At 46.8% G+C, this 71,458-nt stretch overlaps 1 protein-coding gene across 4 annotated transcripts; it reads right to left on the bottom strand.

The window, feature by feature from the left end:
* Window positions 1-11,748: 11,748 nt before the first annotated feature.
* Window positions 11,749-38,247, bottom strand: CTCFL (CCCTC-binding factor like). Of its 4 annotated transcripts, XM_027086908.1 has the most exons (11): window positions 37,927-38,247; window positions 37,708-37,833; window positions 37,066-37,279; window positions 32,828-32,998; window positions 32,385-32,518; window positions 29,204-29,324; window positions 28,378-28,527; window positions 26,036-26,196; window positions 22,535-22,717; window positions 16,721-16,844; window positions 11,749-13,300 (listed from the first exon to the last, which is right to left on the bottom strand). In XM_027086908.1, exons 1-11 carry the CDS (start codon window positions 38,245-38,247, stop codon window positions 13,152-13,154), a joined length of 1,854 nt encoding a protein of 617 aa, XP_026942709.1. In that variant the 3' UTR covers window positions 11,749-13,151. The 4 variants fall into 4 exon arrangements, with proteins under 4 accessions (XP_026942709.1, XP_026942708.1, XP_026942710.1 ...); XM_027086907.1 differs by having other exon boundaries at window positions 37,066-37,264; window positions 37,708-38,247; XM_027086909.1 differs by lacking the exons at window positions 11,749-13,300; window positions 16,721-16,844 and adding an exon at window positions 20,404-21,997 and having other exon boundaries at window positions 22,537-22,717; window positions 37,708-38,247.
* Window positions 38,248-71,458: the final 33,211 nt, after the last annotated feature.

Here is a 71,458-nt window from a genome sequence, read left to right as displayed (position 1 = left end):
GACCCACACCTGAAGCCTAGGCTGGTGAATGCCCTTTCCCCTCTCCCACTGCGGCTCTGAAGCACCCACCACATGCACCCTCTCCACTACCAGACAGAGCTCATGGAGGGCAGAGACAGAATCCCCCCACCCCATCCCCAGCACGCGGCACACAGTAGGTGCTCAGTAAACAGTTGTTGAAGAGATGAATGAGTGAATGAGTGAAGCAAGTGCTGGAAGCAAATTCAAAGTCCAGCACAGCTGAGGTTCCCCGCCCACAGGCACCTGGACGATCGAGGTGGTCCCTGTCTTTGGTTTTGGTAGTGACCTGTCTATTTTAAGGTGCTGCTACTCTGAACCTCCTTTTCTCATCTGCAAGATGAGGGACAGTAGAAAGGGGGTCACCCTGCATCTCCCTCGGGGAGCTGTTGTAAGGATTAAATGAGTTCATATTTAGATTAGAACAGAGCCCGGCACAGAGCAAATGCTCAAAAGTGTTAATAACAACAACAATATTATGTACTATCGTGATGTACATTATCTAGTTATCTATATATCATAACTGTTTATGACAAGCGATCTTGGTTTTCCATTTATTGTAGTTGTGAAGTTTTATTTAAAAATGAATGTATTTGATTTTTAAAAAGTGAGTTGGAAATAAGTAAGTATCTGTGCAGCGGTACCCAGATATGGCCCCAATCCTGAGTTGGTACTGAATGACAGGTTAACATAACCATCGGGGGGGCGGGGAGGTGACTCAGTTGGGCACAGCTTCTAGAATACGTACCCTGGTCACCTGGAGACAGGCACCACTGTGGCCTGGGGCGTGGGTTTCAGAGTAGAGAGGCCGAGGCTCTTTGGAGAAGCCTGAAGATGCTTTGCCAAGGACCTCAGATGTGCTGCCACCCTGGGCGTCCCCATTTTGCCTTCTCTGAACGTGCAGCCTCCACCCCAGGCCTGGGCTGGTATTTTTGGCACACAGGCACCCTGCACAGCCTCATACACTCTGACCAAATTTAGAAATCACAAGAGGTCTTTGCACTTCCACGCCCTTGGTAGGAGTAATGAATGAAAAGCTCCCCTTCCCCCCACCAGTCCAGCTAGAGCCCACCCTAACGTATGCTGGGGTCTGTCTACCGACTGGTGAGACGCCCAAGATTTATCGCACAGTGAGAGAAAGCAAGTTGCAGAATCACATGTGTGTCTGGGTCTACTTCTGCAAAAAACAAAACAACCCCCCGTGTGTATGTGTGTCTGGGACTGCATAGCCCAGAGAGGGGCATGGGGCAGGCTGCTAACAATGGGAATTGGGGGGTAGGGTGGGTTGGGGTGTGGAGTTGGAGGCTGGGGAGATGAGTAACTCTGTCCCTTATATTTATATAAGCAAAGCTTTACATTTACTATTTACAGTTAGCTGAAGGTTTCTGAGGCTCTGTGTGATGGTCCCTCACTGTTTCTGACAACTGGACATCCACTGCCCATTCCCTAATGCAGGGGTCCCCAACCCCCAGGCCGGTACCGGTCCATGGCCTGTTAGGAAACGGGCCGCACAGCAGGAGGTGAGCGGCGGGCGAACGAAGCTTCATCTGTATTTACAGCCGCTCCCCGTTGCTCGCGTTACCGCCTGAGCTCTGCCTCCTGTCAGATCAGCAGTGGCATTAGATTCTCGAAGGAGCGTGAACCCTACCGTGAACTGCGCATGTGAGGGATCGAGGTTGTACGCTCCCTAGGAGAATCTAATGCCTGATCATCTGAAGTGGAGCTGGGGAGCGGCTGCAAATACTGATTACCATTAGCAGAGAGGTTTGACTGCACAGAGACCGTAATAAATCAGTTGCTTGCAGACTCATATCAAAACCCTATCAGTGAGTGGCAAGTGAAAACAAGCTCAGGGCTCCCACTGATTCTGCATTATGGTGAGCTGTCTAATTATTTCATTATATATTACAATGTAATAATAATAGCAATAAAGTGCACAATAAATGTAATGTGCTTGAATCATCCTGAAACCACCGCCCACCCCGGTGCGTGGAAAAACTGTTTTCCACGAAACTGGTCCCTGGGGCCAAAAAGGTTGGGGACCACAGCCCTAATGCTCTCAGATGTGCCAGGGACACTACTGCTCCCTGCTCTGGTCCACTGGGTGCTGACTCCACCCCCAGTTCCAGGGAGGGGCGTGGCCAAGGCTGGCCAATCAGAGCACTGCATGGCCCTGGTTCTTCAGGGCTAGGTCTCACAGCTAGCAGAGAGGTTACTGCAGACATTGTTAAAAACGGAGAACCCAAGACCCTCTGCTTAAGAGCTACTCTGGAAGCTCTGTCACACCAACGAATTCATTCCCGTTGGCCAAGCTTGTCTGAGGTTCTTCTGAGTCGTGACTGGGTCTCTGCAAGCACATGAGGCAGCACCCTTATGAATCCACATAAGCTGATGGCTGAATTCTCAGGAGTCTCTCATAGCAGTTGTCAAACATGGCCACTATTAAAACTAAATTATATAAACTTAAATGAGTTATATTAAATGAGTTAAATGAGTTATATTAAATGAGTTATATTAAATGAGTTATATTAAAACCAAAGGTAATCAATACTCGGCACTTACCTCTCCCTAATTATTTCACGACACTTTGCTATTATCCATGACCTTGGGGTTATTTATCTCTATTGTCTCTGTACAGTGGAAATGCTGTAGGACAGCGTGTGCCTGTGTGTCTCCCCGCTCCACACACAGCGAGTCACGCTGGTAGCTTGAAACCCGCCAGGGCTGGGAGTATTCACACCATGGAAATTGGCAAACGCCGCAAATATGGCTCCCCCGCCCCAAACTGTGGTTAAACATTTACGGGCATGGCGCTGAAAGGAGGCCTGATAATGCGTGCAGGGCCCCGTCTGCTCTTCAGGGACCCCAAGTAACAGGAAGGAGAGATTGTAGCATCCTCGGGGCAAGAACCACAGTTGATCTCCTTTGGTTTCCCCAGCATCTAGCAAGGACATTCCATTTATGGGTGTCAACTGACTTGAGGAAATCAGGGTCCAAGGTCACCTGGTGGTGGGGTAGGGTCCTGAGCTCAGATCCCCTGCCCCACCTTGGAATCAGCCCTTCTCATACATTCATCTCTGACACCTGGAAGACCGAGAGGCCCTGCTGGTAGCTGAGCCCAAATGCTCTGCCGCCAGCAATGAAGGAGACTCTGCCCCTCCCAGAGGCCCTAATGTTCAAGGCTTTTGTTCTGAGCACTCATTTCTTAACAACTCGCAACTGTGCAAGATGGTTTTAGCAAGTGATGGGCACGGCATTGAATAACACAAGGTCCCAAGCTGAGGCAGGTATGCCTTTCCAAAATATATGAAGAAAAACTGAAAGGATAAATAGACGAACCCACAATTATGGTTGAAGACCTCAACACTCTTCTCTAAGTTATTGAAAGAACAAACAGACAGAAAATCAGTAAAGATATAAAAGACCTGGATGGCACTATCAACAATGTGACCTAAGTGACATTTTAGAACACGCCACTCAGCAACAGGATACACAGTTTTCTCAGGTGCACATGGAACAGTCACCAAGATAGACCATATTCTGGGCCACCAAACAAACCCTAACAAATTTAAGAGAAATGATAGCATACAAAGTTCATGCTCTGACCGTAATGTAATAAATCTAGAGTTCACAAACCAAAAGGTATATGGAAAATTCCCAAATATTTAAAAACTAAATGCACTTCTAAATAACCCACGGGTCAAAGTGGAAATCTCAAGGGAAAGTAGAAAATATTCTGAACTAAAAATAAAAATATAACATATCAAGATTTGTAAAATGCAACTAAAGCAGTGTTGGGAGGGAATTTTATAACATCAAGTGCGTATGTTAGAAAATAAGAAACATCTCAAATGAATTATCCAAACTTCTACCTTAAGAAACTAGAAAAAGAATGGCAAATTTAACCTGAAGGGATGAAATTATAAAGATAAGAGCAGAAATCAATGAAATTAAAATCAGGAAAAATGAGGGAGAAAATTAATGAAACAAAAAGCTGGCTACTTGAATCAAAACCAACAAAACTGATAAACCTCTAGCTGGACTGACCATGACAAAAACAGAGAAGACAGAAATTAGCAGTATTGAGAATGAAAGAGAGAACATTGCTATAGACTCTACAGACATGAGAAGGATAATATAGGAATGTTACAAACAACTTTACGTCCTAAAATTTGACAACTTAGGTGAAATGGACAAATGCCTGAAAGACATGGACTACCAAAGCCCACTCAAGAAGGAATAGTTAACCTGAATAATCCCATAGCTGTTAAAGACATGGAATCCACAGTTAAAACTTTCTAACAAAGCAAACTCCAGACAAGGTGGCTTCACTGGTAAATACTACCATTCAAGGAAGAAATAATCCTAGTTCTGTACAAACTCTTCTAGAAAACTGAAGAGGAGGGAACACTTCCCAACTCATTTCTTGAGGCTAGCATTACCTAAAACCAAAGATATTACAAGAAAACGACAGACCAGTATTGCTAGTGTACGTAAATAAAAGAATCTTCGGCAAAATGTTATCAAGTCAAATCCAGCAAAATATAAAAAAGAGAATACATCATGACCAAGTGAAGTTCATCCTGGAATGCGAGGCTGTTCAACATTGGAAAATCAATCAGTGTGATCTATAATATTGGCAGATACATTAAAAAGCATATCATCATCTTAATTAATGTAGAAAAAGCATTTGGCAGAATTCAGTACTCATTCATGATTAATTCTCAGCAAACTGGTCATAGAAAGAAATGTCCTCAGTGCAGTAAAGGGCATCTACAAAACACCTACAGCTAACATCTTACTTAATGGCAAAAGGCTCAGTGTAAATTGAGTTCCCTGTAAATTGGAAACTAGGCAAAGATGTCTACCCTCACTACTCCTATTCAAAATCATACTGGAGGCCCTAGCTAGAGCAATATGGCAAGAAAATTAAAACATAGATTGGAGAGGGGAAAAAATAAAATTGTCTCTATTTGCAGACGGCATGATTGCCTATGTAGAAAATACCAAGGCATCTACAAACAAATTGGCAGAACTAATAACAAGTGAGTTTAGTAAGGTTGCAGGATACAAGGTCAATATACAAAACTCAACTGTATTTCTCTACGCTAGCAATGAACATTAGGAAACTGAAATTCTAAAAACAGTACCATTTACAATAGTACCAAAACAAGAAAAACCTCATGAAAAACTCAGTGTAAGTTCTAACATCTGTGCAAGGTCTGTACAGTGAAGTCTACAAAACAATGATGAACAAAATCAAAAACCTAAATAAGTGGAGAGATATATTGTGTTCATGGATTGGAAGACTCAACATTGTTAAAATGATAAATTCTTCCCAAACAGATCTGTAAATTCATCCCCTCCAAAATGTACTTTTGTCCAACAACATGTACAAATTTGTACTTCTTTTGTGCAAATCAACAAATGGATTTGTAAATGTATATGGCGAGGCAACAGATCTAGAATAACCAAAACAATTTTGGGAAAGAAGTACAATGTTGGAGGACTCACATTTTCTCATTTCGATGCTTACTATAAAGCCACAGTAATCAAGACAGTGTGGTACTGATGAAAGCCTGGATCAGTGGAACAGAATGGATTCCAGAAATAGATCCCACGTGTGGCCAATTTACTTTCAACGCAGCTGCAAAGGGAATTCAATGGACAAAGGATGGTTTTTTCCACAAATGGTGCTGGAACAATGGGTCATCCATATGTGAAAAAGAAACCTTGATCCACGCCTTGTATCATATACAAAATTTGACTCAAAATGGATCCTTGACTTTCACGCAAAACATAAAATTACGAAACTTCTAGAAGTAAACCTAGAAAAAAGTCTTTGTGACCTTGCGTTATGCAAAGATATCTTAGCTAGGACACAAAAAAATGATTCACCACCAAAAAAAGGATAAGTTAGACATCACCAAAAATTTTTTTAAAAAATCTGCCCTTTGAGAAACACCACTAAGAGAATGAAAAGAGAAAACAGAGAGAAAATACTTGCAAAATATATGTCTGGTAAAGAACTTGTGTCCAGAATCTATAAATAACTCTCAACCCAATTTAAAAAATGGTTAAAAGATTTGACCAGATATTTCATCAGGGAAGATATGCAGATGGCAAGTAAGCTCATGGAAAGACTTTCAAACTCACTAGATATCAGTGAAATGCAAACTAAAACCACAATGAGATGTCACTACACACCTACTAGGACAGCTCAAAACAAAACAAGACAACCCCCTGACAATACCAAGTGAAGGCGAGGATGTGGGCAACTTGACCACTCATGCCTGGCTGGTGGGAATACAGGTGTGTCCACTTTGGGAACTGGTTTGGTAGTTTCTTATCAAGTTAAACAACTTCTGTCTTATGACCTAGAGATCTCCCCTCAAGAGAAATGAAAATATGTATTTGCGCAAAACCTGTACACAAATGTTTGTAAGAGCTTTACTCACAATCCCCCCAAAGTGGGAACAACTCAAATGTCCCTGACCTGGTGAATAGACAGGTGGACTGTAGAATAGCCATACAGTGGAATATTGTTCCCCCAGTAGAAAGAAATGAACAAATGATCCAGGAAACAGCAAGGCTGAATCTCAAAGTCATTACATTGAATAGAAGAAGCCAGACTCGGGCTTCCCTGGTGGCGCAGTGGTTGAGAGTCCGCCTGCCGATGCAGGGGACACTGGTTCGTGCCCCGGTCCGGGAAGATCCCACATGCTGCGGAGCGGCTGGGCCCGTGAGCCATGGCCGCTGAGCCTGCGCGTCCGGAGCCTGTGCTCCGCAATGGGAGAGGCCACAACAGTGAGAGGCCTGCGTACCTCAAAAAGAAAAAAAAAAAGAAGCCAGACTGAAATATATAGTGTATTTGATTAGAAACATATGATTGCATCTACATGACATTCTGGAAATGACAACTGTAGGGTCATAAAGAAACCAGTGGCTGCCATGGATTGGGAGCCGGGGAGCAACAAGGGAGCACAGTGGGATTTGGGGCCATGGTTACATGGCCATTCGTTTGTCAAAACTCAGAATTGTACACTTAAAAGGGGGAATTTCACTCTATGTAACTTATACCTCAAAAACTAAAACTATGTAAAAAAATGTATTGTTGGAAAATAGCACTAAGAAGAATTCTAATATCCAATTCACTTAGATAAAAAGTTGTGATTAGTAAATGAATTTCTATTTGGCCAACATTTAAAGGCCCCATATTCCCATGACTGATTTCTGATTCTTCATGAAATTTTTTAAGAACAAAATTTTTAAAAATGTGAGCAAGTATCTACCCGTACACATGCATCCATCCGTCCTGACATTATCCCACCTGTTGCAGTAAATGGTAAGGATAATTTTTAAGAAGATCCAGCTGTTCTTATTCTGAAACGGGTCTGTGTTATCCAAAGTGGACTCTTAGCCTGACACAGGACACATGCAAAGTTTGCAAAGTCAGACAAATGCATTTTCAAACGTTCGTGCTCTACGTGACACATTTACCGGCAGCCTGATAGTAACTGCCGTACCGTTGGCAGGTCCCGGATCTTCCTGCCATCTCCCTCCCCTTGCCATGGGTCACGCGCTGCCACCGTGAAACAGCTGTCCCAGGCCACCTGAGCGTGCGATCTCGGTGCCAAACCACGGAGGAGGCCCCGCAAATTCCAGAACACAGCTCACATGTCGCTTCCAGAGGCTCTGTCTTCTTCCGTTCCCTGTGGGACAAAAACCAGTTGACAGGACTCCTGAGAGCTGCTGAGTTGCTCTTTGGGGTAGAACCACCCAGAGTGAAGTGCTTAGGTCCCGGTATTAAAAGCATCTTCACTTTTCCAGACATTGGTGAAAACAGGGAAGAAACCCAGCCTGGAGGGCAGACGATGCCGAGGTGGCGTTGCCACAATACTGCCTGATTCTCCGGTGCCGCTTGGAGCTGCTAATTCCGTGGACTGGGGTGTCCAGTTCACAAGCCCCTGGACAGTCCCAACGCCCAGAGAGATTTCTGAAGCTCCATGGTCAAGGGCCTTGGAGGAGCTGGGATTCCACCCCTGCCCCCGTGATGGGAGCAGGTGACGGTCAGGTGTGTTGTGTGGTGGGACACAGAGCCACGCTTCAGGAGGGGCCTCACGCTGGCCGAGGCCAGTGGGGGACCAGGCGACCAGTGCAGTGAGAAGTACACGCCCAAGCGACAGGCGACGCTGCTCCGAGCAGGACCCAGGCCCTCTGCAGAGACAGGCTGCCACTGGAACAGAAGCCCCCCAGAGAACTGGGGTGTTGCCTGCAGACACAGGCTTCAGTCCAGGTGGGGCTGTCCCGCTGTCCGCACTGCCCACCTGCAGCTCCAGCCACGCCATCCATCCCTGAAAACACCCCTCCCCACCCCGTCCAGCAAGGGTGCCAGGCTCCCTCTGTGGCTCGCTGTTCTTCCCACGTCCTGAAACATTACTTCCATTTCGTGCTGGGGCTTCCGAGGGAATTCAGGAATCAGAGGTAACATGGGTTCTCGCATACGGTACTGAATAGCCACAGCTTTGGGATCACATTCTAAAATCCAGGCGCACAAAGTTGAAAAAGAGTGGTCAACAATTGCGGCCGCTTCTAGGGAGACGGTCATGCCGGGTGACGCTTCAGTCTCCAGGGCTTGTCCCAGCAGAAAATGTTCCAGGGATTTCACTGCTAAGTTGGGCACATCCATTAATAAAATTTCAACTTCCTCTAGCTCCTTCGAAAGACTCCTACTTTCAAATATGAGCTTTTTTATTTAGGGAGTTGGCATCAGGCTTGCTAATGACCTCTGTGGCCAGGACAGAAAAAGCCTAGTTGTTCCTATAGTCCATTTAAAATTGATTTTTGACACCTGGGGCAGCTGTACTTAAACCCTTCTACACCAGCAGCAAACCTTGGGCGTGCCTGTGTAGTGAAACTCTTTTTTCTGCTTAAGATAAATGATTTAACTGACAACATATTTTTATGTTGTTGAAAAATCCTAGGATCCTTTCTTTGTGTGTGTGTGGTATGCGGGCCTCTCACTGTTGTGTGGCCTCTCCCGTTGTGGAGCACAGGCTCCGGACGCGCAGGCTCCGGACGCGCAGGCTCAGCGGCCATGGCTCACGGGCCCAGCCGCTCCGCGGCATGTGGGATCTTCCCAGACCGGGGCACGAACCCGTGTCCCCTGCAACAGCAGGTGGACTGTCAACCACTGCGCCACCAGGGACGCCCCCAGGATCCCTTTTAGAATTATTTTGTCAGCATTCACCGACGATTTCAATGCCATAAGCATGTTACTCTCATTTGTAGGGGGTAAAGCGGTTCTCACGCTTTGAAATACTAGATGAGCTTCTCTCCAGAAATTCATTTAACGTTTTCAAATGGCCATTAAGTGAAAGGGCTACCTCGGAAAAGGTTAAACACAGCTTTTCCAATCAAGTTACTGACCGATGCTGATTGATTTAAAGTAATTCATTGTCTGGCGTGCTGTTTTCTGTTATTACTTTCCTGACACTTATAGTTCAGGCCTTGGGATACAATTATAATAATTATCTGGATGAGTCTTTTAATCGGCGACCTTTGGACTCTTCAACCAACTGTCACACTTCATTAACAGGAAATGACATCACGTGCCGGCGGTCGTCTGGCTGCTTCTCTGAGGAATATTCCACCATGAGAACTATTTGTAGTCTTCCTATATGGTCTCCCGTGGCTGGCTCCCAGCCATGGTGGCTCAGTTAAGAGGTATTTTTTCCTTTACTGCATTTTTTTTGTCTCAACAAGCATGGTGAGCATTCCGTATAGTACTTACCTGCAACTGCTCAGAAAAACAAGCACGTATGTCCTTTGACATCCTAAATTGTGCATACTATAAAAGACAATGATTTATGGAAATGAGGCTCATCATGGCAGCCATGCTTTGGAAATGAGACAAAAGCTACTTTAAGTAGCGCCATAAACGAGGCTGCCCCTTAACATCTGTTTTATCTGATACTCAATTAAAAATAAACTGCAATAAAAAAATTGGGGAAACGTAGAAACAGTCGGTTTGATAAGCCAAAGGTCCTAAGGCTGTTCATTGCACATGTTTAAGTATAAATAACACTGCCCACTCAAGACGGATCGTCATACAGGACACATTCCCAGGGGCTGTTCAGTAAGATTATCAACGGTTAGCCAAATGCGTAACATTTATACTGGAAATAATACCTGGAAAATAAGAAATTCCTGCCATTTTCACAAGGCTGTCGAACTTTATAATGTAAGCTGCTTGAGTGCCATCAGGACTTAACCCCCCTTGTGGTCCCAACCCTTTCAGTGACTGATCTCAAACAATAGAGGCAACAGTCATGCCTCAGGTGTGTTTCAAAAGCATCCTTTATATAGTAGAACTGTTGTCAAACAATGTTGTAATTTGAACACCCTTGCCCCAAAAAAGAGGCATTAAATTGTGCAAGAAGTGTCCATTCTAGAATAATTTCCTGCTGGATTCGCAGAACTATGTCGAAGGCGGTGTCTCTCTGGGCATCCTGACCCCGGGGCCACGAGTGTTTTCTCTTCCAGGTCCTGGAAAAGCCCTTTTCTCACTGAGCAACCTCAAGGGCCAGAAACCCTCCTGTTAAAGACACAGCTTTTTACTCACTTTTCTGTGTTGTATGAAAGTGACCAAATGAATCGCCAAGACTGTCATGACTTGGGTTTGTTAACTGTCTCCAAGGTCTGGCGTCCGTCTCCGTGTTTCAAAAGAAAGAAACCACTGCCCTCTTGTGGAGACTGGTGTCATTGCTCCTGTCACAGAAGTCAAAGGTATCAGGAATTTCTCCTTCGATCCAGGCGTCAGTGGGAATCTGGGCACATAACGGAATCAAAGCCCAGCATCTGAACTTAATTCTACCTAATAGCTCATCCAGATGTTATACATGCAAAACACTGAAAATTACCTATGAAAGACTGTTTCTGGGGAGTTTTTGATGGTGTCTACATACCAACTGGGCTTACATTTTCAAACCGTGTTTCTTATGTTATCTGTTCTTTTTAAATTAAAAAACTTACATGCTAGTAAAATACATGACATGAAGTTTAGCATCTTAACCATTTTCAGCGTACAGTTCAGTAGTGTTAAGTACATTCACTTTGCAACCAATCTCTGGAATCCTTTTCGTCTTCCCAACTGAAACTCTGTCCTCATTAGACAATAATTCCCCCTCCCCCACCCCTCGGCCCCTGGCAGCCACCATTCTCTTTTCTGTCTCTATGAACTTGACTCCTCTAGGGAGCTCACATAAGTGGAATCATACAATATTTGTCCTTTTGGGGCTGGCTTATTTCACTTAGCAGAATATCCTCAAGGTTCATCCATGCTGTAGCAGGTGTCAAAATTTCCTTCCTTTTTAATGATATTCCATTGTATGGACAGACCACATTTTGTTTATCCATTTATCTATCTATGGACATCTGAGTTACTTCCACCTTTTGGTTATTGTGAATACTGCCTCTATGAACACGGGTGTACAAATATCTCTTCAAGACCCTGCTTTCAATTCTTTTGGGTCTATCCCCATACTGCTGAATCACGTGTTTCCATAGTGTTTCCATAGAATCTGCACCATTTTACATGTCTACCAACAATGCACAAGGGTTCCAGTTTCTCCACATCCCCACCAGGCAAAAGAAGACGTGTTTTTAGAACCATCATTCACATATAACAAAGAAAGGCAATTTTAAGTCATTTTATTTTATTGAGTTTTGCAAAAACCTCTTTAAACAACAGTCAAAGAATAAGAAACTACTGCAAAAGTTCAAATAGGCCCAATTATAGCATACAACAGACCATGGGGTTAGTCTTATTATGTGATTTCAATTAATTCACTGTCATAAAATGAATATACTGCCTTTCCTGCTGGGAAATTGCTTCCAGATGTTCACCTGACATGGGGCTTCTGAACTTGGGGTATTTTCACACCAGATCAGCATTTTAAGAATTTGAATTTAGTCAACTAGATGGGAGAAATTCTTTCACAATGCATACATACATCAAATTGTATATCAAATCATCACAAGGTACACTTTACAGTTTTATTTGTCAATTATATCGCAATAAAGCTGAAAAAAAAAAAGGAATTTGAACTTAGGACCTATCAATGATTTTAAAATATGGGGTGGAGGGGAGTTCCCAGCAAAAGCAGCTGCTGAGCTAAAAAAAGAAGAAAAATACGACTCAGTATAAAGATAGATACTAGTTAATTTTAAGTACTAAAGAGGCATTTCATGTGCTGCTCGAATGTGGGAAAACCTCTTTGGTGTGGCAAAAAAATACTCATTATAGGTGCTCTAATAAAGTACCAATTCTCTGCAAGTACACATTTTCATTATCAGATTTTTCTGTTTCTTCTCACTCGGCCAATTATTTAAAAAATATAAACAAAGGCGTTTTAGCAAAACAGAAGGGTGACAAACTGATATACTAATAAGCTATAACGGAATGTAATAGGGGGACTTCATCCCTGCCACAGAAAATTAAGAAAGAAACAAAATCTCAAAGCGAGCCCTGCCGATCTGTCCCAGTAAAAACAATTGCTCATCACTTTCCGGTCTAATGTGAGGTTTCTCTTTTTCTACTCAGTTTTTAAAAATACCATTAGGATCCTTTGCATTGAATTTAGAACTAATTAAAAGTATTATGGTAGCTTTAAATTTTATGGATAACTCATTTGTATAAAAAAGGACATAAAATTAGTCTTTTATGTTTAAAACGCGTAATATCAGAAATATCACGGGTGTGTACAATCCAACCTGTTGTTCCCCAGCTTTGCCTGTCTGGTGAAGCACTAAGTAGTCTACGTCATCATGGAAATGACTATTATCCAAAAATCACTGCTCATTCATTGGGGGTCACCCTGCCAGCATCAAGTGAATGAATTCATAGGTCTGAGGTTTCATCCTCCAATTCAGGATTGGGGCCCTTTATCAAATACCTGCAGTGTTTCTGAAATACCCAACTGAAAACAGGCAAACAATTCTAGGCACTACCACAAGCTCTGGAAAAACTGTGACCATCCGTTGTCATGAATTTAATTGTTTCAAAGACAGTGCTAAACCCTCGTAACGCGCGTTAAGAACGACACGTTGTCACACCGAACCTGGACTCCCCATCAGTTCTCCATCATGGCCAGGATCATCTCACAGGTCATGTCTTCATCCGGGTCCTCGCCTCCAGCCATGGCTTCTCCGAAGTCGATGGGAACCAGCCCCCCCGGGTACTGCTCTCCGCTCACCAGGGAGGCCTCCTCAGCAGCGGCTTCTTGGGGAAAAGGCACAGCGTTGGCAAACTTAAAATAAAGCAGCCAAGAAATCAGAATTGATAAACGCTGTGATTGTATTTTGGAAACAATGGCTGAATTTTTAGCACGGCATTTTAGAAAACAATACTTCCATTTATAGGACAGTACAAATACCCTGATCTCAACTGTTTAAGGCAGGGCTTCTCAACCCCAGCTTTAAGGCAGGGCTTCTCCACCTCAGCTCTGCAGACATTTAGGGCCGGAGGGTTCCCTGCTGTGGGAACCTGTCCTGCGCACCGTTAGGCGGTTAGCAGCCTCCCTGGCCTTGACCCGCGGGGTGCCAGAAGCACCCTCCCCCAGCTGTGGCAGCCAGAAATGCCACCAGACACAGGCACCTGTGCCCCGGGGGGGCAAAACCACCCCCTGCTGAGAACCGCGGCTTGAGGTGAATGCAGATCCTGTGAGTTACTGGCCGGACGGCTTACACAAGTCTTGTCCTGGTGCTCACGGAATGACACTGATGACATGAAAAAGGCCAGCTGCTCTCGGGACACCTGTCCCATCAGCTAATCAACATACCCCGAGTCACCTCTGGGCCAAGCGTCCTGCTAGGTACACACCATGAGCCACACTCAGATCCGTGACCATCCCTGCCCTCCTTCCAGCAGCTTCTAAACAGTCAGCCCAACTTTGGGAGTCTCAAAACAGAGGCTCACATCCACATCCAACCCCCTACCCATTTTCCAAATTCCTCCCCGAGGAGACCCGTGGAAAGTCACTGACGAGGCACCGGGAATGAGAGACAGAGGGCCCCGCGCAGAAGAAGGCTGTTATCGCATGTGACTTCAAACTTGTTGCAACATAGTTCTGCTTACGGTTCCTTGAAGCATTCGGGAGGGGGGAGGGAGGAGAGGAATAAGACTCAGGCCTTGTGTACGAAGATGAACACAAGAGTCGCGGAATAGGTGCCGTCTGACAGTAACTTGCAGAAATCTACCGAGGACCTGGCGGGGGACACGCTGACCCACTGACACAGCAAAAGTAGAAATGAAACGATGACCTGGAGGATGTAGGTTCAAAAAAAACCCTGAAGTGCAAATCAAGTCCTGTTTCTGGCTAATACAAGTCAGGTTACTTGTCTCAATTCACACTTTGCTTTGAATACGCAGCTGACCCTCTTCGATACGCAAAACGTTTTAATATATCCAGTCTTTTCATCCCCGATTTTTAAAACCGCAAGAGTTTTGCCCTTTCTGCCCTTCTGGCTCACGAACAGTCAATGCCAGCCGTGTCTCCAGGGTCCTTCCCAGAGCTCGTCGACAGAACGGTCCTGTTTCAAAGACTAGTGTAAGTAAATGGGGGAGAAGGCGCACGTGGGGACCTACTCTTCATCATTAAAAAAATTTTTTTCTGTTCTTTCAATGTCAACGTCCAGAAAGCACGTTGGGGAGAGGTCAGCTCAGGATTAATGAGGGTGAGGTGCTGCCCTGCAACTGCGGAGGCCGGTGCCCAGGCTGGAAGCCCACAGGCTTGAGCAATGGAGGGGCCGAGGGGGCAGGGGAGAGGGGAGTCCGTGGGAACAAGAGGGAGCAGAGTGGAGCTGGGAGTCCTGCCGGTGTATTTATTTTTTCTCAAGACACAAGTATATTTGAGGCTGTCGAGAAGGATCTGGCTGAACCGGACGAGCTGGCCTCTGGGGAGGGAGAAGAGAAACGTGGAGGGGTGAGCAGGTGGGAGAGGTGCCACGGGGTGTCCACGGGAGCCCGGGGTGGGCTGTGGCCTCTGCCATCCAGTTCTCCACTGGCGGACGGCACGAAGGCCTGGGGTGTGGGGCTGCACTCAGGATAAAAGGGACCACGTGTGAGCTCTCGGTGGGACATGGTAACTCCTGCAGGAGATAAAACAGGTGCTCCAGAGATGGGCCGTGGGTGCGATTCTGGATGGTTGTAACTGAGCTGGGCAGCTGGGCACCGACTGAGGACCCCTAGGTCCTGCCAGGTAACCCGCCCTCCAGGACCTGGCTCCCGCGATGCCTCCAGAGTTTGAGCTTTGCCAGGTGGGTGAGACGTGGAAGAAGAACCAGGGAGTTTGGCATGTGGACAGTTACTGAAATGAGGGACGCTGCACAGAGGGGAAAGGGACGGACTGTAGGACGCCCTGTTAAACGTGAGTTTCCGATAAACACTGAATCATTGCTTAGCATAAGTTTATCCCAGAGAGTGTGTGGGATATACTCAGACAACAAAGTTATTCATTGTTTATCTGAAATTCAAATCTAACTGGGCGTGTCCTCCACTTTATCTGACAACCCTTGGAGGAAGGAAGAGGCTTCCAGCTCTCCGTGGGAACATTCACAAGTCCAGGATTGGGGCTGGAATCAAAATCTAGGGAATTTAAAGGATGAGGATGCCATGCAAACATTTCCCATTTGTTTTTGCTGAAGGTTGCCTTGGTTTCCAGTCACACTCTAAGTCTAAGATTCTCATACGAAAGGAACAGAACAGCTGCACAGGAGCTAGGGCCTCCCCCGCGTGGAGCAGAACCTTCCACAGGGCCGACAGCACACGGATAACCCCTGTGTTAACCTGGGGACTCACATCTGCTCCCTGAGGCTGGAGGGAAAAGACTGACGCCTGGAGTGGGTTGAATGGCAGCCCCGCAAAAGACACGTCCACACCCTAACCCCCAAACTGAGACTGGGACTTTATTTGGAAGAGGGGTCTTTGAACATGTAATGAAGGCCCTCGGGATGAGATCATCCTGGATCTTCCAGGCAGGCCCTAAAGCCAACGACACGTGTCTGTATGAGACAGAAAAGGTGAGACGTAGATACAGGGGATGCGCCCACGGGCGGACAGAGGCAGAGACGGGGTGATGCAGCCACAGGCCCGGGGCGCCTGGGCCACCGGAGGCCGGAAGAGGCAAGGGAGGGTGCCCGCCCCCACCCCGCCCAGAGCGTGCAGATGGAGCGTAGCCCTGCTGATGGCCTTGAGTTAGGGCCTCTGCCTCCAGACCTACGAGCAAATCAATTCCCGTTCTAAGCCACCCAGCATGTGGTCATTTGCTGCGGCAGCCCCAGGAGATGGACACAGGCCCATAGCTCCACCAGGCACAGGGACGGTCCACCAGCACGACCAGGGACAGCGGGGGCACGTGCAGCGTCATCGCCTGGCTCTCACGTCCCGCCAGGACCCCACGTGACGGGGGGTGTGGACCCACCGGGGTCCCCAGGCTCACTTCCTCTGCGCATCCTCCCACTTCACCAACCCGCCCGTCGGGGCGGCAGCAGCAGCAATGGCTGCTGGGAACAGGCGCCTGCTGGGGTCGGACACTTAGGGTTTCTGGATGCGTCCCCTGCACAGCAACGCTCAGCACCCAGGGAAACGTACAACCAGAAAACCACCGTCAGAATAAAACCTGATTCATTTAACACGAGGTACCGTCTTCCTTGGCTGTCTCTTTCGGGTTGGTCGGCTTCCTCATTTTTGTTCGTCTTCCTTTTTCCGAGGTGGTTGGCTTCTCTTGCCTGGAGCCACACTTTTTCAAGTGTCTCTGCATGTTATTCTGCCGGAGAAAGGAGAGCACAGGGAAAGCCAGCATCACTGGGAGTGGCGTGGAAAACCCACGGCTAAAGAGACGGGAAGCGGGGAGGAACGCGCGCCTCGGGTAATCTTGTACAAAAAAGATGGTTTTTTTAAAGGTGACCCTTTTCCGTTGTGTTTCGGTCTAGCCGAAACCCAGCTTATTTTTAAATATTTTTAAAGTCATGGACGTCAGTGAGAAGACAAAATTCATTTTCCTAGACTGCTTCTACTGAAGTGAGGCTTGAAAAATTCAATATACCCTCGATTTTATAAAAATCAGTAATATACCATGGGCATTTTACTGCCCTACCAGCTTCCCTCCAGACCCCCTATGCATGGAGGTATTAAGACTGTACAACATTTGGAATGAAAAAGGCAGCTCAGAGCTTTCCTATCGAACCTAGTAACGATATATTTTTGTCTATGAACACGCAGGATGGTTTAAAATAAGTGAGAACACTTACACTAAGTCCATATGCGAAAGTAAGATACTGGCGGCATGTCATTAAATATGGTGATTATATAAAATGTGACCCCTAGTTTCCACTGAGACTTCAGTGTGGTGGTCGGGGCTGTCCTGGTGCGTCGGGGGAAGCGGAAGGATCCATATATAAGGGGGGGGGGTGGTATTTAAATTTCTTCCATTTTATGCTTATCCATACGGGTTGGCAAACTGCTTTTGAGCTACAACGGCAGACTTGAGTAGTTGGGGCAGAAACTGGTCTGTGAAGATGAAAATATTTACTCTGGCCCTTTACGGAAAAAAGCGTGCCAATCCTTGGTTTATAGGATGACGAAGTATATAAAACCAAGCCTTCTGGAGTCAAGGATTCCTTTGTGAATATGATAAAAAGCAAGGCTCCTTCCCCAGCAACAGGCACGTGTATCTCCACACACAGTCTCCCTACGACTTCACAAAGTTCATGGTTAAGAACTCCTGACACAAGTTTGGACGAGCAAACAAAACAAACAAAAACACATCCAGCCTTTACAAAGTAAGTGGGGTAAGAGTTTAAGTAAACCTATGGACATTGACGGCCCAGGGGGCAAAGTAATAACACAAACCTCTGCGTCAGGGAAATGTTTCTCAAGAGACGAGGTGCCCAGTGTTCTGAATCCAGAGCAGGGGGTCCTTACTGGGGAGGAGAGGGGTGGCCCTGTGACATTCTGGTCTAGAGATACCCTGGGACCACTGTGGGCTAAAGAATGGAAGTTTTGAATCCTATACTTTTTAAAAATTAACTTGAATTTGAGTATCCAGATATACTTTCATTTATTTGTCTATGTTTAAACACAATTTTTAAAGAGCAGTTTTAGGTTCACAGCAAAATTGAGAGGGAGGTAGATTTTCTTCCCTACAAATCCTCTGCTGTCTGCCTATTCTTTCTTCCCCCAAACCCCAACCCCAAGCGACCGCCGGTCCTCTTGCTGTCTCCACAGTTTTGCCTTTTCCAGAGCGCCACAGAGTTGAAATCATACAGTGTGGAGCCTTTCCCGACTGGCTTCTTTCACTTAACACACATTTAAAGTTCCTCCATGTCTTTTTTTTTTAAGATTTTTTTGATGTGGACTTTTTTTATGTTTGCTCTTTCTAAAATATTAATTTAAATGTTTATTTCCTCTTTTACATTTTGTATTATAAACTCATTTAAAGCTACAACTTTACAAATATTGACGAGCTAATCCTAAAATTCAAATGGAAACGCAAAGGGCTCGAATAGCTGTAGTTTTGGGCTGCATCCCATTAGTTTGGACACGTGCTATTCATAAGTTGTAAATATAATCTTAATTCTATTCTTGATTTCTCCTTTAGTCCTAATGATGTTATAAAAGAGGGATTTTAAATATTCAAATTGCGCTCAATAATATTCCACCGTCTGGATGCACCACAGTTCGTTTATCCATCCACCTACTCAAGGGAGTCTTGGTTGTTTCCAAGTTTGGGCAATTATGAGTAAAGCTGCTATAACACCTGTGGGTAGGTTTTTGTGTGGACATAAGCTTTCAGCTCTTTTGGGTAAATACCAAAGAGCACGACTGTGGAATTGTGGGGTATGGGTATGTTTAGTTTCGTAAGAAAGTTCCAAACTGTCTTCCAAACTGGCCGCCCCATTTTACGCTGCAACCAGCAATGAAGAAGAATTTCTGTTGTCCCACCTCCTCACTGGCGTTTGGTGGTGTCTGTATTCCGGATTTTGGCCATTCCAATAGGTGTGTCGTGGTATCTCATTGTTTTAATTTGCATTTCCCTGATGACGTATGATGGGGAACAACTTTTCATATGCTTATTTGCCATCAGTATATCTTCTTTGGTGAGGTGTCAAAGTCCTTGGCTCATTTTTTAATTGGGTTGTTTTCTTATTGTTGAGTTTTAAGTGTTTTTTTTTTTTTTTTTTTTTTTGCGGTACGCGGGCCTCTCACTGCTGTGGCCTCTGCCGTTGCGGAGCACAGGCTCCGGATGCGCAGGCTCAGCGGCCATGGCTCACGGGCCCAGCCGCTCCGCGGCATGTGGGATCTTCCCGGACCGGGGCACGAACCCGTGTCCCCTGCATCGGCAGGCGGACTCTCAACCACTGTGCCACCAGGGAAGCCCTGCCTACTTTTTCTGTTAGCGCCCTTAGCATATGAATCGTAGTTTTAAGTTCCTGGTCTGATAACTCCAACATCCCTGCCATTCCTGATGCTTGCTCGTCTCTTCAAATTGTGTTTTTTGCTGTTTGGCACGCCTTGGAATTTTTCTTTTTTTTTTGCATAAAAGGAGCTGCTGTAAATAAGCTTTTAGTAATGTGGTGGTGTGGGGTGCGTTCTCCAGCCTGTGTTGAGGGCTCAGCCTTTCCGTGAGCCTGTGCCTCTGGGCTGTGGTTTCTCAGTTTCTTTTTTCTCCCCTCTTGGGTGGGACAGAATGTCTAGAATGGGGTGGACTTGGGTATTTCCCTTCCCCAGGTCAGTTAGGCTCTGATAAAACCCCAGCAGATTAGGCACTGGTTAACTAGTCTACTCCTAGAACAGGCCTCGGTAAGAAGAATGGTTCCTTTTCCACTCCCCCTGCAGGAAGCAGAAGGAGATTTTTTTGTTTTTGTTTTTTAGATATTCGCTGTGGGAACCTTGTTAAACTCCTGGTGGTAAAGCTCACAATATTGTGGGGATCCCCCTATGACTGGATCCCCCTGCACCTTTCAACACTCAGTTGTCCACGCCGAGCCTCCAGCAATTCATCAGTGACAGCTCTGGTTTTCCTACACTGGCACTGGCTTCCACAGCAGTTCCTGCTTCTAAGTCTCTGCTCAGGTAAGAGGGGATTCCCTGCATTCACCTGTCTGTGTCTCCAAGCTTGCGGGCAGCGGTTTGCCCTGTGGCCTCGCCTCTTTTACGGATCCTAAAGAGTTGTTGACTTTTCACTCTATTCAGTTTTTTACTTGTTAGGATGAAGTAGTGACTTCCTAGTTCCTTACACATGGAACCAGAAATGGGAAATCCCTTTCTTTTATTTCTTATAAACAGCTTTATTGAGATATAATTCCCATGCCGTAAAATCCACCTGTTTAAAATGTATAATTCAAGGTTTTTAGTTCATTCACAGAATTGTGCAACTATCCACCACAATCAATTTTAGAACATTTCAAAAAGAAATCCTATACCGTAAACACTCTGCATTCCCCCTCCTTCCAGCTCCAGGCAGCCACTAATCTACTTTCTGTCGCTATGAACTTGCCTGTTCTGGACATTTCATCAAGATGGATCATATAATATGTAGTCTTCTGTGTCTGGCTTTTTTCGAGGTTCACCCACGTTATATAGCATGTATCAGTGTTTCACTCCTTTTTGTGGTTGAATAATATTCCAGTGTATGGGCGGGCCACGTTTTATCTGTTCGTTAGTTGATGGACATTTGGGTAGTTTCCACTTTTGGGCTATTATGAATAATGCTGCTGTGAACATTTGTGTACAAGTTTTTGTGTGGCCATATGTTTCAACTCTTTGGGATACATGCCTAGGAGTGGAATTGCCGGGTCACATGGTAGCTCTATGTTTAACTTTTTGAGGAACTGCCGGACTGTTTTACAAGGTGACTTCACCGTTTAAAAATCCCACCAGCAATGTATAACAGGTTCAGTTTTCCCACATCTTTTATTATCTGCCTTCTTTGATCACAGCCATTCTAATGGCTCGTCCTAGGGGTATCTCACTGTGATTTTGATTTGCATTTCCTTAGTGACGAATGTTTTCACGTGCCTATCGGCCATCTGTATATTTTCTTCGGAGAAATGTCTACTTAGATCCTTTGCCTGTTTTTAATAGGGTATTTAACTTTTTATTATAGTGTTGTAAACATTCTTTCTATATTCTAGATGCAAGTCCCAATGTGCTTTCTTGAATGGAAGGAGAAGTTTCAAAACTTCTGACTTCATGTTCTGAAGGATCCTGTGAGGCTGACTTACTCTTTACTCTGCTTTCTTGATTCTCACACCAAAGGGCAGCTTCTTTACAATTTTAACTCAGTATGAATGACACTGTTTTTGGAGCACTGCCACCGCTTCTGTTTGAAATTTTCAACTAATAGCATTAACACTCCAGAACTGTCCCACACACTACCCAAAAAAACACAACTACCCTACCATCTTCCTCTAAGAGAAAAGATAGTTTCTTCCATAGAAACAGTCAAGTTCAGATAATTTTAAACTTTTATAAAGTACACACATCATCTAGGGATCTAGCTAATCATCTGTGGTGGCTTTAGAATGTCCACAAGTTCTTTGGCGCTCTTTCTTTCAAAAGGGACTTTACCCCTCACCCCTTGAATATGGGCTGAATTATATGCTGCATTTCTAATGAACAGAAAAGTAGGGTCGTGTCACTTCTAAGATTAGGGGACACTGTGGCTTCCTCCTTGCTCTCTCTCGCTCTGGTCACGAGGACACTTGAGCAGCCCTATGGAGAGGTCCACGTAGCGAGGAACTGAAGCCTCCTGCCAACAGCCATGTTGAGCACGCCATCTTAGAAGCGGTACCTCCAGCTCCAGTCACGCCATCAAATGACTGCAGCCCCTGACAACATCCTGACGGCAACTCACGAGAGACCCAGAGGCAGAACCACCCAGCTGAGCCACTCCCAACTTCCCAACCCACAGAAAATGAGAGAGAACAAATGTTGGTTGTCTTAAGCCACTATGTCTCGAGGTAATTCGTTATGCAATAGATAACTAATACGACGCCTAAAAAAATAAAACTGAAGAGTAAATGTATTTCTGAGCACAGCACCGAGAGCCCTATTCTAAGAATATCTACAAAACATATTAAAAACTGCATTCTCTCGGTGAAGTAGCCTAAATCTAATCCACAGGGACAATTTTTAAAATGTTACCCTAAAAGCAGGGGTTCTTTGTAGATTGTCTGGGAGCCTGAGAACTCCCTAAAGCCATTCGCAAGATTCTGTCTGCAGGAGTGTCTTTTTTCACGGAAGGGAAACCATGTTTATAAGATTTTCAAGAGTTTTGTGACTCCAAAAAACTTTCTTAAGGCATGACATAACCACTTTCTTAAGGCATGACAGATGCTACCTGAAATCCTGGCAAGTTTCTATAATCAGGATAAAACTGCCCAAGTGTGACACCGTGCCTGGGGACACAGGGATCTTTTCAAGGAGGATTTATTGGGACTTGAGGGAGCTTACCAAGCGGGTAAAGCCTTTGCCACACCTGGGGCATTTGTAAACAGTCGGGACGAAAGTTGTATCATGGTATTTCTTGAAGTGCACGTTTAGAAGTTGCTTCTGTGGGAAACGTCTATTGCAGGAGAGGCAGGCAAACGGCTTCTCTCCAGTGTGGGTACGTATGTGAACTGTCATATGACGTTCCTAGAAGGGAAGGAAAACAAATGGCTGAGCTACTGACAGGAATTTTTTAGCATCAGATGTTATTTATTGTATACCTTTTTTTTTTTTCCTCCCCAAAGATGTGTACATTTTTAAGAAAAAACAAAGCAAACGCATTCTTGACACAGCACTGCCGTGGAAGTAGCGCGGTCTGGCCTCTAGGAAACAAGCTTACACAGTCCCTGCCATCAGGTTACCAAGTTCTCAGGATTAATCCCAGCTGGTCCTACAGTCCCAGGAGGGATGGAGTAGAACATACCTTGGGGAGTGAAACCGTCATCAATTTCCCCTCCAAAAGGGCTTATGTATTTGCAGCCCTATTTCTATAATTATTTGCCATGATCTGAGTTTACAAAGGGCAGATGGAACCTGCAAACTTGAAAATCTATTCTTAGAGTTTCAACTCAGCAGACTTTTGGGGTCTGAAGGACATTAAGCATCTAAACATTTTCCCGGCTACTTCCTGATAGTGTTACAAATCTTCATATCGATTTAAAAGCATAGTGGGGGACTTCCCCAGTGGCGCGGTGCTTAAGAATCCACCTGCCAACGCAGGGGACACGGGTTCGAGCCCTGGTCCGGGAGGATCCCACATGCCGCGGAGCAACTAAGCCTGTGAGCTACAGCTACTGAGCCTGTGCTCTAGAGCCCGGGAGCCACAACTACTGAGCCCATGTGCCACAACTACTGAAGCCCGCATGCCTAGAGCCCGTGCTCCGCAACAAGAGAAGCCACCGCAATGAGAAGCCCACACACTGCAACAAAGAGTAGCCCCCGCTCACTGCAACCAGAGAAAGCCCATGTGCAGCAATGAAGACCCAATGCAGCCATAAATAAATAAATAAATTTAATAAATTCCTTTTTAAAAAAAAAAAAGCATTTGGGTGAAAATAATTGTTCTTGGCAAAGAAATCGCCAAAAATTTTAACTAAGATTTATATGAGTAAATCATTTGGGGCATCAGGACAAGAATATAGAGAGAGCCAAGCAAAAGTACACATTTTATTTGTTTTACTTAAAATAGCATGATTATTCAGATGGAATATACGACCACTTCTGCATTACTGTTAATGCCCTAACTGATGGCCTTCCTTGCAATCTTTCTCTCATGAACATACACCTCCCCGCCACGCACCTTTCAGCTCATCCCTCTCTCCCAGGTAAGCATCACCTGGTCTCCTGCTGGGAGTCGTGGTCCAACCTGGGAAGGCTGCTCTCCAGGACCAAAGCGGCTCAGTGCACCCAGCAGTGCTCTGGCCTCATCCCTGGCCTCCAGGTACCCCTGTCTGCTCTCTGCTCCCTAAACACCTGGGGCTCTATCCTCCCTGGGACCACCTCCCAAGTCTCATCCATCTTCCAGGAAGCTCTCTTAGCTGATTTACACAAATTTGAGCCTGAGGCATCCAAACAGTCTAAACCTCAAAATCTACGAGAAAAACTCACTCTCCTTTATTCAAAGCATATGCTATTTCTAGCCCACACTTTGAAACACAGTAAGAACTGACCTCCACCTTTGGTGACCAGTGGCAAGATATTCACACTAGCACACAGTGCTTCAAAACCGCTGTTCGGTTCTTCAGCTTTTGGTCTTAGGACCCATTATACTCATAAAAAATCATGGCCAAGTCCAAGGAGCTTTTGTTTATGGGGATGACATCTATTAATATTGACTATATTCGAAATCAATTGAGAAATTAAAAATATAAAAAATATTTATCAATTCATTGAAAAATAACAACAAATCAGCTATGTTAACATACCTCTGTAAATGTCTGTTATCTATTTTTTAATTTTTATTTATTTTTTGCGGTACGCGGGCCTCTCACCGCTGTGGCCTCTCCCGTTGCGGAGCACAGGCTCCGGACGCGCAGGCTCAGCAGCCATGGCTCACGGGCCCAGCCGCTCCGCGGCACGTGGGATCCTCCCGGACCGGGGCACGAACCCGTGTCCCCTGCATCGGCAGGTGGACTCTCAACCACTGCGCCACCAGGGAAGCCCTATTATCTATTTTTTTAAAAAACAAAAACACTAATGTCTCGCCTCATATATAAGATGGCGCTATTTGGGACATACCTGTATACAAAAGTACTTGTTGTTTACCTGAAATGCAAATTTAACTGGTCATTATCTATTTTTATTTCTAAGTCTGGCAACCTTATTCAAAGGAAATAGCTTCTGCCTTCGGTCTGCAGGGTTGTGTTATTGTGGCCGAAATAGATGAAGAACATCTGCTCTCCCAGATACGTAGCTGGGAAAGGGAGCAGAATTTTTATAGTTTTTCTCAAATAATTGTGGGTATTCTTCTCTATTACACCAACATGCAACAAGTGGTGATTTCTTAAAAGTTAGTTAAAATGTGGGGCCTGAAACCACACCAGTGAACTTTTTGTACTTTGTTATGTTAAAATGTGTTGATCTTTTTATACTTTGAATGGATCTTTAACCCATGCGTGATTTTGTAAATAACAGGTGGGTTATTACATGATTTTGTAAATAACAGGTGGGTCATTTGGAAAACATCAGAAGCTCTGAGTTATAAAGAGCTTCTAGGTGTTGAGTACATACTATTAAAAATGCTTTCTTAAAATCACTTCAGTCTCATTTGAAAAGTCTTAAGTATTAGAAAGCTGCCAGGTTCACGCTGATGGATGTAAGTTTTCCAAGTGGGAACTGCTTTCTTGGCAACCCATTTTCCTTGACGTGGCAGGATCACTTCATTTGCTTTCAAGAGAACGTCTACCAAATACCCAATAATGGAATAAGTGGAGTTTGTCATCTGTTCTTTCAAGAAAAAATAGTGATTCACGAAAAGGTGGCTAGTTGAGCTGGCAACTCAAAAGTCCCACAGATGCCTCCTCCAGATGACCACCGTGCTTTGGAGGACAGCGGAGGTGCTTTATGCCAACTTCATAGTTCATCACGCAGACTATTAAAAAGAGCATTCAGGGTCAATCAAGATGGAATAAAGTGAATAAGTTTCACGGCTTTGTCAAGGACATTCTTAAGTAAACTGCCCTTCCTTTTTGCTGCCAGGGCACGAAGAACAAGAACACAGTGGTCCTGCTTGGTGTGGCCGCACTGACTCACGTTAAAGCAGCTCCACTGTTCTTGCACCATCAGTGCCAATGTCACCTAGTGAAAAGGGCGAATAATGTGTTGGCATTACAACTAGTTAATAACAGTGATCTTGATCTTATGATCCTGATTGGTTTCAAGGACCTCTAGGGGTCTGTGAGCCACACTTTAAGAACGCTTGCTTTCAACTCTCGGCTCCTCCCCCAAGTGCCTGAAACACAGTACCTGCTTGCAGGCGTAGCTGCAGTGTTCACACTTGAACCTCTTCTCGTTTTTGTGAGTTTTCTGGTGCTGAATGAGAGCATAGCGCTCGTGGAAGACAGCAGAACAGTAGCGGCACTTCATCTCTGCAGCTTCGTACGTATGCAGCTTGAGCAAATGGACACCTAAAAGAGTAACCGAACATCACGTGGGAGAATAGGGTTACTTTCTGTGAGGCCGATTTCCCCCTGCGCTCCAAATAGGGTTTCTCACCCTTGCTACTACAAGCAGACCTCGGAGATATTGCAGGTTCCGTTCCAGACCATCACAATAAAGTGAATCACACGGATTTCCTTGTTTCCCACTGCGTATAAAATTTATGTTTATGCTATACCGTAGTCTATGAAGTGTGCACTAGCACTATGTCTAAAAAACAATGTACATACTTTAAAAATACTGCTAAAAAAGGCTAATCGTCATCTGAGCCTTCAGCAAGTGATAATCTTTTTCCTGGTGGAGGGTTTGAAATATTGCGAGATTTACCGAAATGTGACATGGAGACCAGAAGTGAGCAAATGCTGTCGGAAAGATGGTGCCCACACACTTGCTCAACGCAGGGTTGCCACAAACCTTCAATCTGTAAAATACGCGGTACCTGAGAAGCACGAGAAAGCAAAGTGCAATAAAACGAGGTCTGCCTGTATTAACGCTTGAGGCTGGCTCATGCCTTCCTGGGTGGGTGTCCTGTTCTCTGCAGCAACCCTGGTCTCTACCCTCTAGTGCCAGTAGCATCCCTTCCTCCCTGCTTGTGACAACCAAAGTGCCTCCAGACACTGCCAAGTGTCTCCTGGGAGGTAAAACCAGTCTCAGCTAAAACACTGCTGCTCTAAATGCACGGCACGCTGCCATCTCATCTTAATATTCGTTCACATAGAGTCAAGCGCTACCTAAGCTAGGGCATGTCGGACCTGGCGTGTTCATTTAACAAAGCACTTGGAGAACCCTACGGTGTGGGTGGACTTTGAGGATAATGTTAAGATGGTTTTACATAACGAAGATATAACTTCTGTATTCTGGCTTAAAATAGAAGCCCCGACGTTCTGTTAGAGGCCAGTGCTCTGTTTTTTCCTACGTCGTACTCGAGAGGCGCGCGCTAGGATAATTTCGGCTCAACTAAGTCCAAAGCGTGGTGGCTTTGTGGTCCTTTGTGTAAGACGTCTCTGCACCTCATACGTGCCGACTCGGTCATTTAAAGAGCTTGGTGTCTCATATAGTGACAGGAAGGAAGACTTAGCTTGTGTACAAAGCATCTTACGGGTATATGGAGGCATAGGGAGTGCGCCACCGACTTGGATGGGACATGACCTGTATTTCTTTGCCGTGGTTTCGAAAATGTCCTTTCTTGGCAACTGGCTCCAGACTCTTGTGCCCTACAGGGTCTCACTGGGCTGTGTTTTGCAACTGACAAAGGATCTGGACGCAAAGTTAAGACTTCATGAAACACCTTTACCCTTTCAGAAATGTTTGCAAATGTTTGTGCCTCTCATCTCCAGAATTTCTCTGGGCAAACCAGGGACTCTATTTCTGCCGACATATTCTGAGTGTCACAGTGTTATGTGTTTTAGAAAGAAGAAAATGAGAGACCAGGAACCCTGAAACAAAGGAGAGGGGCTGGTTCACTCACCGTCACCTCCACCACCGCCCCCGGCTAAGTAGGGCCGGTTTCCTCTGCAGGCGAGATACAATCCCAGCTCCCAGTCTGGCACTTGGAACTGCTCAAGGTGCCTCGTACTGTTAGGAGGGTTCACCTTGTCACAGGACGGATTTCACGTCACATGAAGCGGGCTCTTTTACTGAAGCAAGTTCCTTATGGAAAGAACCATGTCGTGCTTCCACCCTCGGTTCCCAGAATTGTTTAGGGTCACAGCAAGGGTTTAAGAAAAATTTGCTGAGTGTCACGGGAGAGATCATTTAATAGAGAGTCAGAACCTGAAATCAGGCCACCTCCTGGCACCTGGTCACGAGACTCTGGGGCAGTTCGCTTTTTGTCCCTTATCCGCTTCGTCATTTGTAAAAACAGGCCCACTATGGAATAAAATAATACCCGGGAAGCCCTTTAGGAGCTCAAATGCCCGTGAGAGCTCATCTGTGTACCTGGACCGGGCCTGGGCCAGACTCTGAAACTGCACTTATGAGATCTAGCCACAAGATGGCATCACAGCACGTCCGGAAAAAAAACAAACACACACCCAGGAGCAGCACCTGAATCCCGCTGCCTCCCTGGAATCAGGCCCAGGGCTCCACAGGCTTCCCGAAGAGCCGGCCCACGGGGCAGCTAAAGGAAGTTCTCTAAGCCAGACACTCACGCAGGTCGCTCTTCCTTGCAGTGACGGTGTCACAATGCGGGCACTGGTACTTGGGTACGTTCTCGCCATGCTTCTGCAGGACGTGTATCTTCATGGTCCCGCTCTGGGTGAAGCGTGCGTGGCAGATGTGGCATTCGTAGGGCCTCTCACCTGGGACACGGATGACAGCAATGACCCTCCGCCGAGGGGCTTCACCCCGAAACCCCTGGTGCTCCCCAAAGGACACCTGGGGCTGAAAGCCTTTCTTTCCCCCCCAAGACTCCCTTTGCAACTCCTTTCTCATATGTTTAACCCCCAACTAGGGTCAGGTCCCTAAATCAAGCCCGGACAACGTGATGTCCAGCTGTGTGGACAGCAGCCCAGATGGGCGACTCTCCTAACATCTGGCGGTACTCACAGTTCAAGACCCACATCTGGTTCCTACCCTTGGTGTAAAGAACCCAGAAGCACACATAATCACAGTCCTTATACAACAAAATATAAAGACGGTGCTTTACGAAATCAGTACACTTTGTTTTTTGTTTTGCCTTAACGTCGAAGGATGAATTAAGGCGCCGACTTTGAAAAACCTGGAAAACCTATGGGAGCAACTAGTTGACGGTGTTTACTCTTCACAGTGGGGTCACCACGGGGTATCTATGTGCTGTGTTTATGTGTTGAATTACGCTCCCTTAACGCTAAATAAATGCAGAGGCAACATCCCTGTGTCAAAACTTCGCTTTGACGTGCGACCTCTAATTCTGCACCGAAGATAACTTTGCCAAGGTCACTTGTAAGAAGGAAACTACGCTTTACTTATTTGGCCTTAAGCGTGAGAAACTTTTACCGGAATGCGTCCTCATGTGCCGTTTCACCTTGCAGGCGTCTTTGCCGGCGTAGCTGCAGAGATGGCACTGAAAGGGGCGCTCGCCCGTGTGCGAACGGATGTGGCGCTTCAACTTACTTGCCTGATAAACAAATGAAAGATATTTATTGCAGCAGAAACTCCAAACTTGTGGCGTCTTTGATAAACCAGCGTTGTAAAAGATATCTAAACGAGTCCGATCTTAACAGCAGAGCCTACCTCCCATCCCGGAGAAAACCTGCTAAAGCCACTGCCGCTTCCTTTTTGCGGCGGATGACGCTCTGCATTTGATGTGTGTGCGTAAGACCCTCGGGCGATAATGAACGGGACGTTCAAGAGACTCTCACCTCAGCTTCACTTTACAAAGGAAAATGGAAATCTAGCTGCTCCCTGGCATCCACAATCTTATTTTCATTTCTAAGGCAACGGCCTCTCAATAGCTGCAAAGTTTAGATCATGCTGCGGAAGTGCAGAGGCCAGAAAATTGTTTGCTTGCATAACAGAGAAACTTGAAAACATGAGCTCTCGAATGGACCGACATCTGTCGGACGCACTTCACAGTTCCAAGTTCTGTGGACCCTAAATGGCCCAGGGACGGAGGAACACCTTCCTTGCCATTAAGAATAGATTCTACGCGGGGACTTCCCTCGTGGCGCAGGGGTTAAGAATCCGCCTGCCAATGCAGGGGACATGGGTTTGAGCCCTGGTCCGGGAAGATCCCACATGGTGCGGAGCGACTAAGCCCGTGCGCCACAACTACTGAGCCTGTGCTCTAGAGCCCACGAGCCACAGCTACTGAGCCCGCGTGCCACAACTACTGAGCCCGTGTGCTGCAACTACTGAAGCCTACACGCCTAGAGCCCGTGCTCCACAACAAGGGAAGCCACCGCAATGAGAAGCCCGCGCACCGGAACGAAGAGTAGTCCCCGCTCGCGGTAACTAGAGAAAGTCCAGCACAGCAATGAAGACCCAACGAAGCCAAAAATAAACAAATAAATACATTTATATATAAAAAATAAGAATAGGTTCTACACGGTAGCAGTTTGTAAGAACTTTTAAGTAGAAGAAAATACATTCTAATTTGATTAATTACGTATCCTAGGCAATTAGTTAAAAGGCAAACATGCCCATTTTATCATGTTTTGGGCCTATTGTAGTGACCTTCTAGGACTGTTCTTATTCTGTATTCACTTCTTTCAGGCTCTTTTCTACCTTTAGCAGAAACAGAGGTAATGAACCATGCTTGGGCTACAGACATGGGAAAGCCCTCGGCAGCCTGTCTGTGATCTCAGGAAGGCTCCACTTGGCCTGGTTCCCTAATGTGCAGCTTCCCAGAAGCCTAAAGAACATTCAAGAACAAAGGAAGACTCGGAATGGAAAACAAGACCAAACCAAAAAATTTAGCTTAGATTTTTAGAAGAAAAAAAGATAGCTTTGAGTGTATCAGAAAGCAAAACAAAAGGAATTTTAAAAACTGTAGCATGAGAGGTTTGAAAAGCGGAGTGGTGTGCATGATCAAAGAAGGCTGTGTGTAAACCTTCTCTGGACGGCTTTGAAAGGTAGGAGGGGGAGGGAGGGGAGTTCAGAAGTTGGGGTACTCTGCATCCCAGCTTCACACATTCCTGCTGGCATATGTGTAAAGGGGTGGCGTCAGGGTGGGGGGCTTTGGCTACTCCCCCTTAGAGCAGACCAGCATGCTAGGACTTGGAAGATGCAAAACACAGGGTGAGGGCAGAAACAGAGGGTCCATATGTTGAGGTCGACCCTGGAGAAGGGTCTCAGCGAACGTGGGAAATTTGTGCTGAGAACTGGCAGGACACCAACCACACGTCAATTCTAGGCGTAGGATTCTCAGATGGCTTTGTTCTTTGAAACCCTCATTTTGTGTTTTCAGCGTACAGTTTCAACCTTTAACTCAGATGACAAATAATTTTTGAAAATAGTTATAGCAAAAAAAAAAAAAATTTTTTTTTTGGAATCAAATTCTGCCCTGTCTGTGAAATTTCCTAGTTGATGAAACGCAGTTTCATCACTACTGTATTTAAACTTTAGCCATCCCCTTTAACTCAGTTCAATTCAAGCGTATCGTCCTTTCCCAATGGGGCTCAAAATCAGGACCCAGCATGCGCTCTGCTAGATAGTGGAGTTCTTAAAGATTAATTGTACAAAAGTGACACTCAAAAGTAAATACAGGGCTTCCCTGGGGGCGCAGTGGTTGGGAGTCCGCCTGCCGATGCAGGGCACACGGGTTCGTGCCCCGCTCTGGGAGGATCCCACATGCCGCGGAGCAGCTGGGCCCGTGAGCCATGGCCGCTGAGCCTGCGCGTCCGGAGCCTGTGCTCCGCAACGGGAGAGGCCACAACAGTGAGAGGCCCGCGTACCGCAAAAAAAAAAAAAAAAGTAAATATACCGTTCTGTTGTTTCACTGAGGGTGTGCTAAATCTGTTGGAAGGTATAAAGAAACTGATCTAGTTGAAATGAACATGACTTATAACTGAAGATTTAACAAGTTGGCCTCTGTCATTAAGAGTGGAAATGGCCACGTTTAAACCTTTTTTTTTTTTTTGCTGTGCGCAGGCTTCTCCCTGTTGTGGCCTCTCCCGCTGCGGAGCACAGGCTCCCGGACGTGCAGGCCCAGTGGCCATGGCTCACGGACCCAGCCGCTCCGTGGCATGTGGGATCTTCCCGGACTGGGGCACGAACCCGTGTCCCCTGCATCGGCAGGCAGACTCTCAACCATTGCGCCACCAGGGAAGCCCCGCCATGTTTAAATCTTTAAGCACATTGCTTTGTATCAAATGAAGTGCCACTGAGGAAAGCTCAAAACTCTCAGCGAACATTCAGTTTGGGTCTCTGTTCTGTCAGAGCAAATACACTTTGATTTTCTGGAACAAGTCCTACAAAGAATGCAGGGTAGAACTTTTTAACAAATATGAGAATTATTTCTCAAGGACCACATGTTATTTGTAATTTGTACAGCTCTGCATACTGCTTTCCCTAGTCAGTAATCAAAGAAACCACATTTAAAAAATTAAATTTAGGAAACAAAATGAGTATTGTTTCCTGCAGAGATGTTACAAGAGATTCTACTGGTAGTTTGACTTACGTGACTGTTACAGCAGCTTCTTAATACAGCACTACGAAACGTGAAGAGTGAACTTACCTCTACGCTAGCGTACTTGCACATGGAACATTTAAAGGGCTTCTCGTGAGTGTGTTTATAACGTCTGTGTCGGGCACGTTCTCCACTGGTGACAAATGCCATGTCACAGTCACCACACTTGTAGGGCCTGGTTCCTGTAAGATCACATCGTTTATTCTTTCCAGCAAGATTTAGCCATACTTTTCCTAGGGAATCATAACTTATTAATGACACCCAGTCTCAAAATGCTTTAAAAATTAAGAGGCTCTTCAAACCACAAAGGCCCCGGAAAGATATGAGGAAAACCTTGGGAACATCCAACGTGTTTAATTAAAATTGAAGAAAAAAGACAAAATTAAAGTCTAAAAAACTGCATTATTTTAATATACGAACAGATGGATTTGCATTCTTACCTAAGCCTCAACACACATCATTCAAGGTAAACGTCCCTCTCAGCTGTTTACCTGTATGGGTGTTGATATGATTCCGAAGGACAGTAACAGTACGGAAAGCTTTCAGGCAAAGGTGACACGTATAAGGCTTTTCATTGGTGTGAGTTTTCAGATGACGATTCAAACTTGAAATTCTAGAAGAGGTGAACGTGCAGATGTCACAGTGGAAGGTTCGTTTTCCTTCTGTAGGAGGGAGAGACCACATTTATGTATTTGTAAAAACCTTTCTTTAGGTGTTCAAGTTCCACTTAAATACAAAGTAACTACACACATCCTTTTCTCACCTAATGTGGTAACTGAACAAAAGGTGCTCCATGCAAATGGTAAGCAAAAGAAAGCTGGGTGGCTATACTAATGGACAAGACAGACTTTGACAAAAATTGTTACAAGAGACAAATAAGAACATACGCAATGATAAAAGGGTCAAACCATCATGAAGATATAACAATTACAAACATACGTGAACCTAATAACAGATCCCCAAAATACTTGAAGCAAAAACTGAAAGAACTGAAAGTAGGAAGAGATGGTTCAATAACAGTTGGAGACTTCAATGCCCCACTTTCAACAATGAAGAGAACTAGACAGAATATCACCAAGGAAACAGAAGACTTAAACAACATTATAAACGAACTGGACAGAAGAAACAGCTATAGAACACTCCACTCAACAACAGGAGAACATACATTCTTCTCAGGTACATAAGGCACCTTCTTCAGGAAAGACCATATGGTAAATCAGAAAACAAGTGTCAATTAATTTTAAAAGACAGAAATAATTTGCTCTCTGACCATTATGGAATGAAGTCAGAAATCAATAAAAGAAGGAAATTTGGAATATTCACAAATATATAGAAGTTAAACAACATACTCCTAAAGGACCAATGGGTCAAAGAAGAAATCACAAAGACACTGTAAAATACTTTGAGATGAATAAAAGTGAAAACATGGCACACCAAGCTTACAGGATATGGCTAAAGTGCTCAGAAGGAAACTTTTAATTGTAAACACTTACATTAAAAAAGAAAAAATATTTCAGATCAATAACCTAACTTTACATCTTAAGGAACCAGAAAAATAAGAGAAGTCTAAACTCAAAGCTAGCAGAAGGAAGAAATAATAAGGATTAGAGTGAAGATAAATGAGATAGAAAATAAGAAAACAGCAGAGAGGACCAATGAAACTGAAAGTTGGTTCTTTTAAAAGATCAACATTGACACTTTCTCTAGACTTGTAACTAAAAAAAAAAAAAAGATAAGTCAAATAACTAAAATCAAGAAGCAAAGTGTACTACCAACCGTACAGAAATAAAAAAGACTATAAGAGAATACACAGATGTGTGCCAATAAACTAGAAAACCTATACAAAATGGAAAATTCCTAGAAACACACAAACTACCAAAACTGACTCAAGAAGAAATAGAAAATCCAAATAGCCCTACAATCAATAAAGAGATTGAGTCATTAATCAAAAAAGTTCAACAAAGAAACCCCCAGGGCCAGATGGCATCATTGGAGAATACCACCAGACTTAAAGAATTAACAGCAATCTAAAACTCTTAAAAAACATCTAAACTCTAAACTCTAACATCTAAAACTCTTAAAAAAAAAAGAGAGAAAAGTAGGAAACACTTCCCAACTCTTTTTATGAGGCCAGTATTACTCTGATACTGAAAAAAAAAGACACCAAAACAAAACTATAGACCAATATCCCTTATGAATACCGATGCAAAAATCTTCAACATACTAGCAAACCAAATCCAGTAGCATATTTAAAAGATTGTACACCTTGACTATGTGGAATTTATCACAGTAATGGAAGAGAGGTTGAACAGATGGAAATCAATCAATGTAATACACCAAACTGACAAAAGAAAGGGAAAAAAAGCCCTACGTGATCATCTCAATAGGTACAGAAAAAGCACTTCACAAATTCCAACACCCTTTCATGATGAAACACTCAACAAACTTGGAATAGAAGGTTTTGGGGTTGAGTTGTGTTCCCCAAAAAGATCCGTTGCAGTCCTAATGGCAAACATCTATGAATGTGACCTTACTTGCACATAGGGTCTCTGAAGACAATTTCAGATGATCATACTGGACTAGGACGGGTCCTAATCCAATACGACTGGTATCCTTATAAGAAGAGAACAGAGACACAGAAAGAGACACACGGAGAACTTTATGTGACAACAGAGGCAGAGACTTGGAGGGATGCACCTACAAGCCAAGGATGCTGTGGTTGCTGCATCAGCAGAAGCTAAGAGAAAGGCATGGAACACATTCTCTTTTAGAGCCTTCCAACAGAGCATGGCTGTATCAACACTGATTTCAGACTTCCAGCTTCCAGAGCTGTGACAGAATATGTTCATGGTTTTTTTTTTGTTTTTTTTTTAAGATGTTGGGGGTAGGAGTTTATTAATTATTTTATTTTTGCTGTATTGGGTCTTCGTTTCTGTGCGAGGGCTTTCTCTAGTTGTGGCAAGCAGGGGCCGCTCTTCATCGCGGTGCGCAGGCCTCTCACTATCGCGGCCTCTCTTGTTGCGGAGCACAGGCTTCAGACGCGCAGGCTCAGTAGTTGTGGCTCACGGGCCTAGTTGCTCCGCGGCATGTGGGATCTTCCCAGACCAGGGCTCGAACCCGTGTCCCCTGCATTAGCAGGCAGACTCTCAACCACTGCGCCACCAGGGAAGCCCTGTTTATGTTGTTTTAAGCCACCCGGTTTGTGGCATTTTGTTATGGCAGCCCTGGGAAGCTAATACAGGTACCAATTTAAAAATGGGCAAAGGATTTGAATAGACATTTTCGAAGAAGACACACCAATAGCCAATAACACATGAAAAGATACTCAACATCATTAGTCATTAGGGAAATGCAAATGAAAACCATAATGGGACACCCCTTCACACTCACTAGGATGGCTGTAATTTTTTTAAATTGGAGAAGAATGAGAATGTGGAGAAAGTGGAACCCTCCTACATTGCTGGTGGGAATGTAAACTGGTGCAGCTCTGCAGCTCCTCAAATAGTGAAACATAGAGTGTCCAGCAATTCCACTCCTCGGTACACACCCAAAAGAACTGAAAACAGGTGTGCAAACAAAAACTTGTCCTTGAATATTCATAGCAGCACCATGGACAATAGCTAAAAGGTAAAAACAGCCTAAATCTGGATCAACAGATCACTGGATAAACAGAACATGGTGTGTATCCATACAATGGAATGTTACTCAGGGGTGAAGGGATGAAGTACCGACACATGCTACGGCGACGTGGATGAGCCTTGAAAACGTTATGGTATGTGAAGGGATCCAGACACAGAAGGCCATGTGCTACCTGGGTATGATTCCATTGAAATGAAATGCCCAGAAGTGACTGTTTGATGGGTACACTTTTCTTTTTAGGGTGATAAAAATATTCTGGAATTAGACAGTGGTGACGCTTGCACAGAATTGTGAATATATTAAAAAACCTGAAAATGAGCTAGGAGCTGGGAATTTGGGGGTACAATCTCTTGATTTAAATATATGAGAAACTAATATATAGCAAAGGTTACGAATGCAACCAGCTACTGAAGCCAGAGGCAATCAGCCTAAATGAATAACGTTAACCCCACGTAAGAAGAAGGGACAGTGGTGGCAGTGTGGCTTTCTAAACTGAGTCTCTTTCTAACCCCGACTAGCTGTTGCTAGAAGGAGGAAACAGCCGAGGGTGGCCAGATATGACTTTTTATAAATGAGCTAAAAGTTGAGACTTCAAGGGTGGACTCTCTTGATTTAAATAAGGGAGAAAAACTAATACTTTAAAAAAAGCTGAACAAATACTTTTCGAGGGTCAGTCGTCTTCTTTCCTGGCCTCACCTAAACATCCCCTCCCCTTAAAGGGAGCCTCTGCTGCCCTCTGGGCATCACTCCTTCCTTCTCCAGGGCCTGAAGCACTTGCTCTGGTCTCCGTCAGACCCCCTAACGCCCCGGGGATGCAAACTAGGGAGCAGATGGGGCCCAAATTTCTGTTTATGTGCACGGCCCTTTTCGGGAGCCTCTGTGCTATGCTTTCGAAACATCTGCGCACAAGATGCAAAACTCTTTTGGATTTGACTCACAATACAGAACGTTAGCTCAAAACTTCTCCCATTTCCTGACATTCTGAAAGCGACTAAGGCAGCCACTTCAAACTTCAACTACCATCCCCTTCCCCTGAAGAGAATCAGCAGCCCTGTTGTTTGAAGAGTCTCTTACAAAGGAACTGGCCTACCCTTTGTCTTTTTTTGACTTTCTGTAGCGTTGGCTTCTTCAACGTGTGCTTGACCCAGCGCAGGTTTCTCAATATTTAAGGGTGAAATTGTCAGAACAATTTCAACTCTTTCTTCATCTCCTGGTCTCACTTCCAGAAGAAGAAACTGCCCTTCTGTTTCTTCACTGGATCCACCTTCAGCCAGCAGCCGTTCCTCTTCCTGACCTTTCTCAAGCTAATACACAAAAACAGGTATTCAAACAAGTACAATACTAGTAATTACAGCCTGATTCAACTTTTTGCTTTGATGAAACCATAGAATCCGTAGAGAAAAACACAAATTAAAGAAGCACAGAAGATTGTCCATTGCAACCAAAATGTTTCAACTCTAATTACTAAGCATCGAGGGTCTCGGTGGTGAAACAGAACACAATTTAAAGACTCGATGCGTCTCATCGTATTCTAATTAGCGTAACTTTTTAAACTCTTCAAAAACAACATGAGGTCCCCCCAGATTTTCCTGGGAAATATTTTTACTGTATTTAATTTTAAATTGCAAATTTTAAACTGCTTGTCCATACATAATACTGCATGAAGGGTAACTCTAAAAAACAGTTTTCTGGCTTCCTCCCCTGCCCCGCATTTTATTAAAACTAGTTGTACCTTTCTAGATCCAGAGCTTTCTGCCAGGCTCACTGCACACTTACTGTCTTCACTGGCCCCGGTCACATTCTCCTCCAGAACATGAAACTGCATCACCTCCACCTCCTGCAGCAGGTACACCTCCTCCTGGATGCTAATGGTGACACACTGGTGCGGGCTCTGCTGGGACCCCTCCCCAAGCCACACCAGTGACTGCAGCCCACTACCAGCCTGCTGCACCATCCCCTGCACCTCTTCCTGGTGCTGTGGTGCCAGGTTCTGCAGCTCTGCATCTTCGGAGGTCAAGTGCACCATCTGCAGGGTCAGGATGTGCTTCTCGCCCTCCTCCGGGATGGCCAGCAGGAGCTCCAGCTCGTCCCCTGGGATCTTGGTCTGGAGGGCCCCGTGGGTGCTCTCGGCCTCTAACTCTTCAGAGCTTGGGTGTTCCCTCGCTCTGCACACCCCTTCTTCTTCCTCCTCCAGGGCTTTTTCTGTTATCAACCCTGGTTCTTTGCTTTTGGTGAACTGCTCCGGAGGGACAGAGATCTCAGTCCCTGCCATTGTGACTTGGTCTGTCAGAGAAAGAGCAAGCCGTGTGGGTGGGCACAGTGGGTTCGGCCTAGCAGGCTTTGGGGCTGGTCAAGGCCTGACAAGGTTCCAGCCTCAAAAGGCTTTGGGGCTTACACGGCTCAGGACTAAGTTAACTCAGCCTAGGCCTACAAGGGGCTGGACTAAGTAGGACTGAGACTAAAGCAGGTGTTTGTCCAGAAGATTCTAGAACCAACAGACGTGGGCCTGCGCAGGCTTTCAACAAATGCACATTCCAGGCCTGGAACGCTTGACCCTGTGCAGGCTTCCAGCAAATGCGCATTCTAGGCCTAGAAGGGAGGCCTGGACAAGCTTCCCACCAGGGCACAATTCCAGACTCAGCACCCTTTGAGCCACGGAGGCTTTTTGCCTCGAGCCTCTACCCACGCACCCTCGGCCATGCAGACCTCAGGTCTAGCATAAGCCCCTCCTGGTCTGGGGCACCTCCCCCCTCCTGGCTCCACCCTGGCCGACCCCCTCCTCGCCACCCACCGGAACCTTTCCTGCCCACACCCACGCGGAGCAGCTCCGGCTCTGGAGGAGGCTGCAGTCTGGCCCCCGGGGGTGGTCCCTCACCCGGGAGGCGTGGCATCGGCGCCCGGCCGGCCCAGTACCGGTGGGCTCCACCTCGTGCCGCGTGCTGCAGGCCACCGCCTGCTGCCGCAGACAGCTGCCCGGGCTCGAGGGTCAAGAATGGCAGTACGCAGGCGCAGGGCAGGAACGTGGCCGCGTGCAAGGGGCGGGGCCGGGGGAGGGGTTGATGGGGCATGCGGAATCTGGAGGAGGGGACGTGGGAGCTGCAGGGGGCGCTGCAGGTAGTGCTGAGAGACCGTGGCGGGGTGGGGATGGATGAGGGGGGGAGTGGAGGGGAGGGGGCGCTGAGACCTGGGGGGAGGTGGTGAGGGGGGGAGGGGAGGGGGACCTGCAGGGGGCGCTGAGACCTGGGGGGAGGTGGTGGTGGGGAGGGGAGGGGGACCTGCAGGGGGCGCCGAGACCTGGGGGAAGGTGGATGAGGGGGGGATGGGAGGGGGACCTGCAGGGGGCGCTGAGACCTGCGGGGAGGTGGTGAGTGGGGGGAGTGCAGGGGAGGAGAGAACCAACTGAAAGGGGTTTTGAGAGATGGAGTGTGTGGAAGGGGGAGGAGGGAACCCGCTGGAGGCTACGGAGAGATGGCGGAGGAGAGGAAGAGCGGGAATAGAGGGAGGGAGGGGGGAACACAGCGGGCGTGATGGAAAACAGGAGTGAGCCCAGGACATGGCCAGGAGATGAGAAATGGAGGTCAGTGGAGTAAAAGACGTTGAGGGGTGAAGGGTGGGCTGTGGAGGAGATATGAGGAGGCCAGAAGGAAGACACGGCTATAGGTGGAAGCAAGAGGGAGCGAGAAGGCGAGACGCTGGGAGGGGGCTGGACCCCATACAGTTTTACATCCTTCCCGGCTCTTTAGACAGTCTAAAGTGCTTTCCAGAAGCTCTCCTGTAAGGCAGCTGGAGGGCAAGGGAAAGTGAGGGAGAAACAGAGAAGGGGGTGGGGGGAGAGGGGAAACTCAGAAGGAGCTGTGAACCCACCACCTGTCCTTGAATTGTTCGTTTTAAAGGGGTTACTTTCTCTTGTACGAATTTCATCTCAGTAAGTTCTTTTTAATGGAGAATAATGGTTTTGATGGTCTCCACAAGGAGTTGGTTCTCCAGCGAGATACAGAATAAATACAAGTTTGGAGGCAACGGAGGATTAAAATCATTTGCAGTTCGCTGATGTTTTAAGGCATGGTTTACACTATTCCAGGAAATTTCATTCTGTTTTATTTTTACTTTTTTTCAAAATTTTAATGAAAATTTAATGTTTGCTGATTGTGTATAAATATATTTGGATGCCGGGAAAGAAAAAATAACTCAAAGAAGAAAGCATTCTTGAGGACAGGATTGGGGTGGGCCTCCACAACCTCCGTGGAGGAATGGCCTGTCATCTGGCCTGCCTTTATCTGAGCCCATCTTCCAACAAACCGGTGACGGGTTTTTCTCCCATCCGTAGCCAGAGAATCGTTGATGTCCATCAAAGTGCTTCCTGTATGTCTGCCCGTTCGTTCTCCACAGCCCCTTCTTGTAGCTCTGTATTTTATTTCACATTATCGTGCAGAGTACCTACGCAATTTTTTTTCATTTTTGATAGTACAAAGGATAGAACTGAGTTCACTTTTAAAAGAAACTCATTTGAAACTAACACAGCACTGTAAACCAACTATACTCCAATCAAAAAACAAAAAAACAAAAACTCATGTACCAACAGTAATGGGTTTGTTGGTTAAAATCTTGGATGGCTAGTCTTAACATTGTGTCTGGGTTTCTATTACAGTATGTGTGCTCTATGGGTGAAGATAAATATTTGAAGGTCACTGGGAAAAGACTGTGTTATAATAACTTCTTTTAAATCATTTAAATGAGTTTTTCTGCTTGAGCAATCACGACCTATTTAGTGCCTTCTCGGGTAATTCTGCATTATTGCTCTCACACTCATGAAGCTAGAAAGTTCTAACAGGATTTATATAATAAATTCACGTTTAGAAATTTCAACTACGGATTAAAAACACATTTTTTAAAGGAGAGGAGGGACATAGAAAGGGGAAACCGAGGTAGACTTGGAGGGAAAAGTAGGGGCTTAAAGAGGAGAGAGTCGGGGGGAGGGGCGAGCAGGGGGAGAGCGTCCTTGAAAGGGAGAGTAGGGTGACGTGGGTGAAGCACTCAAAGGAGGTAGAGCAGAGCAGACAAACCTGCAGTTTTCCAAACTTTGGTTCTGATGTGGAAAGTTCCAGCAAAGATTGCATCTGTTTCCTTTCCTCTTTGCAGGCACCCCTGGGACTCCCTGGCAAACCTGGACTCCCTGGCAAACCTCCCACCGAAGGATGTGTCACCTTGGAGCCTCTGCGGAGCCTTCTTTCAGAAGGTGGAGGTAGGAGGGACACCCCAGAAGGTTGTCTTCCTTTGAGAGTCTCCAGGCAGCCCTGCTGACTGGGGGAGGGGGAGGAGATTGCACACGTGCAGGACCCGCGAGGCGGCGGGTGTCGAGGCAGCCTTCCTGGGCCAGGCTGCTACCCGGGCCGTGTCAGTGACTGGGTTCAAAAGGTGGGCAGTATTTGGAGCCCACCGGTAGGCCAGACACGATCTCAAGACAGCAGGCTTGGCTGGCAGCCTCTGGAAGAATCCAGACTGTCGAAGCCTCATTTCGGCAGGGCTGGCTTCTTTGCGGATGCAGGTGACTGTCACCTGTCCATTCCTTATTCTCTGTGGAATCTGAACCGACCCTTCCTTTCCGATTCCGTAAGCCTCCCTGCGTTCTTGGTTAATATAATATTCGGGGGGAGACACCTCCAGAAAGAGCTGCTGGATTTCTGTAAAAGGCCCGTGGAGCGCAGGAGACTAGCAAAGTAAGAGATGTGACCTATTTCAGCCCGGGTGCGTGGAGCAGTTTCTACCAGTTACACTCTCCAGCCCTGTTTATTAGGGGCATCGAGGTAAAGCGCGAGGCAGGTTGCTCGCATGTAGTCTAGAATGAAAAGAGCAATCAACTCGTGGGCCTGCAACCGTCTTGTCAAAAGCCTGAACTCCTCAGATTCGCTTCAGTTGCCTCCTTTACCCCTTCCCGGTCCCTGCTCCATCCAGACCCATCTCCTGACGACCTCAAGTGGCCACACAGGGTGTAAGCTGAGCCGTGTGTCTGTCCTAATACCCAGAGCTTTGCGCCTGGCTTGGCTTTGCTGTCGTAGGTGTCCCTGAGAGCACTGACGGGTACGGCGTAGCCCTGCCGAGACCTGGCATCCTGTCCCGGAGAGATATGCTGCTGCATCTCCTAAAGATGCTGCGGTTGGCACCGGCACCTTTGGTGTAGTTGTTGGTCACTTGCCTCCTTCCAGCACCTTTGGTGTAGTTGTTGGTCACTTGCCTCCTTCAGGTGACGGGGATGCTCGCCACGCCTTTTGCCCAGTATGTCAAGGGACTTGTGTGTGGCTGTCAGCTGCTTGCTGGATGGGCTCCTGGGAGAGGCCACAGAGGCCTGTAGCATTGTGGGCGGTACTGTTCCTTGGCTCTCCACATTACCAGCTTTTGACCAGTCAGGGTGGCTCTAAGGAAAGAAGGGTCCTGGCCAAGTGTATGGCGCTTACCACGTCAAATGGAACAAGGGTAGGAGGCCACGTTAGCACTTGGTTGCAGAAAGGAAATGTTCGAGTACCTCTACTCGGCTCTCTTGGCCACAAGTTCTACCTCCAAGGTCTGCTCTTGACCCGGGAGGCATGGATGACGGGGGCAGCGGGGGGAGCAGACGTAATGTATAATCCTATTCAGAAATGTAATCCATTTACCCAGAGATATATACATGATCAATCTAAAAATATTTTGAAACAAAAATATAATAAATGCATGTCTTGCAGGACGGCATTGAATGAGGCAGGCCGGCAAGTGCTGACGACATCTTTAAAATTTATTCTCAGTCTGCTCACTGCTTCCAGAGTGAGTGTCATGAGCCTTACCACCTAATGAGTCCCTGGCCCCCTAACTTGAGTGCAAAATCGTTATAAGGCACGTGGTACGCACTTAAATAGTTGAGCTTCCCAAGTGAAAAAGGACTTTGGTGGTGAAATGCTATGTGAAGGTTGGAATTGTCAGAGAATCTGCGGCAAGGGGTCTTTGTCAGTAGTTTGTATCCGGTGTGCCTAGGACAGGAAGGGCCCTCGGCAGTGTTTTGTGGAATTGCTGGATGCTGGCGTCCATAGCCCTTCCCCATTCTATTTTTCTTGCCTCTGTAGCATCCAGGAAGGGTGAATTTGGTTTTTATATCCTGGAATCTTACCTAAATAAACGTCAGAGTGGTTTTCTCCTGTTGCCCTGAAGCGATATTTACCTGAACAATTGAGAGACATCTCTGACCGCTTCATTTTAAGAAGCCTTCCTGAAACTTTTTACTTTCTTCACCAGTTGTTCATTCATGCCGTAGGTGTTTATAATTAACTCAGCTAACTCCATCGTTGGGAAATGGGGTACTCAGAGGACCTTTCTGAAAGGTGATCTGGCGCCCCAGAATTTCCAAACTCCACACTGGATGGGCCACTTCCCGAGACGGGCGGTGGGCCTGCTTTAAGGTAAAGAGAATTTAACCCATGATAGGTTAGGAGGAAGCCCTGGTACTAACTAAGGTACGTTCGTACTGCCTTAGCTGCGTGTGTCACTATAATCAGTTCACTGCTAAGGAAGAGGAGATGGAAAGTTAATTTCTACTTTGTCAAATATTAGAATTTAAGAGTAGATACCAAGTTCTTCTTCTGCATGGTTGGGTGTTTCTGTGTTTATTTGCTATATTGCACTGAAGCCTGACTAGCAAGTGGTAGTACATTATTACTTAATCCGCTGTGACGGTGATAAGGTTGGCCCCTCCGTGTGTCGTAACGATAATTCATGCCCAAAGAGTACATAACAGCCTGGCTCCTTTGCCTGAAATGTGATTGCTGTCATTCTGGCTTCAACCGGTGGGTTGCCAAGGAGTGTCCACTTTCGAACCTGCCAGTTAACCTGTCGGGCAAACAATGTTTTTATATGGATCATTACCCTTTGACCTTTGGTATGAACACAGACCGAATGTACTTTTATTTAATGAGCAATTCAGCATTGCTTGTGGACTTGGCCACAGGGTGAAGAGTTTGGGGACAAAGGAGGCACAGGGGAGAACTCTTAAAACCATGTGGGATGTTTATGAGAAGGGAAGAGGCAGGATACAAGCATGGGAATTTGACTATTAAGCAAAAGTGCAGTAGGTGTTCTGGAACTCTCCAGAAGTTTATCATTATAACCTCTACCTTGTCCTGCTTCTACATGAAGAAACGTTTGGGAAATAAGTAGATAACTAAATAATAAAAGCTTTATTACATTAAGTCTGATTAGCTGGAGTCCAAAAACAAGCATCTTGGGGGGAAAAAACCTGGAAATGTGTACTCCAGCCCATGAATGGTAGTTAACCTGGGGGCTGGGGTACTGAAGAGGCCGATGGGAAAGACTATTTTATTCTGTGCATAATTTCTTTAAATAGTACCTAAAACGAGTGTGAAAGAAAAGGTGATCTACTTTTTTGTTGTTGGGAAAAAAAACCCTGGAGGATCCAAAATCTGAAATAAATGCTGAGGGTTTATGGACTGTGTTCCGTTTGTCTCTACAGCCCAAGCTTCTAACTGCTGTTCAGCATCCAGAGGAAGCATAACTTAGCAGTAAAAGTGGTGCACAGCTTCTCTGCTGTGTGGCCTTCGACTGCTTACTCACCCTCTCTGAGTCTCTATTTTCTCATCTGTAACTTGAGCCTAATAATAGTGCCTTCCTAATTTTATTATTATGGGAAATAAATGAAATAATCCATATCAAGTGCTGAAAAATAACACAGAGCTTGGGATACAGTAAATACAAAATAAATGTTAGTTATTTTATTAGTATTTTTCACTGATTTATGCAACAATTGTTATTTATAATAGAATATTTAGGTTGTTGGAATTTTGCAAGTCTTTATCTATTTATTTATTTATTTATTTTTGGCTGCATTGGGTCTTCGCTGCTGCGTGCAGGCTTTCTCTAGTTGCGGCGAGCGGGGGCTACTCTTCGTTGCGGTGCGCGGGCTTCTCATTGCGGTGGCTTCTCTTGTTGTGGAGCACGGGCTCTAGGCGCGTGGGCTTCAGTAGTTGTGGCACATGGGCTCAGTAGTTGTGGCTCACGGGCTCTAGAGCACAGGTTCAGTCGTTGTGGCGCACGGGCTTAGTTGCTCTGCGGCATGTGGGATCTTCCTGGACCAGGGATCGAACCCCTGTCCCCTGCATTGGCAGGCGGATTCTTAACCACTTCGCCACCAGGGAAGTCCCTCTGCAAGCCTTTTAAACTTCACTTTTTAGATTTCTTTTGCGAGTTCTAAAATTAAATCTGCCTTAAAAAAAAATGGCATCCCTGAATCTTCTGGCACAGAACAGATAAAGAGGGATTATTTTACATTTTTATATTTCTCCAGTAGGTTTAGCATCAGAAAAAGGTCTAAATTCAGTGGCATGGTTAGATCATACCTAATTAGATGCTAATTAGAGGCTGGTAATTCTACTCTCAAATCTAAGAGGACTGATGCCCTGTGCTGTCCAGTACCGAGGACAGCTTGGGATGGCCTAGCTTTTGCAGGAGCTGTTCCATTCTTGCTCTTGTCAAGGTCAATGCTAACCACACTGATGTGTCCCTGCTCAGCTCCCAGTGCTCTGACCACCCCTCCAATCCTCCCCTGCCCATCCCCCAACACAGGCCACTAGGATCTCGCCTCCGCTCAAAACACCACCCCGCCCCACACAGAGCCCTCCAGATGCCAGGAGAGCTGGTGACCCCCGCCCCCCAGACTTCAGGCGACCACCTCTCTCCCACCTGCTCCCGTCACACAGCCCCTTACTGCCTCTCACACCCCAAGCAGGCTGTCCCTCAGGGACTTTGCGCTTTGAAGGGTGGCAGAATGCCACCCCAAATACCCCACTTTCGCATAAGGATTATTTTGAGCTAAAGGCACTTGGAAAAGAGCAGATGCAAGAAGGGCCTCCTGACGTCTCCTTTTCTTCCTGAAAGCGGGAGATGAAACCCCCCCGTGAATGGTGCCCTCCCGGTACCAGGAAGAAAGAAACAGTCTTGTCACCAGAGGTGGGGCGTGGAGGCCGAGAGAAGTCCGAACAAGCAGACTTGTTAAAATAATTCCTATTTTCCTTTAGTCTCCCCATGTACTGTTACTTTTCCATAGTTTCCTGTCTCTGCTCAGCTCGGTGGATAAACACCCAGACCTGACCCGTTCACTGGGTCTTTGTTCCCTTGGGGGGCGCCCATGTCCATGGAACAATCTGTGTGTGTTTCTCCTGGTAATCTGTCTTAGATCAATTTAATTCTCAGGCCCAGCTGGAGACTCTAAGAGGACAGAGGAAAAGTTTTGCCTCCCCTAAAGTTTGATCTCTGTTCCACCATCCCTTCTCTGAGGCCTTCCTGTTTATTTATTTATTTTTTGGTTTGTTTTGAATTTTATTTATTTATTTTTTATACAGCAGGTTCTTATTACTTATCTATTTTATACATATTAGTGTATACGTGTCAATTCCAATCTCCCAGTTCATCCCACCACCACCACCCCTGACCTCCCTGTTTAAAACGGACCCCCCAGTGTCCTTTGTCAGCTTCCTGTTCCCTAGCATTTAAAAGTAGTTGGCATGTCCTCCAAAACTTGAAGGCTCATGATGTGCTCATAACAAATGTCACTAAAATGCATGCTCCCCCAGGGCCAAGATCGTCCTGTGTTTTCTTCTGCTGTCTGTTCCTTCCTGGTACTAGATCAGGCTTGCCCCTTGCAATGCACTCAACAAATATCTGTTGAATGAATGGACCTGAGTGAATAGTTGTGCTACCATTTTATGCAATAATGTTACCTGGTTCTGAGAGCCAAGCGTTCAAAGTCAATGCCTGGTGGGTTCCGTTTACCTTTTAAGGTTAGTTGTCTATATCTTTGTAACGTCACACACGTCTAATGCTTCTTTAACTTCTCCATTTGGAGGATTTAGAAAGGCTGCCTGCCGTCATACAGCAGTAGGAAATAGAAGCCCCGAACGGAAGCTGAGAGTCTGTTCATGGTTTACCACTTATGCCCAAAGTACCTCTGGCTTTTCGTTGACACATGTTCGAAAATATATGTTCTACAGAATTAAAATTAAGAATCATTACTTTGGAAAGGGGAAGAGATGGTTTTCACTTGGAACAAGGGCTGCATTTAGGGTGACAGAGGACTCAGAAGAGTCTCCGTGTGTGGGACACCTGCCGAGATGCAGGGCAAACGGTCTTCTCTTCAATTTGGGGTCGTCAGGGCTGCACTTCAGCCATATATTTGTGAATGGATGGATGGAAGGAAGGAAGGAAGGAAGGAAGGGAAGGAAGGAAAAGGGAAGGAAGGGGGAAGGAAGGGGGAAGGAAGGGAGGAAGGAAGGGGCTTGAAAAGCACACTAGAAGCCCCGATGAATGCGTGGGAGGCTGGCGGATAGACCAGGTTTCCCAAAGACTGCTGTTCAGACCAGATGCCCCTCCGGCCAGGCCGCCCAAGGGGAGACACATTGTCTAAAGCAGCTGGCCTCCTCACATCTCTGGAGAGCATGACTGTCATGAAGTGGAAAATCCCCTTGATAAGTTGCCTGCAGGTGGAAGAGGTTCCCGGCCAACACCCTCAACGAGATAAAGAAACTGCTCTGTATCAGACGTGGAGAATTCGCCTCTATTGTGTTCGCCTTTTCTTGTCTGTTTGTTTTCGAAGGTGGGGGGCGTGCAAGGAAGAGAGCAGAGAGGACGGAAAGAGGGACGGCCAAACAATACAGCTGACCCTTGAGCGACGTGGGGGTTGGGGCACTGACCTTCTGCAGGGTCGAAAGTTCTGGTCTAACGTACAGTCGGCTGTACATAACGTACCTCAGGGGTCCCCTGCATCCACGTCTAGGGATTCAACCACGGTGGACAGTGCAGCACTGTTGTATTTACTACTGAAAACATCCGCCTGTCAGTGGTCCCACACACTTCCAATCCGTGTTGTTCAAGGGTCACCTGTACTGCGAAATGGCTAAGGTGTTGCTTCGAGGTGCATCTTATGAAGCTGCAGGTTGCGCTTCTCTCTCCCAGCCGTCCGTGAGCTCTCCTGCACACACAGAGGCCCTGGTTTGGGGGCGGTGTGTGTGGTGTGTGTGTGATGTTTGTGTACCTATAGAAACCAAGCGGAGGGCTGGCTTCCACGTGGGCACGTGTGCAGTGCAGGCCAGCGTGGGCTGGGGGAACGATCCACAGGTGAAATTAACCCAGAACTGGGGTTTGGACGCAGAGGCCACCATGAGGATGTTGGTTTTGAAAATAATTATAGATTGACGGGAGGTTGTCAAACAAGAGCGTACGGGGGGGGTCCCTTTACCCAGTCCCCTGCAGTGGTTACACCTGAGGTACCTGCAGTGCAATATCAAAACCAGGAAGCAGACATGGGTACAATCCACAGAGTTTATTTAGACTTTCACAGTTTGACGTGCACTCCTCTGTGTGTGTGCATGTGTAGTTCTATCACACGTGTAGATTTGTGTAGCCGCCACCACAATCAGGATAGCAAGTACCATCAGCCCCGGGGTGCCTCCAGCTACCCCTCTGTGGGCACACGCACCCTCCTCCCCTACCCCATCCCTATGACCATAAGAATTTAAGCCCCTTGCGAATTGGCAGGAATCTTGGGAAGGATGTTGTATTTTTCCACAAGACTGGCATGGGAGGCTCATGCTTATCTTATCTAGACATTATGGGGCCGTGTTGGCTCCTGTACCGTAGCCCTAGAACTATGCTGATGTGACAGAGCGCCTCTGACTTCCGTCCTAAAGGGCTCACACTGCAAAGTCCTCTCATTCCCAAAGTCTGTGTGTGGACAGCCTCTGACAAAGCGGGTGGGGATGGCGTCTGAGAGCTAAACATTGTGAGCTGGGTCCGCGAGTGCCAGGGGTGTCCGTGGACAGTGGGGAGAAAGCCTCGTGGGGTCCGGAAGCATCGGGGCCCTGTGTTACCAGATTCGTTTCCTCTGCAGCCGCGGAAGCGTACTCAGTATCCTGTGACAGTAGCGATCACTTCCATGAAGCATCCCAAAGTGCCTCTATTATGGATAAAGGACCCATTCTAAAATCTAGAACACAGGTGGCAAAGCCATCTGCCCTTAGGGCCCAGGCACGTCGATGACTCTGGCGGTGGGAGATGGGTAGGTGTCCTCTCCCGAGGGAGACAGCGCTCTGAGCACCGCTCAGCCACAGCCCCAAAGAGACGGATGCCGAGCGTCTTGTTTTTCTAGACAAGCCAGGGCCCGAGTGTGCAACTGAAGTCCTCTGAGTGTTAAACGGTGGCAGCTAATTCAAAGAAGTTTTCAGTCCTCTTGTCAACCAAACAGAATGGATGCAGGAACCAGATTGGCCCAAAGCCAAGGGGGCTATTTTCCCATCGGTTCCCATTACTTAGTCACAAAAGGAGGGACGGGGTGGTTGGCACCGTCGACCATTCTGAGAGTACTTGTGAGCGCTTTAGGAGCTTATGACGTCATTGTTTTTCTCAAAAGAGAGCCCTGGAAGTGATAATAATTAACCTTTGTAGAGCGCTGTCAGGCTCACCACACCCATGGCGGTGCAGGCGTTCCCGATTCACCTCCTGGTACGAGACGGGTACGTGGATGTTTGCCTGAGGTCACGGGGCCCGGGAGTCCAGGCACGGCCTGAGCATCTGAACCACAGGTGTGCACGAAATCAGGGTGGACTGGGGGCACCCCAGGGCTCTTGCTACAGCCCCCAAGTGCGTGACAATTACTGCAACGGGGCTAACCAGAGAAAAGTGACTTTTCCCAACTTGGGAGGGGAAGCTGGTGGTGTTGGACCTATTGCTGCTTCTTGAGGGCCTTTCATATGGGTTTAGACTATACTTACTTTCGACTGTGTTCAGAAGCTAACCCCCTTCCCTCCGCATCGCTCCCCGGTTTTTCTCACCACCATCAAAGATGGCTCTCACCGTCCTCCCCGATGCACGCACGCGCACACACGTACGCTTGCTCCCTGCATGTTTTTTCACTTGCCTGTCTCTTCACTGGTCCAACTCTGAAGCAGCCCTCAAGACTCCTTCAAATCTGCCTTTCCCTGTGTCTGCCTGGGCCACACAGGCCCCCTCTGAGCGCCCCCTCCTTCTTCCCTGTTCTCAGGGCTCCCAGGAGGTGGAGGAGGGCAGGGCCGGTTCCTGCAGGGCTGTGTGGATGGTCCGAGGTCAGGAGTTGGACTCTATTTGGGTTCCATAGGAACCCACTGGAAGGGTTTGCCCCTGGGAGTGACGCAACCCAGTTTATATTTTAGAAAGTTCTCTCCTTTCCTTATCTCTCGTCTCACAGCTCCTCGCACCCTCAGGTGCCTAGATTCATGCTTTCGACTTCATAATGGTAACCGTGATTTTTGCTGATGGGAAGGTCTGCTGCGTTTCCACTGACTTGGCGGGAGAAAGATGCTAAAGGTGTCATTCTGGTGAGGGTGACGGGTGAATGGCCAGGTGATGGGGGCAAGCTGCCCCCGGCGTCTTGACTTCTCAGGGAGCAGAAATGATTTTCTTACGGCCAGAAAGGTCACAAACGTGACCAGCTCATCCCCATGTCTCTCCCTTGAAAGACACGCCTGTTATTACAGCCGAAACATTTTTCTCATCAGGTTGCTGTTTGTGGAGACGCTCACTTGGGAACTGTTCAGTCTTGATTGTTCTAAACAGCCTGGGCTGGAGAGTAAGGGAATCAGTCTTCGGTTGGTCGAGCTTGGACACTTGATCTAGAAGGAGCCCGAGATGTTCTTTCCGGATTGCAACCCTTTGCCCCGGCCTGCGTGCCCGCCTGGTCCAGCTCCTGCCAGCGGCCTCTGGGCCGTCACACCACCTCCTTCTCTGCCCCACTGTTTCTGCGCTGCAGCGTCCCTGGCCTCAGCTTTCCTTTTAAATGCCAAAGGCATGCCCATTTTGGGGGGTCTCCTCCCTCAGACATAAAAATGGCAACTCCTTCTCAACGGAAGTGTGCTTTCCCCAGTGTAACTGCCGTCTAGAATACTCCTCCGCAGCACATGATTTCTGTCACCGTCACGTGTTTTATTAGCTCTTTCATCTCAATTCTTGTTTATGAGTTTGCCTGTTTATTGTTTGTTTCCTGCTCTCCAGGAGAGCAGGGCTACCTTGGTCCCCTCTGTCCCACAGAGCCGTGAACAGCGCCTGGCATTCATCTGCTGAGCGAACTTGAAGAGTCCAAATGTCAATGTCCTTTTTTTAAAAAAAAAAAAACTTTATAAATCTATTAGTTTTTTTTTTTTTTTTTAATTTCAAATATAGGACTCCCCTGGTGGTACAGTGGTTAAGAATCCGCCTGCCAATGCAGGAGACACGGGCTCGATCCCTGGGCTGGGAAGATCCCACATGCCGCGGAGCAACTAAGCCTGTGCGCCACAACTACTGAGCCTGTGCTCTGGAGTCCACGAGCCACAACTACTGAGCCCTCGTGCCTCAACTACTGAAGCCCGTGCGCCTAGAGCCTGTGCTCTGCAACGAGAGAAGCCACCACAACGAGAAGCCCGTGCACCGCAATGAAGACCCAACGCAGCCAAAAATAACTAACTAAATAATTTTAAAAATTGAAGTATGGTTGATATAATGCACTTTTAAGTCTTGAGTTCCTGCAGTGGACAGAGCGAAGGCACTGCTGGTGGTCTTGACCTTGACAACGGCAGACACAGCATTCGTAACTCCCCAAACTCAGTCTTCTCATTAACCCTGTGCAAGCATTGAGCTCTTGCAAACGAACTCTCCAAGACATGGAGCATTCCAGAGAATGGAGGTGCAGGGCTCCGGAGTGGACATGTGCCAACACCCCTTATCCTACTGTTTGCTTTGGCACCGTATGCCCGCTTGCTTTCTGAGAATTTCCTCTGGCTTCTTTCCAGCAATCCGTCAGGAAGTTATAGACTAAGCACCCTTCAGCAGTTAGACTAGACTTCAGTTGTTTTTTGAAAGATGAATTTAGAGGTAATTTCCCAATTACCAGCAGTCGTCACATGAACTGAGACAAAAGACCGCTGAATCTTTGCTTTGGTACAGACCAGCCCTCACTCCAGCAGGAACTGGTTGTTGTGTCTTAGTGATGAATGCAGGGAAACAGCAGCTTAAAAACCAATTAGCTTTGCTGTGCAAAAGCTTTTAAGTCTCATTAGGTCCCATTTGTTTATTTTTGTTTTTATTTCCAGTTCTCTAGGAGGTGGGTCAAAAAGGATCTTGCTGTGATTTATGTCACAGAGTGTTCTGCCTATGTTTTCCTCTAAGAGTTTGATAGTGTCTGGCCTTACATTTAGGTCTTTAATCCATTTTGAGTTTATTTTTGTGTATGGTGTTAGGGAGTGTTCTAAGTTCATACTTTTACATGTACCTGTCCAGTTTTCCCAGCCCCACTTATTGAAGAGGCTGTCTTTTCTCCACTGTATATTCTTGCCTCCTTTATCAAAGATAAGGTGTCCATACGTGCGTGGGTTTATCTCTGGGCTTTCTATCCTGTTCCATTGATCTATATTTCTGTTTTTGTGCCAGTACCATACTGTCTTGATTACTGTAGCTTTGTAGTATAGTCTGAAGTCAGGAAGCCTGATTCCTCCAGCTCCATTTTTCGTTCTCAAGATTGCTTTGGCTATTTGGGGTCTTTTGTGTTTCCATACAAATTGTGAAATTTTTGCTCTAGTTCTGTGAAAAATGCCAGTGGTAGTTTGATAGGGATTGCATTGAATCTGTAGATTGCTTTGGGTAGTAGAGTCATTTTCACAATGTTGATTCTTCCAATGTAAGAACATGGTATATCTCTCCATCTATTTGTATCATCTTTAATTTCTTTCATCAGTGTCTAAGAGAAAAACAAATACCATATGCTAACACATATATATGGAATCTAAGAAAAAAAAAAAAGGTCATGAAGTACCTGGGGGTAAGACGGGGATAAAGACACAGACCTACCAGAGCATGGACTTGAGGATATGGGGAGGGGGAAGGATAAGCTGTGACAAAGTGAGAGTGGCATGTACGTATATACACTACCAAACGTAAAATAGATAGCTAGTGGGAAGCAGCCGCATAGCACAGGGAGATCAGCTAGGTGGTTTGTGACCACCTAGAGGAGTGGGATAGGGAGGGAGACACAAGAGGGAAGACATATGGGAACATATGTATATGTATAACTGATTCACTTTGTTATAAAGCAGAAACGAACACACCATTATAAAGCAATTATACTCCAATAAAGGTGCTAAAAAAATAAATAAATAAAAAGAATTCCATAACCAAAACAACAACAACAACAACAAACCAAAAACCAATTAGCTTTCTGCTTCTTTGCTAATGAGGGGACAGTGCCGGGCAGAGTTTGGCTGCTTGAGAATGGAGTTCAAACAGGGCCAGCCGTGGAAGTCAAGCTAGCAGAACTGATGAAAGGAACACACTTCAAGGACGTCTGTGTTCTTAGCAATACCAAAATATTCATCTTCATTGGATGGAACGCTTCTGAGTCTGCATTGTCAGTATAGACGTTAAGGATGTAATAGCTATTGATGCCTATTCTAGATAATAATGCCTAAAGATATCACTGGGACATTTTTCATGGGAGCTTTACTCTGCAAGTGGAAGTTTTTCTGCATGGTTGCTATCTGCAAAGATGTCAGACTTATACACGCTAGTATTTGTAAGGTGGCATTGATATTATTTTTTTCCTGCAGTTGTTTGTGTGGCATTGTGCTTTGTTAATGAGTGCATTGTGTCATGGGTTGATGTCACAGGGCGATCGGTGGCACAGGGGGACGGGGGGTCACCTTGAGGCTGTTGCTTGGGCTCAGGGTCTGATTTGCCACCATGAAGGTCTAGGCATTTGATTCTGTCGGGACTCCACAGTGGTCTCGGAAGGCACTGGCATATCAGTCGGTGCCAATTTCTTAATTTACGACAAAACACGACCTTTCTAGAAAGATAGACCCCAGCTCTACCATCCAGGCTTCCTCATTCCTTGCGGCTACTGTGATGAGAGAGAACTGTGGTTGGTGGAAAGACAGACTGGGGCAGAGTCCCAGCTCCGCTAGTGACCTCCAGCAAGACCCGACCTTTCTGAGCTTCAGTTTCCTCATTTGTAAGACAGCCACCCTGCCTCCTACTCACAGGGCAGTTGGGAAGATTAAAGGAAAATATGTATGTAAACTTCTGGGTCTAAAAAGAAGCACTGAATGATTTAAATGAGACAGGCAAACGCAGTGGTTAAGCACATAGACTTCAGAGTCAATGAGGGGATTTCTCTTACAGCTGTCATACCCTGAAATACGCTGCTGCTTTTTTCTGAGATTCAGTCTTCTCATCTGCTAACTGGGATCAGAAAGTTACCTACTGCATAGGCTTGTTGTTGAATTGAGCGAGATACTGAATGGTGATCATGGTGCCTGGACATGGCCAGGGCTCCAGTGAATGGAACTCACCACTGTCATTAGGAATCTTAGTAGTTTGGGTGGCGGAGATCATAGCAGCGATTGTGGCACCGCCAGCAGCCACAGCAAAACAAGCCAGGAGGTGAAGATCGCTTGATGAGCACAAAATCGAATGAAGAGGTGGACGGTCACGGGCAGAGCTTCTCTGCCCTGACATTTGTTGGTGTTTCAGGCGGAGGTTCTCTGCTGTAGGGCTGTCCTGTGCATTCCCTGGTACCGAACTGCATCTCTGGCTTCTCCCTCCAGATGCCAATAGCACCACCCAGTTGTGACAACCAAAGATGCCTCTGGACACTGACCCATGTCCCCAGGGAGAGGGCAGAATCACCCCACTTGAGGAGCTCTAGTCTAAGGGACAACTTCACCCAGACCAAGGAGAAGCCCACGGTCCTCCGTAAGTTGCTCCGTTGCCCACACGCGTACGGAGGCCTCCCTGCCCGCTGTTGTGCTCTGATCCTCCCTTTTCTAATCTACGCTATCTTTTGTCTTTGATGACAAATGTCGAACGACTACTCTGAACCAAGTATCTGGGGGATAATCTACGGGGGAGCAAGGCTCAGCCTCTCCCTCGGGGACGCTCCCTCACACAGACCTTCCACCTTGAGCCCTTCCGTCCGCACACTGCTGCTCACGTGGTCTGGGGCCTTGACCCCAGGTTTCTGAAGCTCCCTGCAGCCTGGAGCCTCCCCTGGCCCCTCGGAGACCAACCTTCTTTGCACAGAATTACCTCTTTGGAGAGCTTATCTTTTTGCTTGTGCGGTTGCCCACGATATTTACTAGAATTACGATCTTGGGGATGAGAATTAACCCCTCTGGACCTCAGGTTCCTGTGCAAAATGAGGGGGACGATAGGTTCCCCAAGTGGTACCCTGCACGCAGGTGAACCGAGATTCCCGGGCCTCTCGCCTCTTCTCTGTCTTTTCTAATGATAACTTCATTCTCAATTGTACCTCGCCCTGCCTCTTGATACTTACCACAAAGTGGTTTTTGAGGACAGAGCTTAACTTGACGTGTCAAAGCTTCAGTTATTTTTTTTTCTATTATTCCAGTGCCTGCATTGGTCTGCGTTACTATCCAATTTCAAATGTTCCTTACCAGTGGAACTCAGTGGTTCGTAAATCGCTGTACCATGGCCAGAGCAGTTTGCCCCACTGTAGTTTGAACTAATCTCTGAGAAGGCCTGGCTGAATGCGTAAACGCACAAATAATTTTCCAACTAAAAAAAAAAAAAGAGGTACTTTATTCCTTTCAAACCAAGCAAGAACCGGGCTAGAAAACTATGACTGAAGAAAATTCTTTAGGGAACTATTAAGTAAACATCAAGAATGACTGTGAACTTCATTTCGTAAGGTCTCTGTTGCTTATTGGTTTTGTGAGCCTGTGCAACAGCCGCCAGGAGATAAGTGCATATATAATCCCCTCTGTGCTTGCTGTGTTGGGTAACAGCTTGAGCCCTTAAGTAGCTTCAGCAGTCTCCAGAAATCCTCTTGGCACTGTTCATTTGCTTAGCAAAGGCTTTCTTTAAAGATCTTAGAAGGTAAACTTCAACCCGGCCTCTGTCAGAATTCCTATTAGAGGTACAGGATTGATGAGGTTTACTTAGCTCCTTTCCATTTTTGCTGTACTTACCAGGGCGACGGTTCCATATTTCCGAGATACATAATGTTCATGTCATGACACTGGTCTTATAGCTGCTTCACATAATTTAATTTGGGGCACCCAATTTTACCTATTGATTTTTCAAAGGGAAGTAAATAATTTTAAAAGGAAATTTTCATTCCTGTTCACCCGCACTAGCTCCCTATCTCTGTCTAAGAAGTTGAATCATTGCCATGAGGTCTCCTGGAAAGCTTGCAGGACTGGACGTCAACAGAACTGGGCCAGATTTGGATTTTGTCTCTAATGCACTATGTTCATTTCGTCAATATGCAGTGTCAGTATTTTGGAATAATCTTCAATTTTCCTACCTCTCAGGATTGTGAAGATTGAATTTGGGAAAGAAGGAAAGCAGAAAGGTTTCATACAAAAATCTGTGCACAGGGTCTGTCAGATCTGCAAAATGAAAATGGATGGGTTGGCATACCAGAATTCTAAAAAGATTTTTTTTTTTTTTTTTTTTTGCGGTACGCGGGCCTCTCACTGTTGTGGCCTCTCCCGTTGCAGAGCACAGGCTCCGGATGCGCAGGCTCAGCGGCCATGGCTCACGGGCCCAGCCGCTCAGCAGCATGTGGGATCTTCCCGGACTGGGGCACGAACCCGTGTCCCCTGCATGGGCAGGCGGACTCTCAACCACTGCACCACCAGGGAAGCCCTAAAAAGATCTTTAAGAGAGAGTGTACAGGAAGCGAGCCGTGGAGGAAAGCAGAAATGTCACAAGGGACATTTCACAAAACACATTGTGGTTTAGAGATAAGGTCAAGTTTCAGGCAGGAGAGGCAGCGCCTGCTACAGAGGATGGGGGGTCAGCCCAGCGATATTTGGCCTCTAGTTTATGCCATGACTTAGGGCCAGACAGGCAAGATTAGGAGAAAGGTGGGCCATCACAGTCACCAAGGAAGTTTATATAGTATCGTTACAAGGGAAAAGAGAACAGCCAGCTACATTATCCATAGTAGCCCCCAAATGGAAACAACCCAGATGTCCATCAGCAGAGGTCTGGATAAACAAAAGGTGGCATAAACACACAATGGAATACTATTCAGCCCCGAAAAGGAAGGAAGTACTGATATATGCCTGAAAATACGATGCTAAGTGAAAGAAGCTCCGAAAGGCCTACATTTGGTATGATTCCATTTATAGGAAATTTACAGAATAGGCAAATCAGTAGAGATGGAAAGTGGACGGGTGGTTCCCAAGGGGTTAGGAGGTGGGAATGGGGAGTAGCGAGTGGTTTCTTTTTGGGGTGATGGAATGCTTTAAAAGTGATTGGGACGATGGTTGCACAATTCTGTGAATATAGTAAAGCCCACTGAATTGTATACTTTTAAAGGATGAATTATTTTAGGGTGTGTGAATTGTATGTTACAGGGGGAGAGAGAGACAGAGAGAGAGAGGGAGAGAATTAGGAGGTTATGATCATAAGAACTTGAAATAGGATTTTTAAACATCATTATTTCTGTTAATAAAAGTGATGCCTCCAGGTGCTGAGTTGCTGGAAAGAGTTTGGGTTTTGGAGTTCGGAGACCTGCCTCTAGGCCTCGGGCAAGTCTCTTAAACTTTCAGGGCCTTAGTTTCCTCATCTAAGCCTCGGGAGTTAGAGAAAATGATCCATGTGTTCCTTTCCAGCTCTAAATACCCTGTGATTTCCAAGATTCTCTTCCTGTCTTCTTTCTCGCCAAGCATCGCCCCAGAAAATTCGACCCGACATCTCCTGGCCGGCACTGACATGAAGAGCGCTTATGGTGTTAACTAACTTTGGATGTTCTACATATTGGGTTTCCTTTGAACGGGGCGTCCTTGAAGCAGAAAGTTCCTAATTCTTCTTAAATCGTCCCATACGATTCTAAAAATACTTAGAAACGCCATGCATGGATTGTGGGAATTGTGACCCTTGACCTACATTTATGTAACCTTCTGGTTACACAATCAGGCAAGGTGGGGTTAGAAAAAGGAATGTCCTTTGTCTCGAGTCCGATACCTGCCCATGGGACCAATTTATCACCTTATTTTCTTTCTTGATTCCTGTTTATCTCTCCTGACCTTATTCAAAGCGACTTGAACATGTTAAGTACAGCTCTCGATCTGGTTAAACTGATGGCTCTAAGTGGAAAAACAAGACTGTCAACTTGGAGCTGTAGATAAGGCCGTTTTCCGGGGACGTGAGGAGACCAGGCTTTACCTGCAACTGACATCTGAAAGTTAAAGGTGGAGGGGGCTGGTGGGGGGGAAGGAAAGAAAGGCAAAGGAGTTATGTTACCGGCGGTAAAGGTTAGAAATGAATCACAAGATCAGGGTAGGAAACCGAGTAATAAAATAAGTGCATAATAGTGGGTTGCCAGGCAGACAGTGGGCTAATACTGAAGTGACAGTTGAATACAGCTGAGGGGCTCAGCAAGGGAAGAGTGGGCGAGATGGAAAAACAAACGAAGAAATCCTAAAAGCCAACACAGAGGGGAAGAGCAGTCTGTCACTTTGTCTTAGGAGAAATTAAGAAGCCTGACAAATTATAAGTGTACTTTCCCTGGGAAACATGATCAGACAATCTGAGATTGGCGCTCCTGGCGGGGTGGTGCGTGGCACGGTGGGGTCCTGTGGGTTGACCTCTCTGACTCGGCACAGGGACGGTCGGGACTTGATGAGGTTTGCAGGTGTCAGTGAGGCGCCAGAGTGGGAGCAGGGTGATGTTTGGGGGTTTCGCTGGATCTCCTTGATTCTTCTGTTCAGAAAGAGAATAGCAGACAAAGGTAAAGACACGTAACGTTACCGGGGGCCCGTGTACCCATCCGTGGGCTGCCATGCATTCCGCCCTTTGATTTTCCCCGTGACCCTGTGCAGTTAGAACTATTCTTATCCCCCTGTTCCAGACGAGGACCCTGGGGCAGCTTTGCTCGGTCGCACACAGCAAGGACCCTGTGCTTCTAACCTCCCTGGCGTCTGTGTCCCTCCCCGGCGTCCTCTGGAGCCACGGCGTCAACGGTTAGACGTACCTCTCCCAGGCAGGGCCGGAAGGAGGGCTTTTCAGGGACCACCTAGACTTGGATGACATGGATTTCACTTGTCCTGTCACCATAGAGGAAATGGACAGGGCCATTCTGAACATTTGCTCTCCTTTGCAGTTGGGTGTCTTCTTCTTCTCTCCATTGGCAATGGCTTCGCCAGGCTCTCGGAATAACACCTTGGCAAGAGTGTGCCTCAGTGCGTCTCGGGAACAAGCTGCACGGAAACCCTCCACACTCCACACCGGCCTCTGCCCAGCCAGCCTGCAGAGCCGGCCGCGGCCTGCGCTTCAGGCGGGCCTCAGGTGTACGGGGCAGCTCAGCTCAGCGTTCAGACGAGGGTGGGGTCTTGGAAGGCTGGGGCTCCTCCCCCTGTCTCTCTCCAGCCCACGCAGAGTCAGGCAACCACTCTCAGCCACCGTGGACCTCTGCAGACTAAGAAGGGATTCAGTCTCATTCTAGAAGGTTCTCTCCCGTTCTCAAATGTTATGACCAAATGAAGAAAGAAAGGCTGACTTTGAAATCAATGCCTCGACAGGGCAAGGCGGAGAAAGTTTCTAGTGGACGGCCCAGGCCTAGCTAATGTTCCGTGAAAGTAGTGGAAGGCATCATTTGTTTTCAGAGTGTAATTTTATTGTATCTTAATGCAACGAAGGTAAGAGAAATTCCCTATTATTTTATAATAACCCTATCATTTTTATAATACCATACTATTATAATAACCGTTTCACTGCAAGTGATGAGTATGTAATTGCATTTCTTATATATTAGTATATTATAATTTACCACCACAAACTTGGCTCTTTTTTCCCCTTAAGTTTTTATATTTTCGCTATTGAAAAGCTTCTAAAGATTTTCTGAAGTGGCTCATTCAGGCTTATACTGCAGACTTTCTGCTACAAATCTTCTGCCATCATCTCTCTTTTCAGATGGTAAACTACTCTGAAAGGTTTAATGAATAAATGAATAAATGAATAATGACCAGAGAAAGGTCTGGGTAAGGCAGTGCGTGTTTGGGGTGCCTGGCTGACATTTTGTGAATGGTGACGATCTTATGATCTTATGATAAAAGATGAACTTAAGCCCCTCCCCGCCATCCCAACTCTCCTTCCTGACTCCTAAGAGTTTTCCCTGGCGTGGTTATGTAAATGTGCAGAGCATGAGGGAAATTATTACCTAATTTCAAAAACAAATGAATCACCAGTATAAGGGGCGATTCTGCCTCACGCTTTTATGTCTACGGTGACTCATGACGGTGCTGCGTTTGCAAAGAGATGGAGTTTGGAGCATGTTTGCATGCCTGCCGGAGGTCATTGCGTTCCTCCCTTTAGCCGTGTGGATGCAGGATGCCTATCCCCCGCCCACTGCCCTCCACCAAGAACTCAGATGTGCAGAGATTCCCGACAGGGCCCCGGGGTGTCGGGACAGGACAGGTGTGCGGGCCCGTCCGGCACTTGGCAGGATGTGGCGCGTCCCTGGTCCCCATGCAGTAAATGCCATTCATGCTTCTGTCGTTTTGTAACAACCCCATAAGCTCCACACGTTTCCAAAGGCAGCCCGGTGGCCAGGGGTGGTGAGGGTCCTGCCCCCGGCGGAGAATGCGTTTGAGACGGTGAGGTTCTGCTAAGCTCTCGTAGATGCTGTGTGCACGGGCACCTAAATGCTCGTCTGCGTCTCCTCTGTTGAACACGTGGCCAACTTAAAATCGATCATCTAATTTAGTGCTGCCCTTATTTATTCCTGGCAAGACACTTGTTTGAGGTTTTCGTATTTTGTTTACTCAAAGAATTCTTGTACAAATAGGCTCTGAGGTCTCAGGAAAGGAGAGAGGTAAAGTACTTCATACAAATCAAACCCGGAGGCTTCTTGATCTGCTTGGAAGTCCAAACAAGATGCAACAGTGGCAGAAGTGGGAGGCCCAGGCGAGGCCCCCAGGGCTCCCCCTGTTGCATCGAGGGGGACATTTACTTCTGACTGACTTTTCCGTAGCCCAGTGTTACGACTCCAAACCCCCATCCTTAAACCCAATGTTGTAACCCGGAAGTAGATGGCTCTCAGAGCTGGGCACATCTTAACCAAGCTCACGAGACTGTTGTTCAAAACAAGAACACTGGGCTTCCCTGGTGGCGCAGCGGTTGAGGGTCCGCCTGCCGATGCAGGGGACGCGGGTTCGTGCCCCGGTCCGGGAGGATCCCACATGCCGCGGAGCAGCTGGGCCCGTGAGCCATGGCCGCTGAGCCTGCGCGTCTGGAGCTGTGCTCCGCAACGAGAGAGGCCACAACAGTGAGAGGCCCGCGAACCGCAAAAAAAAAAAAAACAAGAGCACCAACATGCTGACCTGCAATGAGACCAGAGCTGTGCTGGGACTGAACTCCTGGCATCTATGACCTGCAAGGCCTTCAGAAACCAAATCATAGTCTCATGGTGCTCAAGACTATAGAACTCAAGCAAAGAGGTCGGTTAGGTTAAACGGAGTTTACCTTCTCATGCAGCAAGTAGCCCTGAGCATTTACCACGGTCAAGGCTGGGACACAGTCCCGATCAAGGCTGACAAGGTGTTTGTCCGGCACGGAGCTCACCACATTTGAATCAGGGAACCTGAAGTTTAACCCATAGACAGATAAGGACACTAATGTCAAAGAGTAATAAATGCCAGGAAGGAAACACGCCTGGGGACAGTGTGCTGGGGGTTGCTTGGAAAGGCTGAGCCCCAAGTGACAGGGAGGCCCAGCCACCCACAAGCCAGGGGCAGTGCTCCAGGCAGAAGGAAGAGCATGTGCAAAGGCCCTGAGGTAGGAACAAAGGTGGCTCAAGGACGTGACCAAGTTTAACTCACAAAAAGGAAGCTGATTTTGGAGTTCTGAGGGCGGACCACAATCTGATACAGAGGGTTGGGTAAGCAGATGGAGCAGGTTACAAAAAAACAATGCACTGACATTTCTGGGATTCTTCTGGTTGCTGTGTGGACCGTCCCACACCCGTCTCACCCCTCACATCAGTTAGCACAATGTCTGGCCTCGTGAGTTGCGCTCCAGTATGTGTCAGTAAATGTCCCAGGCACTGCAGAAAGGGAAGGAGCAGCATGGGCCAACCCCAAACAAATAAATGCCTTTCTGTTAAAACGTGAGTGCCTGCAGCCAGAGATAGTAAAGGCCATTTCCCCGAGATGACCTGTCCACGCCACGATGTACCGTGGAGACTTAGATTTCATCTCTGACTTAGACTTTTTTTTTTTTTTTTTGCGGTAAGCGGGTCTTTCACTGTTGTGGCCTCTCCCGTTGCGGAGCACAGGCTCCGGACGCACAGGCTCAGCGGCCATGGCTCACGGGCCCAGCCGCTCCGCGGCATGTGGGATCTTCCCGGACCGGGGCACGAACCCGCGTCCCCTGCATCGGCAGGCGGACTCTCAACCACTGCGCCACCAGGGAAGCCCTAGACTTTTTTTTTTTTAAAGGAAAAACATATGTCATATGCAACTTTTTTTTGACATGACAATACCTGTAATAATTAGATACATAAAGAACAATGAAACAGCAAGCGTTTCTAAGTATATTTTGAGCGGTTATTATCTACCATCAGTGCCTTTCAAATGTCACTTTGTCGAGGGTTCCTCTGTCGCAAAGCAGGAAACTTTCTTGCTGTTCTTCTTTAAAGTAGTTGGGAGTATTTTAAATCTCTGTGTCGAACTATGCAAGTCACTGCAGAGTTAAAGTGCTCCAAACCTTTATTTTGAAAAGCCCAAATGATGCCCATCAGATCAGCGGGAACATTCCCTTTTCAGAATTTAGCACGTGCTTCTGGAAATGTCAGATGTGCTCTCATTTAAATAATGTGACATCTCACAAGAAGACATCTGATGAGCATTGCATTCAGTTGTTAAAAGTACAACAAAGAAAGTCCAAGAAGTTCCCCCCCCCCCCCCGCTGAAATTTATCATTAATAATTCACATGAGCTACTTTGTGTGGACGCCTACTGAATGTGATTGAATTTCTCTTTCTCTCTCTGCAAATGGAGGCTGTGAAGGACTCATTTGAACGGAAGGGACACCTGAAATTTTCACCTGAAAGGAAGAAAGATGAAGCATTACAGTTACTCAGCTAGGCTTCACGCACTCAAAACGTATGCAAAAATGTCTAAACACAGAAGTGCTTGAGATACATCTTCAAATACAGATATTTTCAAAACGTGTAGTGACCCCCAACACGGGAACTTTTCACTTACCGCCATGGGCCAACTCACAGAAAATCCCAGCTCGCTCGTTTGCAACTCATCACGTTTTTTACGGGTGTGCACAGGGTTCAGAATGCTCGTGCATCTCTTGTGACTTTGAACCTGGAAGTTGTAGTTTGCTGAACAGAAGTAAACACGAGCCCCCGAAGGACCGGTCCATGGCGACCGTCTTGTTCCCAAGATGCCACAGGCCCAGGAAGACAAACGCTGGCCTGAATACAGCTTGGGTTGGTGCAGTGGGTCAATGGGAGGGGTACCAGGGAGCTGTTTCTGGGCCTGGTATTCACCTTTTCCTTTTCCTTTTCTTCTGCTCCCCACCCTTGGTCAAAAATATGGAGGCTCGACTCGAATGAAGAGCTCAGGGAGCAAAAGGCAGACCTCGGTGCCAGGTGAAGTTTTGAGACAGGTGGCTCACCCTTGCCCATGGACTAGCCCCTGGCACCCATAGCATCAGGGGCCAACAGCCTTCCCAGCGCCGAATGAGATCAGGGATGGGAAACAATTAAGAAAACTTTGCTAGCATAGCCCCCTAGCCTAGGAAACGGCTCTCTGAAGGAGACACTGTCCTCTCTCGGAGGAAGTCGAGGCAGGTCGGCCTGAGTCACCGAGCATCTTTGTGGTGCAGCCGGTGACACAGAGTGCACTGGGGAGGGGAAGTGTAATGGCTGCCATGCTTCCTCTCGCCAGGCTTAAATTAATTTCTTCATGTGTTCTCGTTCGTTAACAGTGATGGATAGAGTGAAGATATTATTAATAAAAATTAGGTAACCAGCCTGGGAATGGACTTTTGTTCGTGCCTCAGCACTTAGCAAAGGGCAAGTGTAAAAAGGATATTTTCAGCAGCTTGTGATGGGAACGAGTCGGGCCAGGTGGAAGACGATTCCAGCCATTTATCAAAGCTGTCAAGACGCGTCTCCCACCAGAGGTGTTTACCAATATTCACAATGAGCTCCTGCGTGCTGCTCATAGGAGCCCGGTCGGCCGTAACTCAGGACTTTGAAAACGACTCGGGTTATTTAGTGCCTCTATTTGATCGAATGTGCGTCCGTCCTGTGGTTCCTGATGCTCCTAATTATGAGAAGGCACTGTGGAACTTCTGGAAAGGTAAACAGCTGCTCAGAAAGCCTGCTCAGAAAAATGTCTGCCTGGCTATAGCTTCGAATGAGCCCAGGCAGAACGTGCTCCGGGGAGCGGATGATGCCGGGGAAACGGCAGCATCAGGAGTGAAAAATGAGCTGGTTATTCCACACACGTGATAACATAAATCTGATTCAAGGAACTGAGAGAGAAGAGTAGACAGGAGAGCATATGGAAGAAGTTAAGTAAAAACCCGAGGTGGTACTGCCGTTACTCCATGAGGGGGTGGATGCGTTGATGGGGTGTATTTATTGCCTGCACCCTGTACTTGGTACTTAGTCACTGTCGCCGAGGGGGGCTCTGCGCCGCTGTGTGTAGAACTTGTCTTCCAGCTGCGTTTATTTAGCGGTTGTTTGCTGTGTGCCTGCTGTGTGCCAGGCATGGTTTAAGGTGCAGAGTTTGCTGAAAGGATTGAGAACACAGACTCCTAGAAGTCAGGAATTTTGCGTTTGCTTTTTTGTCCCTTCATAAGCCCACAAGGATGTTTATTTGGGTTACCAAGTATGACCGGGGCTACCCTCTGATGTAAGTTCTGTAATAATCCTCACTTGACAGATGAGGGAACTGAGGAAGCATAGAAAGGGTATGACTTGAGGAGGGCCACATGGTCCAGATACGAACGGGAGCCTCGGCCTCCGGCGTCCATGCTGTCGGCTACGACACTGCTCTGCCCCCAAAAGGACACCATAGGCCCCGCCTGCAGATTGAAATACTGAACCAATCCCTGTTTCCGATCACCGGAATGGTCAAAGAGGGGCCACTGCTCAGTGAGGTTGGCCCACGTCTGTACATATAGAAGCTGGTGCCTGAAAGCCCGGACTTCTCATGGCCTTCCAACCCTGGAGCAGTGGGCCCTGCCGCTTGGAGAGAGGACCCACAGGGGCTTGTGTGCGGAGGCCAGCCCCTGAGACAGACGTCCGTGCCCTAGACCCTGCTGGTCCTGGCCAGGTCAGCCCCCAACAAGGCAGAGAAGGATTGAGAAAGAGGCCTGTTGCGTCACACCTTCCTTGCACCAAGCCAGGGAAAGAAAACTTGCCTAACCTCGGCTTTCGGCAGAGCTGCAGGATGGAGTTCTGCCTGACTGAAAATTAAAGAATGCCAGAGACATAAGCAGGGCAGAGGTCTCCCCAGCCCCTGCTTCCCATTTTCCCGGCTGAAACACCAACGAATCTTCCCCATCTGTGTTGGCCTGTGATTCTAGGTACCCACGACAGATTTCTCACCCCCTTGCCAATTTTATCTTTTCTTGAAATATCCGAAACACCAAAATGAAAGTTTCTTTCCACGTTTACCATTTATTTTACTTGGTTGCCTCTTCCAAGCAGCACAGACTAGTTTAGGCAAAGGGGCTCGTGGGCTGGCATCTTTTTCCATCAGACTCTGTGGTCATTGTTCAAACAGGGTTTTCTGCGTGTGGGTAGAAGGGCTCTGACTTGGTACTAGGATATGAGAGCAGCATCCTGAGGGGCCTCCGTTTCCTCTGTATTTCAATTTGCAAGTATTTTAGGGTATTACGGCTAAGTTAGATGCCCCAGTCCCTGATGAGACATGCTGGCTGGACCCCGATCCTGGGGGATGTGTCCTGAGTACCAGTGCTGTGAATCCCACCTCCCACCCTTGGGAGAGGAGCTGAGAGTGTGAGATTTACTGAGTTTTAGGAATTATCCCCAGCACGGATCGGAAAAGACATTTTTGTTCTGAGCCGCAACACTGCAGGCATGAGGAAGAACTTGCTTCGTTACCAGGGAGCTCTAGGAAAGAGAGCGTTCAGTTCCCGAGCGATTATCGTTATTTCCGATAGAGTTAACTGCTCTGCAAAGTGGATCCATTTTCTCGCTGCAAGATAAGTGCGTTGGATTGGTTTTTTTTGGTAACTATGCAATTAGTTCTTCTTGCCCCGTGCTTTGCCTGATGGTGCTGTCTTTTCTCTGTGAGTGTGCTTGGAACGGTGTTTGGCGGTGAATCTGTTCTCACTCTGCTGCACACACTCTGGGAAAATGGACTTGCTTACCCCGTAGCACCTGAAATCGAGGGCACTGTGAGTCGGAAGGACCGGCTCAGTTTAGAGATAAGGAAACTGAGACTGTAGAGGGTAAGGGACCGATCCAGGGACGCTCAGTAACGATGGCACAAGCATTTTCAAAGACCTCCTGGAGCCACACCACCCAGCTAACGCCCTCCACACTGCAAGTCATGTGAAAACACACAGGAGTAGAAAACTGGTGGGGGACGGGTGGGTGTGCTGGAGACCCGCCTGCCTCCTAGAGTGGCCTTCAGGTGAGCGCCCCTCCCCCCCACACAACATACCTGCTCCCACACTGGGCCATTGTCCCACATCTTGCACATAAAAGACGGCACTACATAATCTTTTTTTGGTTTTTTAACTGAGGTGAAATTCATAGCATGAAATCAACCATTTTGGAATGGAATGGAAAAAAAAAAGGTCATGAAGAACCTAGGGGCAGGACAGGAATAAAGACACAGACATAGAGAATGGACTTGAGGACACGGGGAGGGGGAAGGGTAAGCTGGGACGAAGCGAGAGAGTGGCATGGACGTATATACACTACCAAATGTAAAATAGACAGCTAGTGGGAAGCAGCCGCATAGCACAGGGAGATCAGCTCGGTGCTTTGTGACCGCCTAGAGGGGTGGGATAGGGAGTGTGCGAGGGAGACGCAAGAGGGAAGAGATGTGGGGATATATGTATATGTAAAGCTGATTAACTTTGTTATACAGCAGAAACTAACACAACAATGGAAAGCAATTATACTCCAATAAAGATGTTAAAAAAAAATAAGCCGTTTTAAAGTGTAAAATTCAGTGGCATTTCGTACGTTCACAATGTGATGCAACCACCACCTCTATCCGGTTCCAGAACTTTCATCACCCCTGAGGGAGACCCCCAACCCATTAAGCTGGATTAACATCACCTTTTAAGGACCCTTTCAATTATATGATTCTGTGGCTTTAAAATAGGAACTCAACTCATTCAACTCTGTAGAAAACAAACACACGAACAAACAACAACAACAAAAACCCTCCACGCTTCAGAGACTTTTAAGATTTCCCCATAAAAGTAGAACATCTAAATATTTGTCCCTAACAAACACAGCCGGGGTGGGTGACTGGGATTGCCAGGGGCAGGTGGTGCTGCACAGATCATTACACGACTGAACAGTGTTTTCCTGCCGTTGGAAACTTCCACACCTGGGCCAGTTGGTGCCCACGGGGTAGCATCCCTGGCAATGGACACCCAGAGGTGATTTGCGCACATACTTTTGGCTTCAGGACAAGATATGGGACTTACATTGTTAGTTTCTTATCACCTTCTGGAAAACTGCTGTCCCTTTGATCTTTACCAGGAAAGGGGCATGCTGACCTACGAATTCAGATTCCTGAACTGAGGGGCATTTTTGTGGTCATTCCCTGGGTGTCATGAGCCTCTCCATCACCCCCATTGATGGTGGGGTGGAGTGGGGAGGTCTCGGGCTTGCAGTTGACAGCCCTTGCTTGGGAAAATGGCTTATTTGCCCTCTCTGGGTCTCAGCGGTTCCACCCCTCCAATGAAAGAATTGGTTGTGAGTGGTGAATTTCCAGTGTTTTCTGAAACTCCTTGTTCAAACAGAGATCCAATGTGGCAGTCTAATATAATACTCACCACGGGTGAAGTCAGAGACGCTGCGGGTGAGGAAGGCTCTGAGCACATCTCACCTGGCCATTCCCCCTTCCTTCTCCGGGAGGCTCAGAGGGTTGCCCCCATATCCCTCAGAGCACAGGATGGAAACCACAGATCCTGGCTGTACAGGAACTGCAAGCACTGGTGTTGATGGTCTCTGGAATTTTAATTTTATTGGCCTCAAGGTAACCATTGACCAATGGATGTCAACCAAACTGTCCTCAGAATCCTCTGGGAGACGCCACCCAAGTGCATGGCTTTGTTTTCCATTGCTTATCTGGAATGGAGCTATTCCTCACCCCTCGCCTCAACTGCTCATTCGTCCTGGCCCTGCCCTGGTTTCCATGTTGCCCTCCTGATGGCTCCATCCACGCAGGCATCCCGTAGGCTTTTCAAAGTCTTTCTCCCTCACTCCTCAGGACCCTGGGGACAGCTAGCTGCAGCTTAGGACAACAGAAAATGTGTATGTGACCTCAGGAAGGTGTAGGGAAGATGATACCTTTAGGTTTGAAACTATTTTTTTTTTTAGTGTCTGGTGTTTCTCCTTTCAACAAAGAGGTTTTGTATGTGGACTCAACTCCTTAGATGTTTCTTCAAAAGAAGAGCAACTTTGTTCATTAGGACATATGTGCTTAAGTGGCCCCAGGAAAGCTGGGGCTGGGGGTCCCTGCTGTGTTTGCAAATGCAGAAACGACAAATGCAACTCACAGGGTGGGCTGGCCAGAGGTGGCCACCCACCCTCCCCAGCCACCTTGGAGTGTGTTGAAAAATCCATGAGGGGGTTTGACTGAAGGTCCTCAGGGATTCCAGCAGCAGGGTGACAGTAGAGCTGCCCTTGCAGGTCCCTGTGGAAACCAATGGCTGGTACTCAGTTCTGAGACTTACTTACAACTAAGCCCGTGGGTAAATGGGGAAGACGCAGTGTCACTGGTCAGCCCTTTGAAGACATTGCTCAGTGAGTCCCCTTTGGAGCAGGGAGTCTCCAAGGACAGGGGCAGACTGGAGCCCTAAGACATCATCAACAGAGGGATTAGGGAACTTTGCCTGTGAGTCCTCAAAACCCTAGCTTCTCTCTGTATCACTCTTTTCTTCTAGAGAACTCAGTACTTTTAGGTAAATCTGGGTCCAATGTTTACTTTTAACATTTTGACAAGGGACACTTGCAAAGGAATAGTACCATCCTTCCATCATGTACATGTGCGTAAGGGGACAGTTGGATGACTCACGGCTCCTACATTTTAACTGAACCAACTTGTTCTCTCCAGGAGACTCAGAATGTAAAAACCTTGTCAGTGTTGGTAGCATGTGGAACTGCGCATAAATTCTAGTTTCTCCTTTTTGTTTTTAATCTAGGTACTCTTCAAGGGAATCTAACCTCTTGTTATGGAGCAAGGGCTCCTGTGCCCATGGTGTAGAAAGCCAAACTCTGACAGCTGGTGTTTGCAGCACAGTAAGGGTATTTTTTTGCAGGGCACCAAGCAAGGGAGTGGGAGACAAGCCTCAGACCTACTCCCTCTTGGTCTTTGAGTTGGGGGTGTTTTTAAAGGGGAAGAGCAAAGAAACAGAGATTAACCATCGTTTTGTGACATTTCCTACTCATAGTTTCAGGGGTCAGGATTCTCTGGCCTACGACTCTCCGGCCAGGTGGTCCATGGCTCAGGGTCTGTGAGCTCACCCTGCTCTGGAGAAACAACCTGAGTTTGTATGTTAGTGATGAGACCTACGGCAGCACCTTCAGTGCGTTGATGCTACCGATGATGACAGCAGTCTTAGTCATCTGATTCTGGTTGATTAGTGTTCAGTTAGCATAGGATTGTGGTCAGAGGAGACAAGAAAGGGAATAAAGTTTTGGATAGAGAGATTAGTCCTAAAGTCGGTAAGGGGGGCTCAGTTTCAATCCCCACTCTTGTTTTAACTTTTCCCAAATGTTTGAGGGAACAGGGTGATGACCACTCTGGCCTACTTCCTGCTGAAATGAGGCATAGTCCTACCTTAACTGGAGGAATGAAAAAGGAGGAGGGCTTCCCTGGTAGCGCAGTGGTTAAGAATCCGCCTGCCAATGCAGGGCACATGGGTTCGAGCCCTGGTCCAGGAAGATCCCACATGCCACGGAGCAACTAAGCCCGTGCGCCATAACTACTGAGCTTGCGCTTTAGAGCTGGTGAGCCACAACTGCTGAGCCCACGTGCCACAACTACTGAAGCCCGCGCGCCTGGAGCCCGTGCTCCGCAACAGGAGAAGCCACCGCAATGAGAAGCCTGTGCACCTCAACTAGGAGTAAGCCCCTGCTCACCACAACTAGGGAAAGCCCGCTCACAGCAACAAAGACCCAACACAGCCAGAATAAATTTAAAAAATAAAATAATTTTTTTTAAAATGTAAAGAATCATAAAAAAAAATAGTCTAAGAAAAAAATGGAAAATTATTTAAAAAAAAAGTTTTCGGCCCGCACCCTTGTGCCGGTTGCTCACCCATAGACATCTTCCAATCCCCAAACCATTCCTTCACGACAAGCCTAAAATATTGCCTAGGGGTGCCGATGCTTGGTCCAGAAGGGGATTCTCCAGCCAGATCCCCAGGCCAAAGGGACCTGGGCTGCTGCGGGATCTGCAAAGGAGAAGCCGCGCACCAGCAGAGGGTCCGCAGCCCATTGGCACTGATCGTTATCAAGGGAGGTGCAGAAAGCCAAACTCTGACAGCGGGTGTTTGCAGCGAAGTCAGGGTTTATCTGCAGGGCTCCAGGCAAGGAGATGGGAGACGAGCCTCAGATCCACTCCATCTTGGTCTTTGAGTCGGGGGTGTTTTAAAGGGGAGGAACAAAGAAATGGGATTAATCATTGTCTTGTGACATTTCTGTGACATTTCTTAATCGTAGTTTCAGGGCTCAGGATTCTCTGATATGTGACTCTCTGGCCAGGTGGTCCATGGCTCGGGGGTCTGTGAGCTCACACTGCCCTAGAGAAACAACCCGCGTTTGTAAGTTAGCGATGAGATCTAGAGCGGCAGCTTCCGTGCGTTAGTGATGTTATGACATCAATGTTCTCAGTCATCTAATGCTGGTTGATTAGTGTTCAGTTAGCAGAGCATGGAGTTCAGAGGTGACGAGAAAGGGATTGAGGTCAGAGAGCAAGGGAACAGTTTTGGATAGAGCGATTAACCATAAACTCAGTAAGGGGACTCGATTCTGGGGGGACTTGGTTTAACTATTACAGTTTTTACTGGCAAAATGGGAATCTCTACCCACTCAGGGAGATCAGCCATACTGGTGTAAACGTGTGTCCTGTGTATGTACGGTTGTGCCTTTGAATGGCTAATTTCACGGATATCAGATGCTGAGGAAGTGTCCCCAGTGACGGAGCATCACATCGTGGTTGAAATTAGACAGG

Source organism: Aethalodelphis obliquidens, unplaced genomic scaffold (assembly GCF_003676395.1).
Source record: "Aethalodelphis obliquidens isolate GAN/ISIS:26980383/991018 unplaced genomic scaffold, ASM367639v1 scaffold57, whole genome shotgun sequence".
Classification (NCBI taxonomy): Eukaryota; Metazoa; Chordata; class Mammalia; order Artiodactyla; family Delphinidae; genus Aethalodelphis; species Aethalodelphis obliquidens.
The sequence above is the reverse complement of the archived record's forward strand: the minus strand, read 5'-3'. Positions and strand labels throughout refer to the sequence as shown.

What these genes read in the sequence shown, in the direction of transcription:
- CTCFL (XM_027086907.1), bottom strand. Translation starts at nt 38,247, where the DNA reads ATGGCAGGGACTGAGATCTCTGTCCCTCCGGAGCAGTTCACCAAAAGC. An exon ending in GCAAGTACGCTAGCGTAGAG is followed by an intron (nt 29,325 to 32,384) that starts GTAAGTTCACTC and finishes TTTGTTTATCAG; the next exon opens with GCAAGTAAGTTGAAGCGCCA. An exon ending in AGAGACAGCCAAGGAAGACG is followed by an intron (nt 13,301 to 16,720) that starts GTACCTCGTGTT and finishes CTTTTCCCCAAG; the next exon opens with AAGCCGCTGCTGAGGAGGCC.